General features: G+C 45.1%; 3 protein-coding genes across 5 annotated transcripts in view; 2 read left to right on the top strand and 1 right to left on the bottom strand.

The window, feature by feature from the left end:
- LOC117876603 overlaps positions 1-7,048 on the bottom strand; it is an 18,590-nt gene extending 11,542 nt beyond the window's left edge. The window contains exon 1 of the mRNA XM_034768855.1: positions 6,790-7,048. Coding sequence (XP_034624746.1) covers positions 6,790-7,048 — 259 coding nt within the window. The remainder of the gene's footprint in view (positions 1-6,789) is intronic.
- Positions 7,049-30,486: 23,438 nt separating this feature from the next.
- On the top strand, positions 30,487-39,698 carry LOC117876602 (interferon-induced very large GTPase 1-like). Its single transcript, XM_034768854.1, has 3 exons — positions 30,487-31,178; positions 32,954-33,014; positions 33,912-39,698. The coding sequence occupies exons 1-3, from the start codon at positions 30,843-30,845 to the stop codon at positions 38,636-38,638; spliced, it is 5,124 nt and encodes a 1,707-aa protein (XP_034624745.1). The 5' UTR covers positions 30,487-30,842; the 3' UTR covers positions 38,639-39,698.
- Positions 39,699-47,346: 7,648 nt separating this feature from the next.
- Positions 47,347-67,489, top strand: LOC117876227 (interferon-induced very large GTPase 1-like). 3 transcript variants are annotated; one of them, XM_034768171.1, is made up of 8 exons: positions 47,347-47,425; positions 51,661-51,974; positions 52,703-53,581; positions 54,260-54,404; positions 56,942-57,243; positions 58,535-58,591; positions 60,190-60,261; positions 61,393-67,489. In XM_034768171.1, exons 1-8 carry the CDS (start codon positions 47,412-47,414, stop codon positions 66,108-66,110), a joined length of 6,501 nt encoding a protein of 2,166 aa, XP_034624062.1. In that variant the 5' UTR covers positions 47,347-47,411; the 3' UTR covers positions 66,111-67,489. The 3 variants fall into 3 exon arrangements, with proteins under 3 accessions (XP_034624062.1, XP_034624064.1, XP_034624063.1); XM_034768173.1 differs by lacking the exon at positions 58,535-58,591 and having other exon boundaries at positions 56,942-57,213; XM_034768172.1 differs by lacking the exon at positions 58,535-58,591.
- The last annotated feature ends 4,350 nt before the right edge of the window (positions 67,490-71,839 follow it).

Here is a 71,839-nt window from a genome sequence, read left to right as displayed (position 1 = left end):
CATAATAAAGAAATCATTAAGCACCTCTGCCATTTCCACATTTTCTGTTATTGTTTTTCCCTTTTCATTGAGTAACGGGCCTACCCTGTCCTTGGTCTTCCTCTTGCTTCTAATGTATTTGCAGAATGTTTTCTTGCTGCCCTTTATGTCTCTAGCTACTTTGCTCTCATTTTGTGCCTTGGCCTTTCTAATTTTGCCCCTACATACATGTGTTATTTGTTTATATTCCTCCTTTGTAATTTGACCTTGTTTCCACTTTTTGTAGGACTCTTTTTTGATTTTTAGATCATTCAATATCTCCTGGTTAAGCCAGGGTGGTCTCTTGCCACACTTCCTGTCTTTTTTACACTGTGGGATAGTTTGCTCTTGTGCCCTTAATAATGTCTCTCTGAAAAACTGCCAGCTGTCTTCTATTGTTTTTCCCCTTAGACTTTCTTCCCAGGAGATCTTACCTACCAACTCCCTGAGTTTGCTAAAGTCTGCCTTCTTGAAATCCATTTTCTTTATTTTACTGTTTTCCCTCCTACCATTCCTTAGAATCATGAACTCTGTCATAATCACTTTCCCCCAAGCTGCCTTCCACTTTCAAATTCTCAACCAGTTCCTCCTTGTTTGTCAAAATCCAGTCTAGAACAGCCTCTCCCCTAGTAGCTTTCTCCACTTTCTGGAACAAAAAAATTGTCTCCAATACATTCCAAAAACTTATTAGATATCTGTGCCCTGCAGTGTTATGTACTCTAAGGTAAAGGTGATACTTGGACAAGTTATATTCTCAGGTGGTTTTATTCCAAGATCCCCAAATTTGCACCATTTTCTCACTGTAGAAATGCATTTTAGAGCAATGGAAATATTAAAATCAGCTTCTTACTGAAAGGGCTGTATGTAAGGAATTCCTTCACCATGCTTCCCCCTCGAACTCTGTACCTGGCACAAATGAGACTCTTCAAGCCAATAGAGCGTGTCTGTGGATTTACAAGCACTTTGAAATATCAGCTTTTATACCAGAAGCTTTGTTTTGGGGCAAAAATTCCAAAAGCAGAACTTCCAGCTGAAACGGGGAGAGAATTTCATGAGTGTAACACCTGTTCTCAAAAAGTGTCTGTGGCAAGTACTCAAAGTCTTAGTTCATAGGTGTGGCTCAGGCTCCAGAGAAATGGCACAGCATAGCACCTTGATCCATAGGGGATTTCAGGTGACAAACACCGTGGCTTGAAACAAAACCCCAAGGGCATAGGTGCCAACTCTGTGACTACTCTGGGGCTGGAGCACCACAGAAAAAAAAATAGTGGGAACTCGGCACTCACCAGCCATAGTGGTTCCACAGATCAGCTGTTGGAGTAGCCCTGCCCCCACCAATCAGCTGTTAGGTAGCCACGTCGCTGATCAGCTGTTTTGTGGCCCCTGGGCTGGCAGCAGCTGCTGCAGTAGGGACTGACCCAGCCCTGCTTCAGCCCTTAGTGGGGCTGCTCCAACCAGGGGGGCCTTAGGGTTGGGCAAGGATAGGGGGCATCAGGTTTGCTCTTCTCCACAGAGGCCCTGTGTGATCAGCAGCATGAGACCCTGCTCACCTGAGGCCAACCCGCCTCCTGCCTGCATCTCCTGGGCAGGCTCCCTGTGTGGCTGCAGCTCCCAGGCTAGCTTCAACCACAAGCAACAGGTGAGCCCTGTCTGAGACAGAGGGAGACCAGCTGGGGCTGGAGGTGAGTGGGGCTGCCTGCTGCTGGGTCAGGAGAGGGGGAGGAAAGTGCATGGGTGCATTTTGGGGAGGAGGGCATTGGTACCACAACTTGCCTTTGTTTGGGGGGAGTGGGCACGTGCACATGGAGTCACTGCCACTGCTCCCCCTTTTCTGCAAGTGCGGAGCTGCTCTGCTCTACCTGGGTGGGGCAGGGGGTGTCTGTTCTCAAACGTGCCAGTTTTCTACTGCTGGAGGTCTGCTCACAGTGCATGCCCCAGCCGGAACTCTTAAATGCAGCACAGTTTGAATGTGTGATGAGTTCTGTGCTTCTCCTAGCTTTAAATTAAATTAAGGATTGTTAAATGATGCTGAAAGCATTGCCAGGCACTCCAATTAAAAGATCAAAAACAAAGGGTAGGCATAAATGGTCAGTTTTCAAAATGGAGAAAGTTATTAGTGGTGTCCCTTAGGCTCTGTCCTGGGACCTGTACTGTTTAATATAAAATCATAGGACTGGAAGGGACCTCGAAAGGTTATCAAGTCCAGTCCCCTGAATCCGTGGCAGGACCAGCACTATTTAGACCACCCCTGAGAGGTGTTTGTCTAACCTGCTCTTAAAAATTTCCAATTATGGAGATTCCACAACTACCATGGGCAATATCCAGTCATTAACCACCCTGACAGTTAGGAATTTTTTCCTAATATCCAACCTAAACCTCCCTTGCTGAAATTTAAGCCGATTGCTTCTTGTCCTAATCTCAGAAGTTAAGGAGAATAATTTTTCTCCCTCCTCCTCCTTGTAACAATCCTTTAGGTACTTGAAAACTTATCACATCCTCTCTGTCTTCTCTTTGCCAGACTAAAAAAAAAAAACAATTATTTCAATTTTCCCTCAGAGGTCATGTTTTCTAGACCTTTAATCATTTTTGTTGTTCTCTGGACTTTCTCCAATTTGTCCACATCTTTCCTGAAACGTGGTGCCCAGAACTAGACACAATACTCCAGTTGAGGCCTAATCAGCATGGAGTAGAGTGGAATAATTACAACACTCCTGCTAATACATTCCAGAATTAGGTTTGTTTCCCCCCCCCCAGTGTTACACTGTTGGCTCATATTTAGCTTGTGGTCCACTATAACCCCTAGATCCCTTTTTGCAGTACTCCTTCCTTGGCAGTCATTTCCCATTTTGTATGTGAGCAACTGATTGTTCCTTCCTAAGTAGAGTACTTTGCATTTGTCCTCATTGAATTTCATCCTATTTACCTCAGACCATTTCTCCAGTTTGTCCAGATCATCTTGAATTATAATCTATTCTCCAAAGCACTTGCAACTCTTCCCAGCTTGGTATCATCCACAAACTTTGTAAATGTACTCTCTATGCCATTATCTAAATAAATTTATGAAGATATTGAACAGAACTAGACCCAGAACTGATCCCTGCAGAACCCCACTTGTTATGCCCTTGTAGCATGACTGTAAACCATCAATAACTACTCTGGGAATCTTTATCTAACCATTTATGCATTGTAGCGGGGTGAGTTCCCATTCCCACTCCCACCCTGGAGAGGTTGAAAAAGCCCTGCAGAGGGCTGGGGCTGGCTAAGGTAAAGCCCTGGCTGATTGGGGGAAGTGGCTGCAGCTGGGGCCACACCCCAAACTAAGCCACTGGGCCGTATAAGGCCAGGGAAGCCAGAAACAGCAGCCTCTCCCTGACTTGAGAAGGAGATAGGCCTGGCTGCTGGGGAAATTCACCCAGGGGACCTAGAGGGAGGCAGGGCTGGAAAGTGGCCATAGGAGCTGGGAAGCTCTAGGCCAGCAACTCCCCAGACTGCAGGGCCTAGTTCTAGGCCCATCTAGGTATTGGGCTTGTAAAGGGGCAGCCTGAGGGTGGGTAAAGGCAACCAGTCTAAACCCCTGTTGCCTGTGCTGATCGGCTGATAGACTGCAGTCTACCCCAGGGCATGGGGGCTAAACAGAGACTGGCAGTAGCCATGACTTAGGGGGTGGGGGTGGGGGTTCCCCTGGGGTGGGGAAACCCAGTAAGACTGTGGGAGGGTTTTGCAGGAGGCAGAACCCTGAAATAAGGGCACTGGGGCCATGGGAGGGACATGGGGGGCCAACGGCAAGCAGATCACTGGCCTGTAGAGAGCCCTCTTGGGTCAAAGAGCTAATTTCCACAGACAACCAGTAGGAGGCACCACAGGGATGAGTCTGCGCTGTGCTACATGCATCCACCTCATAATAGCTCCATCTAGGTTGTATTTCCCTAGTTTGTTAATCAGAAGGTCATTCGAGACTGTATCAAAAGCCTTACTAAAGTCAAGGTATATGACATCTACTGCTACCCCTTAACCACAAGGCTTGTTACCCTGTCAAAGAAAGCGATCAGGTTAGTTTGATATGTCTTGGTCTTGACAAATCCGTGCTACTATTACTTATCACATTATCTTCTAGATGTTTGCAAATTGATTCCTTAAGTATTTGCTCTATTATCTTTCCTGGTACAGAAGTTAAGCTGACTGTCTGTAATTCCCTAGGTATTTATTTGCCTTTCTATAGATGGGCACTATATTTACCCTTTTCCATTCTTCTGGAATCTCTCCCATATTCCATGATTTTTCAAAGATAATGGCTAATGGCTTAGATATCTACTCATTCAGCTCCTTGAGTATTCTAGGATGCATTTCATCAGGCCCTGGTGACTTGAAGACATCTAATTTGTCTAAGTAATCTTTAATTTGTTCTTTCCCTACTTTAGCTTCTGATGCTACCCCATTTTCACTGACATTCACTATGTTAAGCATCCAATCACCACCAACCATCTTGGTGAAAACCGAAACAAAGAACTCATTAAGCACCTCTTCCATTTCCACATTTGCCATTTACAAGAACTGGAAAATGTTGATGTCATATGAGGGCTGTGTCTCAGTACTTCATTGTTTAAAAGACCCTAACTTTGGACTAACCGTACCCCAAGACCTGATAAGACACAGCAAATTTCAAGGCAATTTAAGTATGCACATGGATTATAGAGCACATAAGAAATTTCAGCTGTTAAGTAGTAAACTAGATATGACATTATATGATTATAATATAACATCTCATTGAAGTGTGACACATGGCCAGAAAAGGGTTAAGCAAAATTCCAGGCCAAATGACCCAGAGTCAATGTATAGAGGCATGTGAGAACAGTATGCAAGTAATAATTAGGACCATTCAGTGCCACTTCAGAACTTTGATGTGCAAACCTGTCTTGTTAGAAATTAGAAGTAATACTAGTTGTGTTTACTTATATCTTATAGATGCTAACCACATAAACAGATAGTTCCTGTCTATCACTATAACTGTTGATTTAGAGATCAAAAAGGAATATTAACTTTAGATGAATCTTGGGTAAAATAATGTCATGGTCTAGATGTCTCTTTAAAGTTTGTGATAAACTACTTAATGGATAAATTACCTTATGTTAGTTACCATGATGTTTGGGAAACAGACGGTTACATCAAAAGCCTATAGTTTACCCAGGACTGTATAAAAGGCCCTTGGGTCCTGATCCTGTTTATCTCTGATCTGCTTAAGGTTTCACACCGGGGAGACCTAAGCCATAAGGCTTGAGATCCCAGTCACTGGCTGGATTTCACCCTGAAATGGACAGTGGACTATAACCTATGGACTATTTCAAAAAGAATTCTTTGCAACTACAAGTTCACCATCTCTGCTATGTATCTGAACCTCAAGAATTGAACTCATGTCTTTATGTATATTGACCTTTTAACCAATATTCTTTTCTTTTTTAATAAATTTTAGTTTAGTTAATAAGAATTGGCCACAAGTGTGTATTTTGGGTAAGATCTAAGTTGCATATTGATCTGGGTGTGTGGCTGGTCCTTTGGGATCGGAAGAATCTTTTTTATATGATTAAATAAGATTTTCAGTAATCATCATCATATTTGACTTGGGTACCTGGATGGAGGCCTGAGGCTGGGTAGTTAAAGGGAACTGCATTGTTTGGACTTCTGAGTAACCAGTGAGGTAATAAAGAAGCTGCTTTGTGCTGGCTTGGAAATCTAAACATTGGAATATCCACCAGCTTTTGGGTGTTTGTCTGCCCCATTCTCTTTGCAGTTCACCCTAATTGAGTGACCTCAGCTGTCTCCCACCAGGACCGTGGTCACACTGAACAAATGCACAGTTTTGCCAAAAGAGTGAGGGGTGACCCTTTGTGGGGTGTGGAGGAATGTGCGGGGGGAGGGGGGCGAAGGGGGCAAGCATCAATGCCAGCCTGCATGGGAGGGAGGGCTCAGGAGTGTGTCTCATGCCAGGCCAGCCCCGCATGGATGGATGGCAGGGGACCTTTGGTTGGCCCCGCATGCAGGGTAGAGGGGGGCCCTTGAGCCAGCCATGTGCAAGGTAGAAGGGGGCCTCGGGCTGGCCCCATGTGGGTGGGCAGCAGGGGGACTCGAGCCAGCCCCACGCATGGGCAGGATGCAGGGAGGGCTGGGACTGACGGCTTGCACTGAAGGGGGGTCTTGGGCCAGCCCCGTGCAATGTCCCATTTTCCCTTTGGGAAAATATTGCCACCCTATTTATTTATGTATGTATGTCAAGTTAAAAATAGGTCAATTGAGAACTCAACATAAAATTCATAAAACAAAATGAATCAATATTATCTCCTTCCAGAGCTGCCAACAAATCTCAACCACCAATAAAACTCCCAGAGATCTTCCAAGGTCCATACCCAGGCCAGCCTTTGTCACAACCATCTATCTGTAAAAGCTCAAGGAAATAGCTGTGTCTTGGCCACTCTGCCCTGGATCCCATATACCCCTATACAATGCCAGGGAGGGGTCCTTACTCTGATGAACAGTGTGTAGCACTAGGGATGTATACACCTCTGCAGGGCCTGGAATCCTCACCCATTCTTCTTCCATAGTGGAAGACCACCACCTCCCTCGCCAGAAAACCCCTGTGTCCAAGAGGCAGAGTCAACATTTGTATCTACTATGTAGGAATCCAGTCGAGAACAGATCCCTCCTATTCCGTGTTGCAGTAATTACATTCTTAGCGTGGAAACATGATTTTTAAAAATCAGAATCCATAATACAACTTACCCTGTACTGAGTATTGTATGTGCTGTTGGAAGTCAGGAAACAGGCTTTGTAAACACTCCAGAAATTGCTTACAGGTCAGTCCCCCCTTCCGCTGTATCATAATCAACAATATTCTTATTTTGTTCTTTGCATCCTTTCCTTTGCTGAGTTGATCGTAGTCCTGCTGTGTGATCACTGACTGGCAGAGCAACGCATCCAAGACCTTGTCAGCATCATTCTGAAGTAACTTGATGAGTTTATCTTGGTTTTTGTGTATCATCTCAAAGGCCTTTTCATCTGTGGTTACTGTTACCGAGTCCCATGGCCTGGAACAATAATTCACTTTTAATTTATATACAGTCACTATTGCTAAGGATTAAAAAAGGATATCTCAGTCAGCTGCAATGTTTTGGAATGTGGACTCCTTCCATGATGAGTAATAAGGAAGACAAACAGTTGCAGAGAGAAAATGGTCCTTTTCTAAGTATTTCTTCTTTTTGCTGGAATGATGTGGTGAGCTCACTGGAAGTGAGTGAAAAGGTGGCCATTTCGAGTCCCAGCAGCTCATGTATATTTTCCATTGGTGATCAGTACATGCGGAGGCAGCTCTAAGGATATGCATGCCAGTCAGCTGTGAAGGACGGCAGATTTGCAGCAAGCTGGGATGTGACCCATGTCGCACTAACATGCCGCACCACAGACTAACTGTCCATGTGCACCCTGATGTGCATTGATAGTTCCTTAATGTCCTTTGAGCTGTTCCTTTTTGGAACAGGACTAGATCAAAGTTAATTAACGAACTGTTCATGCACGTCATCAGGGTGCACACGATGTGCACCTGACCCTGTGCACATTAATATATGCACAGAGACCTTGGCGTGGACCATGCAGCTGAAGGGCCTGGCCTGGACCCTGGTCACCTCTCCCTGAATGAGCATGAGAGGCCCCCCCCAAGGTGGACAGCAACCAGGTGAGTGGCACTCCTTTCTCCCTATCTACCCTCAACCCTACACCTCCTGCTCCTCTCTGCCCCCTTTTTCTAACCCTAGACCAGCTGCCCTTGTGCCCCAGGGTGCTGCCCCCACTTCCTTAACTCTCCTGCCCCTCTGATGTTGTATGATTAAAATATGACCGTGGATATCGTTGTTGCTGTTATACAGTTGCAACACATCTTACACAAAGTATGCCATGTAAGGTATAAATGGAAAAGTTACAATCTATCAAATATGATTATCCTGTTTGTATGCATATATCCTCTTTGTATCTAAAGTAATGAATATTGACTGTATACCTGTATTTCAATTGCGTTACTCCTGGGGTAACACCCACAAGGTCGTTTGCATCCAGTCTGGCCAGCAGACTGTGTTCATTAATGGGCCATCAACTTGAATAGTCCATTCACAGTGGGCCATAGAAGAAGCACTGCATTGACCTTCCTGAAGACATTTTAGACAGAATATAACCAAAGACTCAAAAAGTAAATGCAAAAAAATTGCTAAGTACATCAGAAGCAGGAAGCCGGCTCAACAACCAGTGAGGCCACTAGTCAATCGAGGTGCTAAAGGACGATAAGGCCATTGTGGAGAAACTAAACGAATTATTTGCGTCAGTCTTTACTGCTGAGGATGTGAGGGAGATTCCCAAACCTGAGCCATTCTTTATAGGTGACCGATCTGAGGAACTGTCCCAGATTGAGGTATCATTAGAGGAGGTTTTGGAACAAATTGATAAATTAAACAGCAATAAGTCACCAGGACCAGATGGTATTCACCCAAGAGTTCTGAAGGAATTCAAATGTGAAATTGAAGAACTACTAACTGTAGTCTGTAACCTATCATTTAAATCAGCTTCTGTACCAGATGACTGGAGGATAGCTAATGTGACGCCATTTTTTTTGTTTTGTTTTTAAATGGCTCCAGAGATGATCCTGGCAATTACAGACCTGTAAGCCTGACTTCAGTACCAGGCAAACTATTGAAACTATAATAAAGAACAATATTTTCAGACATATAGATTAACATAATTTGTTGGAAGAGTCAACATGGTTTTAGTAAAGGGAAATCATGCCTCACCAATCTACTAGAATTCTTTGAGGAGGTCAACAAGTATGTGGACAAAGGGATATAGTATACTTAGATTTTCAGAAAGCCTTTAACAAGGTCCTTCACAAAAGGCTCTTAAGTAAAGTAAGCTGCCATGGGGTAAGAGGGAAGGTGCTCTCATGGATTGGGAACTGCTTAAAAGATAGGAAACAAAGGGTAGATATAAATGGTCCATTTTCAGAATGGAGAGAGAGAAATAGTGGTGGCCCTCAGTGGTCTGTTCTGGGACCAGTCTTATTCAACATAATCATAAATGATCTGGAAAAAGGGGTAAACAATGAGGTGGCAAAATTTGAAGATGATATAAAATTACTAAAGATAGTTTAAGACCCAGGCAGACTGTGAAGAGCTACAACAGGATCTCTCAAACCTGGGTGACTGGGCAACAAAATGGCAGATGAAATTTAATGTTGATAAATGCAAAGTAATGCACATTGGAAAACATAATCCCAACTATACATATAAATTAGCTGTTACCACTCAAGAAAGGGATCTTGGAGTCATTGTGGATAGTTCTCTGAAAACATCCACTCAATGTACATCGGCAGTCAAAAAAGTGAACAATGTTGGGAATCATTAACAAAGAGATAGATAATAGGACAGAAAATATCATATTGCCTCTCTCTCTCTCTCCATGGTACGCCCACATCTTGAATACTGTGTGCAGATGTGGTCACCCCATCTCAAAAAATATATATTGGAATTGGAAAAGGTTCAGAAAAGGACAACAAAAATTATTAGGGGGATGGAACGGCTTCCATATGAGGAGAGATTAATAAGACTGGGACTTTTCAGCTTGGAAAAGAGATGGCTAAGGGGAGATATGATTGAGGACTATACAATCATGACTGGTGCAGAGAAAGTGGATAAGAAGGTGTTGTTTACTCCTTCTCATAATATAAGAACCAGGAATCACCAAATGAAATTAATAGGCAGCAGGTTTAAAACAATAAAAGGAAGCATTTCTTCACACAACACACAGACAACCTGTGGAACTCCTTGCTAGAGGATGTTGTGAAGGCCAAGACTATAAAAGGGTTCAAAAAAGAACTAGATAAATTCATGGAGGATAGGTCCATCAAGGGCTATTAGCCAGGATGGGCAGGGATGGTGTCCCTAGCCTCTCTTTCCCAGAGGCTGGGAATGAGTGACAGGGGATGGATCACTTGATGATTACCTGTTCTGTTCATTCCCTCTGGGGCACCTGGCACTGGCCACTGTCGGAAGACAGGATACTGCGCTAGATGGACCTTTGGTCTGACCCCAGTATGGCAGTTCTTATGTTCTTAATGGCACCTGCTATGACTCAAAGCATGCATGGTCATGTGACTTGCTCATGTAACCCTGGACTCCATATTGTACCTGTACTTTTCCACAAACTAAGACTGAGAGCTTTCCCTCCACATGGGAGAAAGCATAAAAGGCCCTGGAAGCATTTCCATTTTTGGCTTTTTCCTGCTCTAATCTCTGGCCATGGACTTATAGTAAAAGAAGCATTCCAATCAATGGACTGAGGACCTTCCAATCTTTCGGAAGTCACCAGAGACCTTACAATCCAGCAGTTCATTCCATCACTGCTTCAAAACTGATACAAGAACTTTGCAATGAGTGCATGTATTTGTTTTCCTAGACCATTTTAACTCTTTCCTCTTTCTTTTTTCTTATAAATAAACCTTTAGATATTAGATAATAAAGGATTGGCACCAGCATGATTATTGAGTAAGATCTGAGTTGTATGTTGACCTGGCTATATGGCTAATCTCTTCGGATTAGAAGAACCCTTTGTTTGATTAAACTGGTTTTAAATAACCAATCATATAGTCTAGTGTCTGGGTGGTGAAACAAGGGCTGGGATACCTAAGGAGACTGCATTTCTGACTTCTTGTTAAACAGTGTGGTGAGACAGAAGTTACTTTTGTTACTTCCACCTCATCTGTTTCTGATCCCCCAGGGTTCTGCCCCCCTCACACTATCTGCCCCTAGGCACTGTACCATTGCCTCCCTTCTCTCATGTCATGCCCCATCTTCCCTCTGTATCCTGTCCCCCCACCCCACTTGTCTTGTGATTGTACCCTGCACCCTGTTTTCCTAGTCCTGCCACTTATCTGTCCCCATGTCCTAGTCCCCCGAACCACATTTCTATCCCATTGCAACCTGAACCCAACCTCATCTGTCCTGGTCTCCCCCTGGCTCCCATCCTCACCTTGTGTCCAGACTCTAGTCCCCCTTTATTATTTTCCCATTGTTCCCCTTGCGTTGCATGGCTCTTCCTTCCCCAAGCTTCACATCAGGGACCACCCCTGGCCTGGTGCAACTTCCTGTTGTGCAAGTCCTCCCCTCCATTACACCAGCATGAACCAGAAATGACTCTGTTGGACCCAATGGAGTTACCCCACTTTAAAGCTGGTGTGAGCAAGTGCAGAATCAGAGCCATTTTTCTCAGCCCTTTGTGAGCCAGGATTTGTGTCTGATGTGTAGAACAAGAGTCAGAACATCACAGCAATGACCCTGAGGAGACACTTTCCTCCTAAGACCTTCTTTTCACAAAAGTTACCTTCTGGTTGGTGCCGCCATAGCCGTTCCACTGATGTCATCTCCCCCAGGGCCCTCAGTCCTATAACCCAGCAATGCCCTGTTAGCAGCGGGTGCTGGCACTGCATGATAAAACAGAACAAAATGCTCAGTGAGACATGGAGGGGTTCATAGGAACCATTGTCTGGATTGCTCAGTGCAAAGCATAAATGAGATTATGGAATGGGCAAGTCTACATTTTCCAGTTCATTGGGGTATTGTATACCAGCTACTATCCTACCCAGAGGGAAGATTGCAAGACAGATCTGGCTGGTTGAAAAGCAAGAGTGAAGCTTGATGGCCCTCATGTTCCAATGTTGGAGCTATCTCCCCCATATTACACCACTGTATTGACTTGGAGGGCTCTCAGTGAGAGCAGAATGTAGCCCATTATGTGTAAGTAACCTTTGTCTGGTCCATCCCACTATAAGGGAGGGAAATGATGATTGACAGTATGTCAAGAAGCACAGGGTCCCACTGGTACAGCTAGAACAGCTGTAGTATCACTAGATTTCCTCAGCATAAACAACTTTAGATACATCAGCAGAAGAAAAGGGTCCTAGAGGACATGATACCCTAATACTAGAGGTTTCTACTCAAAGACAGAAAAACTCGTTTTGCCAGTTTCAAGCCCACTTTAACCTTGTGGGGCTGGAAGTCTGACTGACGTTAGTGAGTTTGAGTTCTGCTTAAGCAAGATGGTGCAAAAGGTAGAAGAAAGAAGGGTATCCAGTTAAAAAGGCATATGAAAAATGCAGCAGAGGGTGGGAACAGGAAAACACAAAGATTATGAACATGGAGCCCAGGGATTGGGCTGTGATGGGGTAAGAAGAGGAGTTGAATAAACTCAGTTGAAATACTAGAGCACAATATTATACACAGGACTCCCACTTTTGACAGCTTTGCTCTTCTCTCTCTAACTCACAGCACAGAATTCTTATTACTTGGAAACACTGTTCTGAGAGGTGCGTCTCTTGTGGGTGCATGAAAGGGGATCCATACATTAAACTGCGGGGGAAAAATATTTGCCATTTCAGTCTGGTCTTGTGAAGCCAAAACAATTTCATGAGGGCTACCGAAAACTTTAGACTACACAAGATTCACTTATTCCCAGTGTAGATTCTGTAGTCACTGCCAGTTATTGGCAGTGTAGGGAGAGAATGGCTCATGCCTATTAATTAACATTGGCCAGATTTGATGGCCTCCTCTGCATGACACTGGTTAAACTCCCATTAATATTTTTCTTATAGTTCTGGACACCTTAATACCAGCAATATGTAGGGCATATGGCTGGGATGATTTAGTTAGGGATTAGTCCTGCTTTGAGCAGGGGGTTGGACTAGATGACCTCCTGAGGTCCCTTCCAACCCTGATATTCTATGATTCTAGAAACTGAGGGAATACGCAGAAGAGCAGCAAAAATAAATCCTGGGGTTAGAGAAACTAACTGTATTAGGAGTCAGGCATTCTTGGCTCTCAGTGCCATGTTGTAGGCAACAGGGCACATGGCTTCCTGAGAGAAGGGATGTGACTAGGACTAATAGATCTCATAATGGGACACTTCTGAGGAATATAAGGACTAATACCATACAGTAGCAGACTGTGGAGCAGTCTACCAAGGGAAGGGGTGAATGTCCCAGGCCTTGGAACATTTACACGCCACTGGAGGAGCACTGGAGGATAGACTAGAGGGAACACTGAAGCTCTGGACAGAGGGGCTGGGTGGAGAAGAAGATTGGACTCTTGTTAACTCTTTAAAACGGGGAAGGGACTGAGAAGCTCATAGCGGGGTCGCCCCCAGATAAACCACCTTTCTGTTTAGAAAGGTCTTTGTCCACTAGGTCTGCAAAGTGCACTATCCTGTAGAGTTAAAGACAATACCTTGAGGATTCACTGTCTCTGAAGACTCAGGGCCACCTAGATTCCTGGATCTATTCTCCACGGTTACAGACACTGAAAAGAAACAAGATCTTTAAGACTCTCTTTATATCGATTTCTTCTTGGCCTTTTGTCAGAATTAGGAGGGTGTCCCTCATCCCCCAGGATGTTTGCGTCACCCACCACAATCACATTGACAGAATTCACATGAAATGCAGAGATAAAGGAAATGTGAATGGGCTTCAGTAAACTGTGTGACAGACAGCAGGGAAAGTGGGAGATGGTGTTGCACACTGCAGGATAAAAGCAGGACTTGCACAGAGACATGATCGGGCAGTGTTTTATTCCAAGATAAAGGGGAAACGTGGCTTTTGTGCCCAGGAATGAAGCTCCTGCAATGAAACCAACTTGATTCATACATTCTACTCTATGGTCATCCTAGCTACTTGGAAGGAATCTGTATGACATGGAGACCACCTAAACACTGGCCCCTTTTTCCATTCAATGTCTCTTACACTGTAATCCTGTCTCAGTCTACATTACAGACATCACCCCTTAGGGTTCATTCAGCTGCTATGTTACCTTTCCCTTAACTAGTAAGAAGCAGACTAGACTGATCAGCCCTGACTCTCAGAAACAGTTACAACCCCTGTTTCTCCATTTCAATAGGCCCAGGTGCTGTGGGATGTTAATATGGCATTTGCTGCACTGAAGACTCCTTTTGTGTCCCCTTTCACACACCAGACCAAGTGCAAACCATGGAAACTGGAAACATTTGCTTCTGCTGGTGGTGACTTTAGGCTGGGTGCACTCCAGGCATCTGGGGATGCACTTCACACCAAATTCAGCGAAGGTGCTAAGGACTTAACTAGGATTTCAGAGTGGTAGTGGAATCTCACATTCCCCCCTTTGTCACCTTAGGTGGGGTCTGGGCCACAACCTGCAAACCTTTACTATGTATGCAGTCCCACTGAAACGTGCAGTCCCCTCACCTGACAACTTGAATGTTCTAAGAGCCACGGCCTCTAAGAACATCCATCTAGCTTTTGTTTCATTCACAGAATCTTTTTTGGTCAAACTGTACCAATAGCTGCCTGAAAGCACTGATTAATTTATGTCAAGGAATAAAAGTTACAAACATGCCAATCTGAAACTCTTGACATAAAATTAATCCATCAGAATGAATATCTAGCAGCTCACCTCACAGCATCCAACAGAACTGACAATCAGCTAAACTCCCAGAGAGCTCGCAAGCCCCGTCTGCACCCCAGCCTTCACCAGACTCCTCCCCCTGCAAAATAGCTATAAGTTACCCATCCTGCCCTGGACCCCACATAACCCCTGCACAATGACCAGCAAGGGACCCTACAGAGCTGCACTGTATGTTGCACTGGAGATGCATATGCCTGTGCCAAGCTCCCTCCTGCAGTGGGACCACACCACTTCCAGAACCAGGGAACCCCTGTGTCCTAGACACAATGGCATCATTTGCTACTAAATAAGAATCTAGTTGGAAACGGGTCCCCATTCATTTTGTGACAATTGCAGAAGATAATCCACAAAAGAAATGTTTAAAAAAATAACAGAATGAATGATACCACTTACTATCTCCTGAGTATTGCAAATGTTGCTGTAAATCAGGATATATCCTTTGCAAACTCTGCAGAAATTGCATACAGGTCAATCCCCCCTTCCTTGGAATCAGAATCAGCAGTTTTCTCATTTTGTTTCTTGTATCATCTTCTTTGTTGACTCCATCGTACTCCTGCATTGTGATGACTGACTGGCAGAGTAACTCATCCAAAACATCGTCAGCATCATTTTGAAGTAAGTTGACCAGTTTATTCCGTTCCCTTTGTATCATCTCCAAGTACTTTTCAGCAGCAATTGCTGTTACGGAGTCACATGGTCTGGAATAGTAATTTTTTTTATACATTAACTATACCTCAGGATCAAGAAATAGACATTTGAAACAACTATCGTTAGATTGGATTTAACATAATATTTTGCAGAAAAAATGGTTACCTACCTTTTTGTAACTGTTGTTCTTCAAGACATGTTGCTCATGTTCATTCCATCCTAGGTGTGCATGTTCCCACGTGTGTGATTGTCAGAGATTTTGCCTTACATTATCAATAGGGTCGGCAGTGGCACCCCTTGAGTGCCGTGCTCATGCATCGGTATATCAGGCACCACTGACCTCTCAGTTCCTTCTTGCCGGTAACTCTGACAGAAGGGCAGGTAATGGAATGGATGTGAGCAACACATCTTGAAGAACAACCATTATGGAAGGTAGGGAACCGTTTTTTCTTCTTCGAGTGCTTGCTCATGTTGATTCCATTCTGGGTGACTTACCAGCAGTGTCTTTGGAGGTGGGCTCAGCGTTCACAGTCATGCAGCTTGCAGCACTGCTCTGCCAAAACCAGTGCCATCTCAAGCCTGCTGGGTAATGCATAATGAGATGTGAACGTGAGGACAGACAACCAGGTGGCGGCCCTACAGATATCTTGGATTGGTACGGCCTAGTCGAGTGTGCCATCACGATTGCCAGCGGAGGCACTTTTGCCAGCTCAGGGCAGTAGTGGATGCAGGCAGTGATCCAGGATGAAATCCTTTGAGCAGACACTGGGCGACCTTTCATTCTGTCTGCCACCGCAACGAGCAACTGTGTCAACTTACAGAATGGCTTTGTCCTATCTATGTAAAAGGCCAGCACGCTCCTAATGTCCAGGACATGCAACCTGCATTCCTCATCTGATGCATGAGACTTTGCAAAGAAGACAGGTAAGTATATGTCCTGGCCAGTATGAAAGTGGAAAATTACCTTGGGCAGAAATGCTGGGTGTGGCCACAGCTGGTCCTTATCCTAGTAGAATACCATATAGGGCAGTTCTGAAGTAAGTGCCCTGATCTTGGACACCCTGTGGGCTGATGCTATCACAACAAGGAACAAAAACTTCCAGGAGAGAAGTAGGAGAGAGCAAGAAGCCAGAGGCTCAAAGGGGAGGCCCCACAGCCTCAACAGCATAAGATTCAGGTCCTAGGGAAGGGCAGGGTCCCAGATTTGTGGGTAGAGATACTACATGCCATGCCATCATGTTGTGAACAAAGACTAACCTGCCTTGAAGTGGATGGTGGAAAGCCAAACTAGTGGCCAGGTGGACCTTGATCAATTACAGGGACAAAGCTTGGAGCTTTGCAGAAGATAATCCACAATCTCCTGCAGCAAGCCCTGCCCTGTCCAGATATGCCGTCCGAGGCCCTGCCTGTGAGCCTTTTCCACTTGGCCAGGTAAGTCACTCTGGTAAAGTCTTTTCTACTACCCATCAAGACCTGCTGAACTCAGGTTAAGTGTAGGACTGCCAGGTTTGGGTGCAGAAGACTGCCATGGGGCAAAGTCCTCAATGGGACTCTAACTTCTAACACCTACTAAACATTAACTACTTATAAACAAACAATTTACGATGCCCTAAGGCTTGAAGTCAGAAGAGACGAAACCACTAGACCTTGCTAGGCAAAGGAAAGGTGCTCCAACTAATCACCATGGGCAGTAAGAAAGAACTGAGAGGGCGTAGGGCCAGCAGCGCCTGATATACGACGCTTTAGTGTGGCACTCAAGGAAGCACCACTGCCGATGCTACAGATACCACTAAGGCAAAAATCTCTGATAACCGCACACATGGGCACACCTAGAAGGAAATCGACATGAGCAAGCACTGGAAGAAGAACAAGTCTTCTTCAGTAGAGACTAATCAGCAAAGTTAAACAGTTGCAGAGAGACAAAACCTGTTTACAAGTATTTCCTATGCTACCTGGAATGATAAGCTCAGTTTACTAGAAGGGGGTGAAACATGGCCATTATAGATCCCAGCAGCTCATGCAAAGTTTCTATTCAGTATCAATGTATGAATGTACGTAACTTTTTCTCCTTTTATCATCTTCTCTAAAATCAGCAATAACCATCAGGAGCCACTCGTTTGCCATTCATGGTTAACATTACCTCAGCTCTTGGTATTGTCCACCTCTAGAAAGGCTAACAAACCTTCTGCCAGGTCTCCTTTCACTTACACCTTCATGAAACAGAAATGACTCAACTGGAGCCAGTGGGAGTCAACCCATGTAAAGCTAGTGTAAAGGAAATTGGAACCATCGTTTTCAGCCCATGCTGAGCCAGTATTTTCCTCTTGTATGTATAACAACAGTTAGGACATCATGGCAATGACCCTGGAGTGCCAGCTGAGGAGACACTTTCATTGTAAGATCACTATTTTCAGAAAATTTACCCTCTGGTTGATGATGCCAGCGAATCAGCACCAGTGCCATCTCCGACAGGTTCCTCAGCTGTGCGGCTCAGCGATGCTGCGTTACCAGCTGGGGCTGACACTGCATGATAGATCAGAACAAAACGCTCAGTGAGATCTTGCTGGGATCATAAGGACCATTGTCTAGGCTGTTCAAAGCAAGAATGAATCCTGCTAGGTGGTTGACAAATCTACTGTGAGAGACTGACAAAATCTTGAATGAATTTTATTAAATAAGGTTAAACTTTACTGAGCTAAATTTATCATGGTTAGGAGCCATTGAATTAAAATGCAATGTATGTGTTGTTATATGTATGTACCTTCTCTAGGAGATTGACTAAAGCAAACTCTGGGAAGGGTTAGGAATTCCAAAGGACTTTTTTGTGACAATACACCTGAAATGGAGTTCCTAGGAAGTACCTGGGGAATGCAAATGAACCATTTCAAACCAGCATTTTGAAGATAGGCCCTGGGGAGAGAGACCCATTGTGTACTAATTACCTGCCTCTGGAAACTCGAGATCAACTGTATAAAGGGTGAACTGAGCATGCCACAGAGTGTGCTTGTTTTGAGCTGAAGCTGTAATGAAGTTTTAGCCACATGGAATCCCCTAGGATGGGGGCTTGAAGGACTGCTCCTGCCAGAACCCATGTTAGGATTGGGGGGTTCATGGTAAGCTTATTAGCATGTGTGTAGGTTCTTTTATTGTTTTTAATATCTGTAATGCTTCTTGCCTTAAGAATAAAGTAGGTTTGCTTAGATAGACCTACGCGGTCCTTATAACTGTTGCATTTTTCCCCACAGTGGTCCAGGTAAACTATGCTAGCTCAGGCTCTGAACCACTGAACACTAAAGCAAATGCTTCATTTTAAATGTTGCCATAATCCTACTGAATTTAAGATTTCCTCACAATCACCCAGAACTGTGCTTTGGAATCCAGAAAAACCAGAGCCACAGCCCCTTGATTGGTGGGAGGATCCCAAAATAGTTTACAGCTGGAGGGGGTGATGCTACCTGCACATAGTGGTGCTGATGCAGATGAGTTGATTGCTGAATCATCACTCACAACATTGAGGGCTTGTGTACACTACCCGCCGGATTGACGGGCAGCGATTGATCCAGCAGGGGTCGATTTATCGCGTCTAGCATAGACATGATAAATCGACCGCTGAGCGCTCTCCTCTCAACTCCAGTACTCCACCAGAACGAGGAGCACAAGTGGAGTCAACAGGAGAGCGTCAGTCGTCAACTTATCACAGTGAAGACACCGCAGTAAGTAGATCTAAGTACGTTGACTTCAGCTACGCTATTCACGTAGCTGAAGTTGCGTATCTTAGATCGACCCCGCGCGGTAGTGTAGACAAGCCCTCTGACTCCACATGGATCTTACTCTTCATGTGGGGCCAGACAGGCTCAAGGAGGTGCTCACTCGAACTTCATGGAGGGCAGGGAGGCAATTATATGAGCTCACCAGTTCTGCAGGCTGATGGCTCCTTCAGAGGGCCAACTTGGACGGGTTATGGAAACCAGAGCTAAACACTGTGTGCTGTAAAACCATTTGGGATGGGCTCTGGTTCCAGGGAGACGTGGTGTGACTGCTCCCAAGTCCCTACATTCCTAGATCAGACTCTCCAAAGACAGTGAACAACAGATTTGATTTGTGTGTATTCAAACCAGAAACCTGACGCTGAGAGGTACACCCATCCAATAAGGGAACACATGTACCACATGACCTATGTATGTCAGCAAAGCAGATATTAAACAGTCACAGCAAACTACCTTAGAATACGTGTAGGTAATCATTTGAATAAGTAAATAATTTTAGCAAAAACACTGTGTTTATGGAGAATGGGCAAACAGAAAAAGAAACAAAATTCACTGAATCTGTAATTCATTACAGGTTATTAGCCAGCACTAAGTGCTTGAGGTCATAGCGAAAAGTCTGACAGTGGGAAAAGGGATGAGGGATGAACAAGATGGAATTTAACAGGACTGTCCCAACTTCTGTGAGTTTATTGGATAAACTTTTAAAACTTTTATCACTTCAGTGTGTCTGTGGTGCCAGACTATGATGGGTTTAGGAAGGTTCTGTCTTCAGAGAAGACTTTCTTCACTAGCTCAGCAAGGGCATGATGACTGTGTAACATGGAGAGCAGGAAAAACAGTGACAGATAAGAGGCTAAACAGGACACTACCTGCAGCAATTCCTTTCATGGAGGACGATGGGTCTTCGTGACTCTCAGGCCCCTTCTCTGGGAACACAGGGCTATCTCGATTCTCTGGCCTATTTTCCATATTTCAAGATCTTGGAAAGAAAACCAGATAAAAACCTATTTGGGTCCATGAAGATTCTCATGATCATAGAATCATAGAATATTAGGGTTGGAAGAGACCTCAGGAGGTCATCTAGTCCCACCCCCTGTTCAAAGCAGGACGAACACCAACTAAATCATCCCAGCCAGGGGCCTTAAAACCCTCTAAGGATGGAGATTCCACCACCTCCCTAGGTAACCCATTCCAGTGCTTCACCACCCTCCCAGTGAAAAGATGTTCTTGTGTCCTTAGATATGATCCCATCATCCCTTCCTTCCCCCATTCAAAGCATGCACCAGGAATCCAAACACCAGCACACTGGACTTGCCCAACTTCATGGAAAATTGGATCCCCAAACTTAATACAGAATTTCTAGTTTAGGAGCTGTAGAAACCCACAAATCCTGCTAATGCCCCAGAAGCCCCATGGCTGCATCTGTCCAGTGGGGGTAAGGACACTCACTGTGCCAAAGGGAGAAAGATCTGCCAGATCCAGACAAGTCTCAGAGCATCCCCCTATGGATCTTAGCCCTGGCGGGGAAGCTGACGGAGCGGGAGTGTGTCCTGCCAGGCCCTGCCCTGACCCTGAATGGAGACAGAGCACAGAGTTCTGAGGCACTGAGGTACCTTGGGGAAAGAGAACAAACTCCCCAACCCCAAGCACTGGGCAGAGGAAAATAAGGGTAAGTGGCATTGCAGGGTTGGAAGTTGAGACTGGATGTATTTCTAGGAAATACACTCTGGCTCAGAAGGAAGTTCTGGGTGTGATGCTGGAATCACTGGGTGGGTTCTTTGGCCTGGGTTATGTGGGAGGTCAGACTAGATGATCAGAACAACCCCTTCTGGTCTTACTATTTATGAATCTATTGGGGGTGGGATTCGACACCCGGTGAGACGCACGCTGGCTCCTCATTGTTCCAATTTAAATCAAATTTCCAAATACACCGCTACCTCGATATAACACGACCCAATATAACACAAATTCGGATATAATGCGGTAAAGCAGTGCTTCGGGGCGGGGGAGGGCTGCGCACTCCGGTGGATCAAAGCAAGTTCAATATAATAGTTTCACCTATAACACGGTAAGATTTTTTGGCTTCCGAGGACAGTGTTATATCGAGGTAGAGGTGTAGTATTCATTTGGTTACCAGGTTCTGGAATTGGCTGTATCCCTTGGTGAGGTTCGATGCTCACTGCTTTGGGGATTAGAAGAGATTCAGACACCCATTCTTCAAAATGGAATAACTGGGAAGTTGAGATTCATGGCAGGATAAGAAATACAATCAGTGCATTGGACAAAATCTGCATCTTACTTATTGGCCATTGGAACTGGTGATACTAAGGGTGTGTGTACACACCTGTTGTGCATAGACAGACACATGCTAATCCTGTTCAAACTAGCACACTAAAAATAGCGGTGTTGCCACAGCATCACAGGCAGCAGCTTGGTTAGCTGCCTGAGGATATGCACAGGGGCTCAGACAGGTTTGTACTCAGATAGCTAGTCTGAACTGTCAAATGTGCCCCCTCCCCCCCTCCGCCACCCCACTGTTATTTTTAGGTGCTAGTTTGACCAAACTAACACATGGATGATTAGGGGTCTGTAAAACATAACCTATGAGGAAAGATTGAAAAAAATGGGTTTGTTTAGTCTGGAAAAGAGGGGACATAACTGTTTACAAATACCTAAACGGCAGTTACAAGGAGGAGGGAGAAAAATTGTTCTCCTTAACTTCTGATGATAGGACAAAAAGCAATGGACTTAAATTGCAGCAAGGAAGGTTTAGGTTGGATATTAGGAAAAGCTGCTTAACTGTCAGGGTGGTTAGGAACTGGAATAAATTGCCTAGGGAGGTTGTGGAATCTCCATCATTGGAGATTTTTAAGAGCAGGTTAGACAAACACCTGTCAGGGATGGTCTAGATGGTGCTGGTCCTGCTGTGGGTCCAGGGTACTGGACTTCATGACCTTTTGAGGTCCCTTCCAGTCCTGTGATTCTATGTACATCTGCCCCAGCTGGGAATTATACCTCCCAGCTGCTGTGTAGATGTACCCCAAGACTAACAGAGAGTAACATGGTCCGGGAGGGCCCAGGTTGCTTTTAACTTTCCATCTCTGTACATTTCAGCCATTGATCATAAGAATTTTCTGTATTATTAACAATTTAAAACATGCTTGTAAATTGTTTGTGGATGCACCAATAGGTAGCAATCAGCATTAATCGATATCCACTTATTAGTGCCCCAATCCTTCAAAGACTTACAGCCATGCTTAACTTTACTCCATTCAATGTGACTACTTGCTTGTTAAGATTTTGTACATGTTTCTAGGATCAGGTCCTTGAAATCAAATCTTTGCAGTCTAGGTAATGAAATGAGCATTGAAAGCAATTCACAAACCTGCTGAGTCAAGGAAGACATAGGAATAGGAAATACTGTGTCACTGGAGTCTTTGTAATCTGTCTACAGAAATAAACTATAAAGACATCCCTGAGCCCACGGTCCTTTCTGTACACAGTAACCCCTATGTCTTTGTGGCGTCAGAAAACTTTAAGAAAGTATTTCACTCACATAATAATGTATTGTATAAAACTACAGAAGGTCACCAAAGTGCTCGGGATGCCAAACATTTAAAACACTTATGTTAATATGTGAATGAAACAGATAGAAATCAGACACCGTATGAAAATGAATCAATATTGTTCAGATTCTGAGCACCTTACTTTGCTCTTACTCAGTTTTCAATTGTCTTGATTCAGTTTTATTCCACTGAACCCCAAGGGAGTTTCACTGAGAAAGGCTCCCCAGGACTGGCCCAGAGGTTTTTGTTCCAAGAAATTGTTCAGTTTTTTTGTAAGAAACAATGTCACCTACCTCCTGTTCTCCAGCAGAATCAACAGCAAACACAGCTCCCCATGAAGTCCCACTGCCCTGTGTTGGCCTCATGCTGTATAAATAGCCAACTGGAATCTGAAAGTAAAATGTTTTTGGGGGGCTGGCTCTCTGCCTTCTGGTTACTGAAACTCATACACCATTAGAAGAAATGTCACCTGAACTCATAGAAGTTCAGTATCCTCCCTCTCTCAGCTGACACTTGGCCCAATCCCCTACCCCGCATGTATGTCCAGTGTGATGTGGGGTTGTGGGAAGGAGGGCAGATGAAAGTGGAAGTCTTGGAATTCAAGTTCAGGTGACAGCTAAATTTACCTCGCAGCTGCCCTCCAGTAAATGAGGGCAGAATTGAGCTTGCAAAGCTCATTGCAGTGTCAGGCACCACTTGCTGTTGTGTTGGGTGTTAACAGGACTGGCTGTAAGTCACCAGCAGAACAGTGAGAGAGAGGCCAACCCAGCTGAATTGTTAGGGGGTTCCAATGGCTCCCAGACTGCACCGTGGGATGACAATCTGTCACAAAATGGTTAAAAAAATATGGGAGGTTGTTATGGAAAATTAATGCACCAGTTACATAGCCAGCAAAAGCATCATGGCTACAATAATCCAGAATCCCAAAGGACCTTCAAACGAAGGTATAAGATCTTCCCTTCAGGATTGCAGATGGTTGTAACTATGATGCTCTGCGCATGACTATGGCCGTAGCTGTCATTTGTGTGGCCATGTCTGCCACATCGGAGGATGCCTGTAACATTGTCCTGGTCACAAGTTGTCCTTTATTAAGAATGGCCTTACACTGGTCCTTCCTTTCCTCGGAGTTGCCACTAAAGAAATCATTTAATTTAGGATAGTTATCATAATCATATTTTACTAGGAGCGCAGCATAGTTAACTGTGCAGAATTGTAAAGTTGCAGAAGAGTGGGCTGTATGACTGAATAAACATAGTCTCTTCTAGTCCTTTTCTTGGGAGCAGGGATGGATCTGTGCTGGGGTTGCTTCCCTCATTGGTTGGCCACATCTACCACTAGGGAGTTAGGTTGGGGAGGGGGGGTGAAAAGGGAAAGTCAAGTTCCTTGTTGGGCACATAATATTTCTGGTCAGCTCTCTTACACATCGTGGGGGGATGGTGACTGGTGTTTTCCATACTGTTTCTGCCGGTTCCATCAACACATTGTTGACAGGTAGTGCTATCTTCGATGTGGAAGATGTGTGTAAAATCTTTAGGAGTTGATGTTGGGTCTCGGTCACTTCCTCAAGTGGGAGGTTTTTGGCTTTGTGCCACTCATCAGAACAAGTCCTGGAATTGTTTAAAGTCATCTGCAGCCATAGGAGGTGGAGGCATTACAGTCTTGTCCAGCAATGATTCTGAGTTATGAGCAGGTGAAATGTCCTGCTCTGTGTCCTCGTCTCTGTAGTATTCCGTTTTCCCAGGGGCATCTGATGGCTCCCGTAAGAAGGCTGTTGTGGAACATATGGATCTTTGAGGAGTGGGAGGTCTGTTATAATGAGTCCTGTAGGCCACCCACGGGTCCCATTGTGGCAATGGCATACAGAATGCCATGAGCAGCACATCCATGGGTGTCTGAACCAGGAATCTATGTCTCGGGCAAGCTTTTCCTTGGATCTCATATGTCCCAACATTGGCCCGGTTCTGGTCAGTGAGGAGTGGTGTGATAAAAAGATGCACTCCTCTAGGTTGTCCTCCTCACCGCTGGATAATGGTGGATCAATGGGGGAGTCTGTTTGCTCCAGTGCTGTCTGCACCGAGGAGCCATCAGTACTAAATAATGCTGAGCCTGGAATGGAAGATACCACCATGTCTGCCTGGTGTGTGAAATGGCATGGTGCCAAAGTTTTTGATGCCATGCCCTTGGGTGCCAGTGTTTTGGATTGTACCGTAATCAATGCCAATTGTTTACGTGGGGCCTTGGTCAGTGCCGGTGGTGACGTTTTTGACCTCTCCATCAGTGCTGATACTGTTATTGGTGCGGGCAGAGTCGGCATCACAAATGGTGACGGTTGCGGCACCAACTCTTTCAGCATTTTTGTCGGTGCTGTAGAGGAGGAGGCTGACTTATGTTTGCTACTCGATTCCTTTCCTTTGTCGGGAGAGGTCCCGGTGCGGATGGTGCCGGAGGTTCCCAGTGCCTCCAAACTGCTCAACCTCGATGTGGTTGGCACAGAGTTTAGCAACCTTGCAGGAGACTGTTTCTTTTTCCACAGCTCTCTCTGCAGGGAGGATCTCTCTCTTCATTTTCTTGGAGGAGTGAGTACTTGCCATGTCCAATGATGACATGCCCAGAGAGTCTCCGGTTGAGCGATTCTGTTGTACAGGGTCAGAAGCTGGCCGGAGGGATTTCTCCATGAGAATAAATTTTAGGTAGAAAGCTCTATCTCGCCTGGCTCTAGCTTTGAGATTGCTGCAGTGAGTGCACCAATCCAATGAAGTCACTATCTGTGAGGGTACTATAAACACAGTGCTCAGAAGATGGGGACTGTGTGAATAAATGGAGGCCAGCCACATCTGCAGGGGCCTGAGGTGCAGCCTCGTGTGTTGTATTAGATATGTTCATGAAGCCCAGGAGCCTCATGCAGCTTCGGGATCTTGTGATTGGGTGAATCTTGAGGTCTGTCATGAGAGATTGACCAGATTGGAATCTCGACTCTGTAAGGAATGTTCTGACCTGGGTTGAATCCAAAACTACCCCCAGAGATGACCTGTACCTGCCAATAGTGGAAGGGCAGAGTGAGGGCAGTGGCTTCAGCAGATGTTTTTGAGCATGCTCGGTCTGTGTGAGCATGCTCGGTACAAGCCAAGCAGCAAATCTGGGAGGGCACATGACCCTGCATGCCCCCCACCCACATACACACATTGCTTCTGAGAGAGGGGGTGGGGAGGGAGGCGGAGGGGGGAAGGAGCCAGGACAGGGAAGGACCCTTTCCCCATTTACAACAATTTAATTGCCTTCATTTCACTACAGTCTTGGGCCAGCTCTACACTACACTTGCTTCTGTATAAACTACATCCCACAGGGGTGTGAAAAGCAACGTAGTTATACCAACTTTAATGCCCCACTCCCATGTAGACAATGCTATGTCGGCAGGAGAGCTTCTCCCGACAACATAGCTACCACCTCTCGCAGAGGTGGGGTTACTAAGCAGACAGAAGAGCTCTCTCCCATCAGCTTAAAGCATCTTCATCAGAAGCACTACAGCGGCACAGGTGCATCGGTACATCTGAGCCCAGATAGTGTTTGTAGTGTAACCATGACCTTAATCAGTGCCAGGGACTTTCCCTGATCTCCACCAGCAACTGTGATTCCCAGAAATCATCTTGGAGAGACTAAAATAAAAAGTGAGAGTACAGTGTCAGTGGTGCCCACAGTCAAACAAGTCAGTGGCAGAACCAGGAATAGGACCAAGGAATCTGAACTCCTAGATATCCATTGGCTAACAACTAGACCCCACTTCTCTCCCAGAGCCAAAAATAGAACCCAGGAATCATTACTCCCATTCTCCACCACTGTTCTAAATTCCCTCTCAAAGCTGGGAATAGGACCCACCAGGCCGAACTCCCAGCCAACCTGCTCTAACTACGAGACCCCACTCCTTTCCCGGAGTCAGGAATAGAACCAGAAGTTCTAACTCCTACTTCCTCCTGCTGTAGTCACTAGGTATTACTTCCCTCCCAGAACTGGAAATAAAACCCATGAGTCCTGACTCTCAGTCAACACTGCTCTAACCACTAGACTCCATTCCCCAAGAGTCCCATCCCTGCCCCTGTTCTAATCCATTAGACAAAGTGAGAAATGTAAGCAATCTAAGTAGAAGAAGGCTGAGTGAATTCTGCGCAGTACATCACATCATCATATTGCTATAAGTTTGCAGAATAAAAGCTGCCACCTCCTCTAATGAGAATCATCACCATCTAAATATGTAGTGAGCAACTTAAGGCACAATTACAAGTGAATCTCTGAGCAAGCTGGTACTTTAAATAGCATAAGTGACCTGGGGACAGGCTATGTGGAATAGGAATGACTTGACTGGATCTAGTCTGGGTGACTACATAAGAAACACACTCTTGTATTCCAGGTGAACATGGAAAAAACAAGAATAATGATTTTCCAGGTAAAGTCCCAAAACAATCAAAACAGAGTAACATGGTATTAGAAAGACATGGAGCTTGAATATACCCTGCATTATACATACAGGATCTCATAATAAACACATCAGGAAGTTTCAGATTGTCTATCAAAACACTTCAAGAGAAAGCTCTACCGGATTTCTACTCCATAAATAAAATATAAATAGATACAGCTCCCCGATAAAACTACTGCTAAAATATCCAACCCATTCTACTACATGGGAGTGAAATCTGGGCCCCAAATTTAAGAACTGATTGCATTGACTACAATAAAACCCTAACAGAAATCCTCCACCAGCAATTTTATGCATGGGAATGTCAACGCCACCAGCTGCGGAGCAGAACTGAGCCAATTCTCTGTTAAATCAACAGTCAGAAAAGAATGACCAACACTAAGATGTGCTCAAAATGCTACACCAGCATCTAAAACACCGACACATCAGTCACTGGAAAAACAAATACCAAAGAGCGACAAGCTGGACTGCTACAGAACCCTGCAGAGAGTGGTTACCCGAGCAGCTACCTCACTACAGTGACATGTGCAGAACTAAGGCAGATTGTCTCCAATTACAGAATCAGTGACCACAAACTAGAAGTGAGAGTTAGGAGGCAAAAAGCAGTCTAAATCCAGACTGTGCATCCAGTGTGACAGAGGAGAGAGACTGAGATAGGAGACACTTAAATAAAACACTATAACAAATTTATTAACTATAGAGAGAGATTTTATGTGTGTACAAGTAATGAGGCAGAAAAGTCAGAAATGGTTATAAGAAAAATAAACATAAGACACATCTACTAATACCTAACTTGACAAACTATATCAGATTCAAACAAAGTTTCTCACCCTGTGCTTCCAGCCATCTTCCTGACCAAACCCTGTAGGTCAAGACCCCCCTTTGACTCCCACCCCCAGAGTCCACCAAATGCTTTCTTTGTCACTTAGGGAGCAGTGAATGCAATGGGCGGGAAGAGAGAGAAGGGTGCTTGGGGTGTTTGTCCCTCCTTTTTATAGTTTGTCCCCCTCTTGAAAACCATTTCCAGCTGGGCACTAGGAGACAAAGAGTCTATAGGGAAGGATGTTCCCTGCTGGGTTTTTCTCATCTGTTTGAGCTTTCGTTGCCTCCCTTCCTGCTTAATTACTCTGTTTACTGCTTAAATGCAAATTAAGCAGAGCACTCGTGCCTTTGTTTAAGATCTCAGTTTGGGCAGGGCTGTGGGTGTATGGAACATGTGTTAAGAACATCATAGAGGGAAATCTTGTAACTTCACATCCAATGTTGGCAGACATATTTTATCAGGACACTATTGACCAGCAAATGATACCTTACAAGACAGGCCTTGTCTGAAAATTATGATAATGGTGAATAGTATCTACACTGCTAAGTTAGATCACCATAAGAACCTAAAGAGCTCGATCTTTTTAGCTTATCAAAAAGAAGATTGAGAGGTGACTCGATTACCCAGGGGAGTATTCTGTCACACATTGAGATCTGTGTTTGTATTAACAAAAGCAAGGTTGAAGAAGAGCACCTTGCACATGGAGTGGTAGGTGTTGAGGTTATTGTTCGTTCTTAATTCCTCTGGGAGTTTGTTCCGCAGTCTGGGACAGGCCTCCAAGAAAGCTCTGTCTCTAGCTCAGATGCTTACAGAGTTTCAGGCCAGAAGGGACCGTTAGATCATCAAGTCTGACCTCTTGATAAGCTAAAAAGATTGAGCTCTTTAGGCTCTTGTGGTAACCTAACTTAGTAGTGCAGATCAGGCCTAAGGCATTTTCTCCAGCTCTCAAATCTGGCTTTCCACATCCTCTCCCGTTTTTCAATGTCCTTTTTAAACCATAGACATGAGAACTGGATGTAGCCTTCCAGTATTAATCTCACCAATGCTTTATACAGAAGTAAAATTGGCTCCCCCTCCCACTCCTACTCCTCTGTTTATATGTCCAGGGACTGCACTAGCCCTTGTTGTCACAGCATCACACTGGGAACTCATGTTGAGTTGTTTGTCCACTATGACACCTGAATCCTTTTCAGATTCTCTGCTTTCCAGGAAAATCAATGGGACTTAGGCTCCTATGGCCCAGATCCACAAAGGGACTTAGGAGCCTAAATCTCAAGTCTAGGCACCACTGCAACCCACAACACTCCAGCTCAGATGCTGCCTAACCCTGTAATTGCCTAAACTCACTCAGCACCGAACTCTTCCCTGTAAAAATTCCTTTAGCAGCTATATTTCCACCTGTGGGCATGAGCACTGCAGCCTCCTTCCAGGCACTGGAGGCCTCTCTCTGGCATAAATCCCAGTGCAATCCACAAACCAGGGGGAAATTGCCATTTGCCCACCTAACTTCCTTGCAGGCCCAATCTGGTAAATGTGCTCTGAACAGGCCTTTACTAGAGCAGGCCTCATTCAAAATCCAGCTGGCGGGGGATGTGGTAGAGTCCATCTTATAATTTTGAGTGCAGCAATTAGAGAATTCACCTGGGATGTGGGAGATCAGCTTCAATTCCCCACTCTGCCTGATGGGGAGAAAGGATTTGAACAGGGGCCTCCCACACCTCTCAGGAGAGTGCACTAACCGCTGGATGAAGCCACTCCAGTAAACTCAGATCATCTGAATGTCACTGGTTTGGGTTCAGTGGGCACCGACGTGGCCCACCAGTGACAAGTTCCCCTGCTATCCCAGCATCCTCTCTGTTAACACATCCCCTGTTTCCTCCAGGGGAAGAACAAAGCCATTTGAACCTGCAAACATGTCTTCCTTTCCATTCCAGCCTTGTTCTATCAGGCTGACATGGCAATGAATGCTGTGGTACATACCTACCCTGAGTTCAAACCCTATCCATTTCACCTTGGCTCATCACTAGGTCGGACACAAATAGAGCCTGTCACTGCGCCAAGTGTCACTTGAGAGGGGAATGATGTTACATTTTTCTGGCCTGTGAGTTCTTTTCTTACAGTGATTTCATGTAAACCCAAAAAAAGCTGGCCAATTCAGCTCTCCAAAATCACCTCTTTAAGTCTTATCTTATCCCTTATATAAAACTGAGCAGACACCTTAGCAATAGACAGGATCTCCCTAGACTGGGACAGAGAGTGGAAGGTAAGTGCCATTTTGTAGTAAAGTAAAATCTGGAAACTTCTTAGAATACATATGTCTGGGCCAATCCTGAGCACCTTACTTTTACTCAGCCCTTTCTTAGACTTTAGCTGGAAGTTTGCCTGGGGTAAGGCGTGAGTTAATAAAGATGGGATGTTGGCACCAAGTCAGATAAGGACTTGCATGACTTTAATGGACATGTCAATGATAAATATGCAAGGAGGAGATATTTCACTCTACTCAGAAATGGGATTGCTGCTAATCTAACCCCTGCTTTTCATATTTACCTCCCCAGGGGCCAAAATATTAGAGCAAAGAATCCTGGTAATGACCACAATAGACATGCTGGTATCTAACTGGCAAAACAGCTAACCCCTCATTTCCTGCCCTGGGAAGGAAAAGACGGGTACAAGGAGCAGCTTTGAAACAGTGAGCTGGGAAGGTGTGAATGAGCCAGAGCTGAAGTTCAGTTTTGGCAGCATTATTGGAGTTGGCCCTGTCTCAACCCCATGGGGACTAACACCCAGTTTTCATGAACCGCAGTGCACTGCTAGAGCTAATTTCCAGTCGTTATTACAGAACTATTCCATTTTCAACAGGAAAGAGGGGAGTCTGGTGGGTCCGTCTCTCAAATTGTTGAAATGGCCAATCTCATGATAACGGACAAGGCACTTTCCTTCAGTTACTCGCTGAACTGAAGCTGCCTCTAGCAGCGTCACGAATCCTGTGTCTTCTGTCTTTTAAAAGCAAATCACTGCGGATCCTGCGATTCAGTGATAATGGCCACTGGGGACAAATACAGGATTCTATGCACCAAACGCAAAGAGCTGGTAGAAACTATTCAAAGAGACCCTGATAACATCTTGGATGAGTTACTTGCCCAGTGCATCATTATAGAGGAGTACAACAGCATCAATCAAAAAGAGGACATCGTGATCAAAATCAGGAAGTTGTTAATTCACATACAGAAAAAAGGGGAGTCAACCTGCCAGCAATTTCTGGAGTGTTTAGAAATCCTCTTTCCTGGCACCAATCAGGATTTACAACCTTCTGGTCATGGTAAGTCAAATCTCTTTCTGTTTTATTTTTCACACCAAAAAACAAAAAACAAAAAGGTAATAGCCATAACACAGAGGGAGAGAAAGCATATTTCCCAACTATGGCAAAACTTTGCATTATATATGTACATGAATGAAATGTTCTGGCTGAGCATTTAAATTCACTGCTGCAGTAGTTCTCCAGATAATACTTCCTGGTGATCAATTTGTATGGTTTTACTCAGTATTTCATTGCTTTTGTGGTTTTGATGTGGGTGTTGTTTGTCCTTATCAACCTTAACTGTTTTGAATGATTTTTTTATATTTGAAAATAAGGGGAAAAAAATTAAAAATATAAAACTGGAGACATTACAAATAGTACACGGAGACTAGTTTTAAAGCATCCCCTTCCCCAAGTCTCACCCAAATACCTTCACCATTCCTGCTGCAAGTTCAGGTCTGACAAACCATGTGTGATTTGTGAAATTTGGTCTTTCAACTGGCAAACCTTTTGTGATTTGCCAGCCAGGACTGCTGTCAGAGGAGCACATGATGTTGAAGCCATGTTCCTCAGAGCTACTCAGGTGCCACCTTCCCTTCCAGGCCACCTGTGATATTTGGAGAGTTCTGTTTTTCGCATATCTCCCAGTTGTCCACCCAATAGCCTTTCAGTTAGGGCAGTCGCCTGTGATGTGGGAGGCCCGTTTTCAAAAACCCAGTCTGGCTGATTTGGAGCAGGGACTTGAACTTAGATCTCCCGCAGTCCAGTAGGCTATTGGCTATAATGGGGTGGGGTCTCTCAGCTCTCAAGGGATGACCTAGCTCAGGGGCCTAACTCCAGGAGACGGTTTACAGCTGAGAATCTGAGCAGATATAGGCATCTCTCTCTGGCCCAGAGTTAAGTATCTAATTACCTTTGAGGGGCAGGGCTTAGGCCCCACCCTTTTCAACAGCATTTCATTTTGGCTCCCTGCTCAGCATGCTGGCTTCTGTGAATCCCATTCCTAGGTGTCTACGCTCCCCATGCATTATAAAGGGAGCCTGGGATCCTAGCTCAGGGCTGAGGAGTCCAGTGGGCGGCAGGGCACCTAACAATTATGTGTTGCAACGCCTAAGTCCCTCTGTGGATTTAGCCCCCCACTGTCTGTAGTTGGAATGGCCATCAGAGATATACAATTAAGGACTCTCTGCCATGGCAGACCACAAATCTCCTGCATACTTACAGATCTGAGGCTCCCCACTGACACTCCTCTGACTAATTGCATCTTAACCTGACTCTGAAGTTTCAGACCTACCAAGGAGTAACAATGAGTGCAAAGACCTTGCAAAGACCCATGCGGGCAGGGGACTGGACTCGATGACCTCTCGAGGTCCCTTCCAGTCCTAGAATCTATGAATCTATGAATAAACCAGCAAACCAAAAAAAGAAAATCCAACAATAAAATATGCCATGTGACACCTTCGCTAAAAAAAAGAGACAAAAATCAAGTTAATTTCTGGCCTCTCAGGTCACCCATCTGCCTTGAGAGAAAACCCAGTTAACAATGTGAGAACCTCTCTACAATTTTACCCCTTCTCCTTGCAGCCCTGCCCCCACATTCACTTCCTGATTGGATTGATGTCCCAATAAAATCAACTAACCAACTAATCAATTTGGGGCTTTTCCTCTCCTTCAATAAATATATTCCTCTCCTCTCAGTAGCTCCTAATGCTGCAACTCCTATCATTGTTCCTCTGCTCCTAGTGAAAAGGAGCAGACAGTCACCACTCTGCTTTCTCACACCCTACTCCCACCTGGGAAAAATAAAGAGCTGAGAAATCCCGGTGCCCTGCTCCTCACCTCCCTGTCACAGGCCTCCCGGCCACTCTTTTCACTGCTCACTCACTTCACTGTCATGGGCCTACTGCTTCCTGGTGACAGGTCCCTACCAGGAGAGTGACACCTTAGACAATTCCTCATTCACTCTACCTCGTCTTCCTCCAATCTGGGCCCCTCATGCTGCTCCTGAGGTGGGGATGGAGCTTTGCAACTCCCATTCTAGGATTACTCTGATTCTGTGCCAAGAGGATTGAAAAGGCAGCCCGTATGCATGTTCTGACCTCAGTACCACTCTATACTTTCAATGGAGAGAGGAGCTCTTTTAGGGCCTGACTACACTGGAGCTCAAAGTGTAATGTCCAGCTTGGGTAGATACACCCAGGCTAGCTTTGATCAAGCGAGCACACTAAAGGTAGACGCTAGCTGCAGTGGTGTGGGCTAGCTGCCTGAGTACCTACCTAGGATCTCAGATGGGATTGTACTCAGGCATCCCACGAGCCACGCCACTGTGTCTACACTTGTATTTTTAGCACACTAGCTCAAACAAAGCTAGCGTGCCTATGTCTACTCAAGCTTGAAATTACACCTCGAACTCCAGTCTACATGTACCTGGAAGGGCTGAGGGCAACCAGCCCCACCAGCACCTCCCTCCAGAGACTGCGCTCTAAGGTACTGCTATAAAGAAGGTGGGAGCACTGCCAGATTCTCCTTCCTCCCTCCCACCCACACTCCCTGCTGCTCCCTCCTAAGACTGCTGGAGAGAAGGGAGATAAGAAAGGTGTATGTTCCAAAGGCAGCTTAAAGAAATAAAAGAGGGGTATTAATGGATAAGTTTTAGATCCATTAGCCCCTAATTACTAGCCACTAATGGACTTTTTCCTTTAAATTATTATTAAGATTTTACAACATTAACTCCATCTCTAAAAATGTTCTGTCTGGGAATATCTAACTTCTGAAAGTCATGAGAATCCTATTTTCATTTTGTTTTACAGAGAAAAATAAAGCTTTGCAAGGACTCCTTTCTAAGCTAAAGCTGCAGGAATACCAAAGCACAAAACTCAGGCTGCGGGATGTCCTGGAAATTGGCTCAGAAAGTATAGAAAAGTGGACTCCTCAGATGTTAGAGGATTTACCGTGGCATTTCCTGAGGAAAATCATGGCTCTGAATGGGACAGCCAGAAACACAAGCCTTGGACATAGAGCATGTGATGATGAAGGCGGCAGTGAGAAGGCACAGATTGCAGGTGGAGATGTTTTTAGTTTTAGTGACACTGACATCAGAGAGTCTCTACACCCCCTCGATCTTCTCTGTGCTGTTCTGCTTTGCTCAGACAGTTTCCTACAGCAGGAGATCCTGTCCAAAATGTCCATGTGCCAGTTTGCCCTCCCTCTGCTGCTACCTGCCCTCTACACCCCCAGGTGCACCCTAATGCTGTGGGCCATGAGGGACATTGTGAGGAAGTGGAGGCCCCACTCCCTGGCAGAAAGCAGAGGGTTCAGAGAGGAGAGCCTGGTGCTCACGTCAATGCCAACCATTTCCTTTGTGCGGCTGGGGAGCTGCAGCTTCTCCAAGTCCAAACTCCTCAATGAGGTTCTCAGCCCCTCTCAGCAGCACCACGATTTCTTCATCCATCGGGACATGGAGTCTGGGAACCTCCCTCGGGAAATCGCAGATGGGCTGGTTGAGATTTCCTGGTATTTCCCTGGAGGGAGGAAGAATTCAGATCTTTTCCCAGAGCCCGTTGCAGTTACAAATTTGCGTGGAGACATTGAGTCCCACTGGCTACAATTTACCTTTTTAACAGTGGTCTCCTCAGCAGTGTTCATAGTTACTGAGAGCATCAGTGAGAGACAATACGCACTGTTATCATCTCTGCAGGGATCAGCCACTAAATACTACTTCATCCTCAATTGCAAGAATGGAAATCCCATGGAAACATTGGGATTCCTTAATAAGTTGGCTCCAGTGCTGAATCTGAGCAAATCACAACTACTGAAGAAAGACAGCACCACAAATAATGCAGGATTTGTGCAAAAACTGAAATCTGCCATAAAAAGCATAACGAGTTCACATCCCAAGAGAATGAATTTGGAAGCCATGGCTGTGACCGCACGTGAACTAGGAATCCAAGTAGATGAGGACCGAAAGGAATGTCAGATTGCAAGGAAGTGGGCTAGAGAAATCACTGTGGAAATAAAAGATGTGGCAAAGTACAGGAGGGAAATGCTGAGACTGCAGGGGGATCTCTGGGAAAAATTGGCTAAAGTGGAAAAAGAACTGTGCAGAATGAGAAGGCAAGGGGAGACTGCCACTGAAGACTATAAATGTCAACTGAGAGAGGAACGGTTGGAATTACGTAGACAGCAGAATCAATGTGACCGTACTGATGGATTGATTACATTTATTAATGGAATAGGACAATTGCCTTCAATGGAGAAACATTACTTTCTGAAATGGATGAAGTTTTGCCTGGATCACATTGCTCGAGATAATCTTTTTAAACTACGGGATCAATATAAAGGGAAAAGTAAAATGGCAGATGACCCACAAGCACTAGCCATGTTGGATAAATTAATATCTACCACTTCCTTAGGGGTTGAGCATTTCATGCGTGAGCTGGGGCAGTTTTATGAAGCTGAATGCTCAATGGTTAAAGAAGGAGACAAGACAGAAAGCCAAAGACAATTCACCCATCTCCCAGGCATAGCAGCTGACCTGATGCTGGAAGGGTGTCCTATGGAACTGCTAGATGGAAATTCATCCAACATCCCACTGCAGTGGGTAACAGATGTTCTGACTCAGCTCCATGCCAAACTTGGGGGAAGGTCCAGAATGGTGGTTCTAACGGTGCTGGGAGTGCAGAGCACTGGGAAATCCACCCTCCTCAACACCATGTTTGGCCTGCAGTTTGCAGTGAGCAGTGGCCGATGTACGCGAGGAGCCTTCATGACACTCATTAAAGTGGCAGAGAACTTTCAGCAGGAGCTGGGCTGTGATTTCATCCTGGTGATAGACACAGAAGGCTTGAAAGCCCCTGAACTGGCCCTGCTGGAGGATAGTTATCAACACGACAATGAGCTGGCCACATTGGTGATTGGGTTAAGTGACATAACTATCATTAACATGGCCATGGAGAATGCCACTGAAATGAAGGATATTCTGCAAATTGTGGTCCATGCCTTTCTCCGAATGGAGGAAATAGGGCAAAAACCCAACTGCCAATTTGTACATCAGAATGTCAGTTTTGTGTCTGCGCATGACCAAAACATGAGGGACAGGAATCACCTCCTAGAGCAGCTGAATGAAATGACCATAGCTGCAGCTAGGATGGAAAACCAATGTAAAAAAGTGAATTTTTCATGTATTATGGACTATGATGCAGAGAAACACAATTGGTACATCCCTGGGCTGTGGCACGGAGTCCCTCCCATGGCTCCAGTGAACATGGGATACAGTGAGAGTGTGTGTGAGCTAAAGAAATACTTGTTTGATTTGATAAAGCAACGGTCACATAATAGAGCCCCTAAGGACATTCCCCAGTTTGTCAAATGGGTGGAGAGCCTGTGGAATGCTGTAAAACACGAGAACTTCATCTTCAGTTTCAGAAACAGCCTTGTAGCTGAAGCCTATAACCAGCTGTCTATGAAGTATTCCGAGTGGGACTGGCATTTCCGCAAAGAGATACATCTCTGGGTATCTGAAAAGGAAACTGTCATTCAGAATCAGACATTAGAGAAACTACAGGCTGGTGCCTTATCCATGTTGAAAAATGAGGCACGGGAAAAACTGCAGCACGAGAAACAAAAAGTTTTGGATAATTTACAAGATTATTTTGAAAGTGGAGTTTTGAATCTGCACCTGATAGAAAAGTACAGAGAAGATTTTATCAGGAGTGCAAACTGCCTCAAAAATGAACTTAAGAGCTACTCCGAGAACAAGTGCGAGGAAGCAATTCGAATTCGAAAAGGCCAGCTCAAGACAGAAAACATCCAGACCTCATACATGCAGATAATTGAAAGGAAAGTTGACAGGGTCTTGGATGAATGTAGGAACAAAAAACCTAAACTAGAGAATGAAGAACTGAAATTAGAATTTGAAAACATGTGGAGAGAAACACTGTCAGAGTTGAAGTTCAGCAGTTTACAGAAACATGAAATTTATCGAGAGATGGAGTCCCAGTTGAGAAAGGACCTGGCAAATCGAGGGAGTGCCATCAGGCAGAAGCTACAGGAATCAGGTAGTTTGTTGTATTATGGAATTGACAATTTCAAACTGAAAAAGGAGTATCTAGATTCAGCATGGATCAAAACTATGAAAAAACTGTTGTTCATAGGGGAATGTGAAACAGCTGTTCACACAGAAGAACTTGCTAAATCCTTAATAGATGAGGGTAAAAGATACACTGAAGAAAAGGTAAATTCCAAAGTGGACTACGATGAAATCTATTGCAGAGAATTGCTGAACATAATCAACAAGAGGCTCCAACAGGAGGATGTTAAAAAACTTGGCACTACTGCTTGCTTTGAAGTTGACCTGAAAATTCATATTTTGGGGGAGGCAGCTTTGAGATTTCAAAAGATGCATGAAGATTTTATCAAACAAAATGATCCTCAGTGTCGTCTAGAGAAGCTGAAACCTCTGTATTTCTCCACATTTACTGACCTGTATTTGGAAAAAGATGAGAACCAAACAAGGGCCAGGGATTTCTGTGATCAATGTCTCAAACCCGCCTTGGTGGATTATATCAACAAAAGACTAGGAACAGAGATAGTAGATGACATTCTCAACAAGGCAGAGTCCATTGAATATGGCACCCGGACCTTTTTCCAGTTCACTGTACAGAAAAAGCTTCTGGAGGAGATGAACTTGGATAACTATGTGAAATATATTAAAAACTATGAAAAATTTGTCAAAACCTGGATTCGGAGATATACGATGGATCATTACAGGGAAACTAAGCGTTTGGGAGAGTTGGAGAAAAAGATTCTATCTACAATAGTAAAGAAAGTGAGGGAAGTTTTGGAAAGCTCCAAAAATGAAAAAAACACCACAGTCTTAGCATTTTTAAACAACTTTTGTGAAGCGCTGCAGCAGGACCTAGTCATTTCCAAGAACAACTTAGTTGGGATACAGTTTAAAAACACAGCAAAAACAGGCCAGTTTTGTGCTAATATTCAAACCTTTCTTCTGGATCTGGAACAAGAAATCTTACCCCAATTTGGTGGTTTGAATATTCAGATCAAACTCTCCAATCTGTCATTAAAACCCCAGGATGAAATCTTCAAGCGAGTATTTGGCTGTGGGAAGCAGTGTCCATTTTGTAAAGTCCCCTGTGAAGCAGGAGGCAGTGACCACAAGGAGCATTTTGCATCTGTGCATCGGCCACAAGGATTATGCAATTTCAGGGATCTTGATACACAAAAACTTGTCTATGATATATGCTCATCTGAAGTGGTTTCTGAGAACTCATTCCGAAAATCAGGCACAAAAGGGAAATTTCATCCCTACAAAGATTATCGCGTCTATTACCCAGACTGGCGCATTCAGCCAGATCCCAGCATTGAGGCTTCTGATTACTGGAAGTTTGTTTTTCAGAAGTTCAATCACCAGTTAGCTAAAAGTTATAATGCTAAGCCAGCAGATCTCCCAAGAAACTGGGGGAAAATAACTGAAACACAGGCACTGGAGGGCCTAAAGAAAGCCTTTAACATGAAATAAAAACATGGTGAGAGCCTGCTGAAATGGAATGCACATATATTTAAATGTTTTAAAACTTTCCTTAATTTTAAAAAATGGCAAGTTAAAAATATTCTGTATTGTATTTTTTTTAAGTCTCAGAACCTCATGTTCACTTCACAACTTCTAAGTGGAACTGACAGGTTTCTGACTTTTCATGTCACATGACAACTTATGATACAATTACAGACTGGCTGCTGTACAATTACTGCTAGGAACATAAGAACTGCCACACTTGACCAGAGCAGAGAGGACCATTTAGTCTACTATCCTGTCTCCGAGAGTGGCCAATACCAGATACTCCATAAGAAGGTTCAAGGACAATTGTGGAATAACAGAAGTTTCTTCCTAACAAATTATTAAATTTCAAGGCCAGCAGCAACCACAATAATCATCTTCTAGTCTGGCTTTCAGCATAACACCTGGCCAGAGAATTCCGTCCAATAATTCCTGCTGCGGACGAAATTATTCATCCATAATTGGTCAGAAGCAGCTCATTATCAACCAAGTAATTTGTGGTTGAACTAAGAAGAGCAGATATTTTAGAAGGAAATCCAATTGCAATTTAAAGACCCCAAATAATGATGAATTTACCAATTCACTTCAGAAGCTGTTCCAGGTCAGTTACCCTGACTGTAAAAGCTGAATTTTATTTTCAATTAAAAATAAATTTAACTTCAATTTCCAGACATTGGATCTTGTTCTCCATTTGTTTGCTAGACTCAAGAGGCCTCGCCTATCTGTTATTTTCCTCCTTAGTAGTTACAGGCCTGATCAACCTTCTCTTTGTTAAGTAAATGCATTGAGCTCCAAGTCTCTCAGTATAAAGCAGGTTTTTTCAAACCTTGAATCATTCTTGCAGCTCTTCCCTGAAACCTCTCTAATTTTCTAACACACTTTTTTTAAACTATGGACACCAGAACTGGACACAATATCCCAGTAATGATCTCATCATTGGCATATACAGAAGTAATATCTCCCTAATCCTCCTTGATACTTCTTTGTTTATACATCTCAGCATAGGCGCCGACTTCCCCTCTTCTCGGTGCATTCTTGACCGCCCCCCTGGCCGCCGGCCCCACCCACACTCCACCCCTTCCATGAGGCCCCACCTCTGCCCCACCTGTTCCAACCCCTGCCCCACCCCCATTCCACCCCCTTCTCCAAAATTCCCGCCCAAACTCCCATAGAGTCAGAGCCTATGCATCCAAGATCGTGTTAGACCTTCCCCAGACCCCACGTTCAGCCACTTACTATCTTAGAGTGTGTCAGAGACTGATAGCAAATTAAGGGAATGGGATGTGAAAATGGGATGAAAATTGGGGAAAAGATACTTTTTATCTGTTATGGAATGTTGGGTTGGCCATATTTACCCTAGTTAATAGAAAGTCTCTCTTGAGTTGCTGGAACAGTCCCCAAGGGATGCAGCTAAACCGTAGTCCCAGAAGGAAGATTTTCTACGGTTAAAGAGGAAATAAAAGGATTAAATAAAAGAAAAATAGAGACATTGATTGAAATGTGTAGAGATAAAAATCATCAATAACAGCATTTCTGGCCCAAACTCTCTGCAGTCACCTCAGCCCAGGACCCCCTCTGCTCTCCCTGCCCATGTCCTTTCTCAACTGCTGGCCTGATATGGTGGCTGGATGGGGAAGTGGCTCCCTCTAGTGTCTCCAGGGCAATACGCCTCTCTCTTCCCATCCCCTCTGACTATTGCTATCTCTGTCCCTGATATTTTAGTGTCACTCTCTTTTCCGTGTCTCTCCCCAGAGGCCACCCCTCATGGTCATCTGCACCAAATAGCCCCTGCCATCACACCACCCAGTAATCCTCTTTCCCTGGAGCCTCACCACAATACCCCCTCCCGAAAAACAGAATCATTGGCAAATCCCCATATGTCCCTTGGCCCCATTCTCCTGGGTAGTTAATAAATACCCTGGACAGCACTTAGTGCCTTGTGGACACCCTGACTCCCTGCAGTGAATGAGCCCCTGCCTGAACCCAGAGAGGACACCCCAGCTCTCACCCTGGGCTCCTGCAGCACCAGCGCAGAGCTGTCCCTACAGAGTAAATGAGAGACCCTGGGGGGGTTGGGACTCAGTCCTCCCCACCCTGAGCTTGCTCCCCTTTATCCCAGTCTCTTCTACTCTGGGGGTCTCCCCTGGTCAGTAGCATGAGTGTTACTGGGGCTGTGTGACCCAGGGACTTCTTGGTGCCAACTGGCAGAGGACACAGGAGTGCATTAGGATTTCCGGGATCCCCTGGGCCTGGTATCTACATACTAGTTCACCAAAGCGTGTCATGCCAGGCCTCTACTGAAAGCCTGTGTCACGCTGGTCATCTTAATCATTGTACAGATAACATGTAAGGAGTTATGTATATAGACTGAAACTTATATTCTTAAGGTCTATGACTTGGAACTGGTGAGAAAAGGTGAAAAACAGGTTTCTTTCAGACAAGAGATATTTATCGGTCTATCTACATGTTCGCTGAGTATTGTATGGTTCACAATGGGCACCATTTAGAGGCTGAGCAAAACATTAATCAAGTGCTCACAGAGTGTCCTGGACAGGAAAAGACAAGCAGCGGGAGTTGTCCTACAAGTGCACACAATGGAGTTTTGGACGATAACTGTAGATAAAGAGACAAACTCTGCATCTTCCCAATGAGGAGACAAGAGGACTGTGTGCTTGTCTCATGAATAGAAGATCACAGCCACACCTGATTGGAAGGATTTGGGGCTTTTGCTCTTATGACAGGACAATGGCCTATTCATCAAGTTTAGGCTCGAGTGTGCATGTCATGATTTTATCTTATATGTAACCCTTTGTTTCTAGTATTTCTACTTGTTATCATTTGAATCCCTGTGTTAAATAAACATACTTGCTTTCCATGTGAACAAGTGTGAGTGCGGTGTATTAAATGGAGCTGTGTAGTGTGGTGTAACTGGTAAGATGCAGTTTGGGAACACCGGGTCTAGTAATTCTGCATGTCTGGTGGGTCAGGGGCTGGACACTCCAGGGCGATGCTCGAGGGTTGGTGGGTGCGTATCACTAACCTATACCGAGAGAGCAAGACCTGCAGAGGCCTAGAGGGGAGTGACCCCCTGGCACACACTGACTAGGCTTCCTCACGCGAAGGGCAGGTGGTAGCAAAGTGTCTCACAGCCCTGGGTATCCCTGGGAGGCATCACAGGAGAAGGGAATGGGACTGACCCAAACCCCCTGGTCCATTGCCACCTCCAGTGGCTGCAATGTCCCCCCACCCTGGAGCAGGAGGTAGCAACCCAGTCCTTTCATGGATGCTTGTTCGCCGGTTGTCGTATCCAACAAGCAAAGTATTAACAACTTCAACAGAACTTTATTTACAGTGGAAGTCTCTTTTCCAAGCTGTAGCTGCCCACTCTGTAACTCTCCCCGTCTCCTCAACTCCTCCCCCGCTTCCTGTTTCCTGTCCTTTCAGACTCCCAACAGCCAGTGCTCCCAGTTCTAATCATCACATGCAGCATCTAAACACCACACTGGCTGCCCCCTTTGTCCTGTCAGCCGAGAACTGCTCCGCCTGAGGGGGTGGGGCAGCAGCTCCCCCGGGGCAGGGAATCAAGAGGGGGCTGAGGCTGCAGAGCGAACAGTCCTATCCTGAGAGCTCGCTGCCCAGGGCAGAGGGGCCAGCTGGGGCTGATGGGGGAGTGGCAGCTGCCAGGGCCAGGGGCCTGGGAAAGGCCTGAGAAGTGCCCCCCCCCATGAAAACCCCTTCACTAAATTCCCTCACGGACCCTGAGCTGCTGCTTCCACCTGTACATTTCCCCCTCTCCTTCCCAACCTCCTCATGGCTCCCCCACATCTGCTGCCTTCTGAACTCTCTTCTCCCCTCTGATCCCTCCCAATCTCCCCCATCCCACAGGGCCCTTCCCCTCGACTCCCTGACTCCTGCCCCCTGCCCCTTCCCTTCCCCACAACCTTCTCTCAAATCTGCTTCTCTCCACCCTCTGGAATTCCCCCTTCCCTACCCATGTAAACTGTGTCCTCCCCCTCCATGGCCCTCGCCTAAATCCCCCCTCCTGTTCTTTACCCCTCCCCGTGAACTCCCTGCCCCTTTGTCCCCCCCTTCCCCCTTGTGTCCTTGTGTCGGTTTAACTGTCACCTCATGCCGAGCTCCGCCCCCCTCAGGGCACCTAGGCCCTCATTAGCCTCAAGGGATGGGGGCTCATTTGCATAGAGGAGGCTGGAGAGCAGCCAATTAGGGACCAGCCTGAGTGCTTGGGGGGCTATAAAGGGCTCAGTAGATGGGGACCCTGCTCAGCGCTGTGCCTCTTTTGGGAGGCCTGGCTGCAGGGTGGGGAAGGGTCTGTGCCCAGCTCCACAGCAGGCAGGGCCCCAGGTGGTGGCTGCCCCACACAGATGCTGGGGTCTCAGTTTCTTCCTACAAGGGAGAATAAAGTAGCTGTTAAAGTTTGCATTAGAGTGTGAGTTTGTGAGAAGTTGGGTTGCATGCTGCTTTCAGTAACTGTTGGAGATGGAGTGTTGCAGTGTGTTATCAACAGTGCTGCAGATGATGTGAAGGTGGAAATGAATACTGGAGCCTTTCCATGCTTTAAAGGTTTTGTCTCTTGCAGAATTAACTATTGTTAAACAAAGTTTTCATTTGTGTTAATATATATTAGAAAGCAAATGGCTATGTAGCTAAATGGTCAGGCAGGTGAATGAAGACAATTATTCATTAAATACCAATAATTTCTCTTCTGGCATTCTTATTGGGTCATTTAAACCCAGAGCAAGAGTGAGCCCCAGAGCCAGGGGAGAAAGATGATTTAAAACCAGAGAAGGAATCAGACACTCAGCCAACCTGGGAGCCAAAAGGGAAGATGGTGTGATGCTGGAGGGTTAGGCCAACTTTAAGCCTACGTATCAACTGAGAGTCTGTCAGACTTAATGCTGGTGAAATGTTGTTAAAATTGCAATAAAATATGTAGTATTTGGACTTTCCTAAATGCTGGTGAATGGATGATTCTAATACTCATATGCTAATTCTGCATTTCTCATGTTAAGAGTAATATCTTAGCTTGGATGTTACATAACTCTCACCTGGCTGGGACAAATCCCACGACAATAAGAGCCATCAATCCTTACTGAGACTATGGCTATGCTACAGAGTGTACAGCAGCACAGCTGCAGCATTGCTAGTGCCGGTGCTCTAACCCACTGGGAGAGAGCGCTCCTGTCGACTTAATTATTCCAACCACTTCGACGTGGTAGCTATGTCGGCAGGAGAAGCTCCCCTGCTGATACAGCATTGTTCACACTGGTGCTTAGGTCAGTGTAATTTACATCGCTTGGGGAGCGGGGGTGGCTTATTCACGCCCCTGAGCAACATAACTTATGCCGACCTAAGCTGTATGTGTACAGGGCCTGAGTTTCGCCCTTAGCAACAGCTACAGCCTTTAGGAGAGAGAGTGATCCATTGATACCCATTAAAAAGCGAAGTGCCTAGAGGAGCCACCTTGATTCTCAACACAGTAGGAAGAAACCAGTTTACAAGACAATGGAGAAGGGGAAATTTCAACCCAGAGATGAGTCAGGGATGACCTCACTAAAGAATTACCTTATGGATACCCCACCACCACCACCTTTTGCATCTGTGAGCCCGGGGGCCAGAACAGTCACATGGCTGGGAGTTTTGGAGATTGAAGTGAAAGCCTTATCAAGTATTGGAATGCATTATCGACAGCATTGTAGGAACTGTGATGGTGGCAAGGAATACCAACTTTTCCCTTTACTTCTCACGCCCATGCATTGAAAGACAATTGGGCTGCACAGATGTCACAGAGCAGAAGTTGAAAACAATGGAATTATACAGAATGGAATATACATACAAAAGAATAGAATTTTGCTAACCAAAATTGTTCAACTGGTAATGATGGAAAAGAAGGAACCCAGTTTAATTCAGGACCAGATCCCCGGGAGCAGCAAGCACTGTTATGGCCCACCTAGATGGGGGGCTTAGGTAGCTTTCTGCTACCTGATCCTGGGCAGGGCCGGCTTTAGCAGGTGCAAGGCCCCACGCCAGGACACGAATTGTCTTGCCTCCCCCCCACCCCCGCCCCAACTCTGCCCCGGCTCTGCCCCCTCCCTGCCCCATTGGATCCCTCCCCAAATCCCCGTCCCCAGCCCTGCCCCCTCACTGCCCCATTGGATCCCTCCCCAAATCCCCGCCCTGGCCCCGCGTCTTCCCCAAGCACTCCTCACCCCTCCCTCCCAGGCTTGCGCTGATCAGCTGTATGGCGGCGCAAGTGCTGATGGGAGGGGGGAGAAGCAGGACGCGCCTTTTTTTTTTTTTTTTCGCTCCGCCGGCAGCCCCGGACGTTGCGGGGCCCTCTTAGGCGCGGGGCCCCATTCCGGGGAATCGGACGAATCAGCTTAAAGCCAGCCCTGATCCTGGGAGCTATTATAGGCTGAATCATCCCCTCTGTCATACGTTAAAACAGCCTCTGCATGGCTCTAACTTGTCCTGGTGAATAACAGCTCCCAAGGAGCCAGCCACTCCACTGGTCAAGACAGCTGCAGCACATCACAGGCCCACCCTGCAATAGTCCCTACACCAAGACAAGGAGGGGTTATGCCAGCTGAGAGTCTGGCCCCCGTCTTGCCAATACCAACTGTTCAAAAATCATATCAGGACCCCAAAATCATGAGATTGGCTTAAAAAGCTTTGATTTAAAAAACTAAAAACATTTGGATTCTTTCTATGCTGCTTCTGATTTTTGAGCCTTTAAGCTTTTCTTTCTCACAAAAGATTTCAAGCATTTCTCTGCAAATCTAAGGGCTAGAAACTTACTTTTTAAAAAATGAAAGTGAAGATTCTCTTGTAATCCCATGAGTCCAGGAGCTGGAGCTTTAATTAAAAATACCAAACATCAGGAGATTAATGATAAAGTGGTGAGAGTGGGAAACACTACACAAGGCAGGATGAGTTTGCAGGCTGAAAGTTTATAAACAAACACACACACACATACATCTTACTTGTAAATTGAACATATATAAATCCATGGTGCCACTATATAAATCCATGGTTCTCCCATACCTGTGTGCAGTTCTGGTTTCCCCATCTCAAAAAAGATATTAGAAATGGAAAATGTACAGAGAAGGGCAACAAAAATGATTAAGGATTGGGAACAGCTTCTATCTGAGGTGACATTTAAAAGACTGGAATTGTTCGGTTTGGAAAAGAGATGACTAAGGGGAGAAATGATAGAGGCCTATAAAATCATGAATGGTGTGGGGAAAGTGAATAGGGAAGTGTTAGTTACCCTTTCACATAACACAAGAACCAGGGGTCACCCAATGAAATTAATAGGCAGTAGGTTTAAAACAAACAAAAGGAAATATTTCTTCACACAAGGCACAGTCAACCTGTGGAACTAGTTGCCAGGGGATGTTGTGAAGGCCAAAATATAATTGGATTTAAAAAAGAACTAGATAAATTCATGGGAGGATAGGTCCATCAATGGCTGTTAGCCAAGATGGTCAGGGATGCGACCCCAAGCTCTGGGGTCCCAGGCCCTAAGCCTCTGACTGCCAGATGCTGGAACTAGATGACAGGGGATCACTTTGGCTTTGTCTACACAGCCGACGTGAAAGCGCTGCTATAGCAGCGTTGCCGCAGCAGCACTTTAATGTGGCTATGTAATCGTGGCACCAGTGCTGGGAGAGAGCTCTCCCAGCGCCATAAAAAACCCCACCCCCACAAGGGGCATAGCTCCCAGCGCTGGTGCATTATCTGTACGGCCACTTTAGAGCGCTGAAACTTGCATCGCTCAGAGGGGTGTTTTTTCACACCCCTGAGTGAGACAGTTTCAGCACTGTAAAGGAGCCGTGTAGCCAAGGCCTTATTCTATCCATTCCCTTTGAAGCCTCTGACAGTGATCACTGTCGACAGACAGGACACTGAGCTAGATGGAGCATTGGTCTGACCCAGTCTGGCCATTCTGAAGTTCTTAAATTTGCACTGGAGTCCCTGAAAAAACCAGTTCTGAAGCCTACAGTGCCCTTTTACAGAGTCACATTTCAGAGTATAAATGATTTTAAAGTACACCTCTACCCCGATATAACGCGACCCGATAGAACACGAATTCAGATATAATGCGGTAAAGCAGTGCTCCGGGAGGGGGGGCTGCGCACTCCGGTGGATCAAAGCAAGTTCGATATAAAGCGGTTTCACCTATAACGCGGTAAGATTTTTTGGCTCCCGAGGACAGCGTTATATCGGGGTAGAGGTGTAAGTCTCAAAGATAAGAGATGGAAACAATCTATTAGATCCAGTTACTCTAAAAGATCTGTGTGTGTGTGTATTTACAATGAGCCCTTCAACGTGGCACCTGGACCTGGTCATATCCAGCTCTCCCTCCTACCCACCCCCTTAACCTGGATTATTGGTGCGGGGATGCTGGATTATCCCCTACACTATGTTCTGCAGAGCAGGCTGGTATCTCTGTGGTGTACCCTATGAGCTTCTTTGGGGTTGCTGCCCCTAGCTGGGGCACTTTTATTGTCAATAAAGGTCTCAGTCTCATTCGTGAGGAAGATCATTTGGATGGTTTGTCTGAAATTCATTCCTTAGAATGCCAACCAGGTTTCCACTTGGCTGCTTTCCCAGCACTTAGTTTCAGTTTCGTTTACTCCACTCTCCCTCTCTTCACGTAAGGAATGAGATAAGAAACCTCACTGGCAGCAGACATCTCATCACTCTCTTGATTCTAATGGGGAATGGAAGGTAGGAACGATTCTTCATTCCAGGGGACTAATTCTAATCAAGATCAGTGGGGTAAATCCTGAAACTTTCTCTCGTATTTTACCAGATTCATTTAATTAAGAGATTCTAAGGCCAGAAGGGACCACTGTGATCATCTAGTCTGACTTGTATAGAACAGGCCAGGGATGGGAAAATTTACTGTCCCTCTGCGCCACATACAACAATCTTCAGAAGTTCGAGAGCCGGGGCATGCCTGCCAGGGCTCGGGGCGTCAGCCCTGTGGCGGGGTGGTGGGATTAGGGCAGGGGTGGGCAAACTTTTTGGGCCGAGGGCCACATCTGGGTGGGGAAATTGTATTCAGGGCCGGGGCAAGGGGTTGGGGTGTGGGAGGGAGTGCAGGGTGTGTGGGGGGGTGCGGTGTGCAGGATCAGGCTCAGGGAAAGGGATTGTGGCAGAGGAGGGGTGCAGGGTGTATGAGGGGGCTCAGGGAAGGGGGTTGGGGTGCAGGAGGGGTGCGGGGTGTGGCAGGGGGCTCATTGAGCAGAAGCCCTTAGCCCTACCACCTTGTGGCAGAAGCCCCGAGCTCCCCCAAACAGTCTGGTAGGCATAGAATGGGGTGGGCAATGGGGGCTCCGAAAGCTGCACTTTAACTGTAAAAGAGCCGCAGGCGGATCACGAGCCACGATTTGGCCACCCCAGCACAGGCCATATAACTTCCCTGAAATAATTCCCATTTGGATTAGATCATAGCTTTTAGAAAAAAAATCCAATCATGATTTTTTTTTTTAAAATCAAGAGTTTCCCTGAATAAGGACAGAGTACAAACTGAGAAAGGAGCGCAGAATTTGTCCCCTTGTGATAAATCTATATAACCAAGTGCAGTAAGATTTTAATCTAGAAAAAGGACCTTTTGCAGTATTCAGAAAGGCAACGGCTGATAATACAGTTCCTGCTTATCAGATTGTTTTCACTAGTTTCCAGTGTGCTATTGAGAACTCGGATAGTGACTGAGATAGTTTGGAGAATATTTGGAGACAGTATTTGGTCCTGCCATGCGGGCAGGGGACTGGACTCGATGGCCTCTCGAGGTCCCTTCCAGTCCTAGAATCTATGAATCTATGAATATCTGTGTCCTGTTGGGGATTTCCATTTGACTTTATGAGATCCTGTTTGTAACTGTAACTGGCACTGTGAATTAGATCATCTATTCGGGAGCAGATATTTAACACCTAGTTGGAAGCTCTGTCTAGAAGAGTGTGACAAACCAATCAAGGGGTCCTCCGCATTGAATGGCCCTCCCTGGGTCAAACAATGGGGTTACTACCAGCCAGAGCCTTCTCCTTTGCCTCTGAATGGGCTGTCTTCACAGCAAGGGGGTTGGGGGAGACTGGACTTTCCTCCCCTCTCAAAACATGGCCCATGGGACAGCTGCAGTTTTACCCCCGGAAGGAGGGGTGAAGGCAGGATGGATCTTAGCTAAAGCCAAGGATAAAACCCAGCGGATCACAAAAGAGTGAGACTAGACTGGGGGGCGGGGGGCTTACATCCAGGAGGTTGTTGTTTTCCATAGATCTGTAACTGTTTTGTGCATTTTATGAGTCAAGTGTGTGTGTGTGTGTGTGTGTGTGTGTGTGTTTAAGAAATTCCTTTGCTGAGCCTGTTTCCCTTGCTTTTCTGCCACGTTGTCCCTGAAGCGTGCAACTAGGAAACCAGAGCTCACACAGCCAGTGGGACTGAGGAGGGAATGTGTTTAAGCAACTGGGGAGCTTGGAAGGGCTGTGGCATCGGTTTGGGGGGTCTAGATATTCAAACTGCAGGTCCCATTGCCAAGAAGGCTGTCAGACACAGGATCTGCACCTAGGGAGTAACCCAGAGCTAGGACAGCAAACAATTACTGCTCAAACCAAGACAGCTTAGCAGCACATGGGATTCCATCACAACGGACTGGTGTCCAGTCAGAGAGCAGAACTGGATTAGGTTGTGAGAGTGATGAGGGTCAATTTAAAAAAAATTATATGTTATGACAGATTTGGGTGTTATTGCCATGGAAATCCCCAGCACTGGCACATTCTTGTCTCTGTGTTTGTGCAGACCTCCTCCCTCTGAACCAAATCCCTAAGAGTCCCAACTCAAGTGTTACTAGATTTGAGACAGTGGGCTTGATCCTGCTTTCACTCTGGTGTAAAATCAGTGTGACTACACTGACTTGAATTGAGTTATTCTTGATTTAGGGCCCGAACCACAGCCGACAGCAGTGAATAGAAAAACTCCCATTCACTTCAATGACCTTTGGATCAGGCAATTGTACAAATGTGAGAGGAGATTCAAGTCCATTATTGGGAAATGTTTTCTTTCAATAGTCATGTGGATTTTGATTTGACTATATTTGCAAAGCTCTCAGTTTTCTGTGACTATTCTAGTAGTGACACTTTGCTGGCACCAATTCTTGTGAAAAGCAAGTGTTTTAACTCAGCTATTCACTAAAAGCAAGATTTGAATTGTACGTTTCCCCATTCTCACTCTGTTGGTTAGTTATATAACTAACATAGTATTATTTCTGTTTGAATGGCTAGCCCAAACAGCATGAGTTTTGAATTACGAATATTGAAATCAAATATACAATCCACAGTTAGCATTGTAGGGGTTCATTATATAAGTTACTTCCATAAGTAGTATAGTTACTAACTTGTGTACATATAGTGCAACTACTTATAGTGAGGAGTATTTTGAGAGAAGAGGGAAAGCAGGACAAGGGCACAATCTAACTGTAGGATTGTAAATTCTTGGTTGCAGTGACCCTTGGCCAAATTCAGAGGTGATAGGTAAGGTGATGTAAGTTGGCTCTTGTTATACACAAGACTCTCTTAGACCTACTTACACCTGTTTCAGAGGACAAAATTTGATCAACAGCCTCTGGTTCATTCATCTCTGGGTAAGGGGCTATGGCTTCATACATACAGGGTATGTTTACACAGGGATGAAAGACCCGCGGCGCAGCCACAGCTGGCCTGGGTTAGCTGACTTGGGTTCACAGGGCTTGGGCTGTGGGGTGAAAAAATGCTGTGTAGATGTTTGGGCTCAAACTGGAGCCTGAGCTCTAGGATCCTCCCACCTTGCAGGGTCCTAGAGCTCAGACTCCTACCTGAGCCTGATTGTCTACACATCAGTTTTTCAACCCCAGAGCCTGAACCTTGTAAGCTCGAGTCAGCTGACCCAGGCCAGCCGCATTTTTTCTATCCCAGTATAGACATACCCACGGAGACCACGTTCATCAGTGGGAATCAAACCTGGCACTTCCAGCACTCTATTCTTTAAGCCAGGAGTAGGCAACCTGCGGCACGTTTGCCAAAGGCGGCACGCGAGCTGATTTTCAGTGGCACTCACACTGCCCGGGTCCTGGCCACCGGTCCGGGGGGCTCTGCATTTTAATTTAATTTTAAATGAAGCTTCTTAAACATTTTAAAAAATGTATTTACTTTACATACAACAATAGTTTAGTTCTATATTATAGACTTATAGAAAGAGACCTAAAAACGTTAAAATGTATGACTGGCACGCGAACCCTTAAATTAGAGTGAATAAATGAAGACTCAGCACACCACTTCTGAAAGGTTGCTGACCCCTGCTTTAAGCTAAAGGAACTGTTAACTATAACAGACTCTTAGCTTTGTTGAGGACGCCACTAGAGGGCGCATGATCACACATGCTTACAAGGTATTTTACCTACAAATCCCCCAAGTTAGGCCACATCTACACTATGAGGACAGCGATGCCATAGCTATGCTACAATAACCCCACAGTGTAGATGCAGCCAACAGTGGCAAAAGGGGTTTGTCCATCGCTGTAGGAATTCCACCTCCCTGAGCAATGGTAACTAGATCAACGAAGCATTCTTACATCCACCTAGCTGCATCTACACCAGGGGTTAGGTCAGCATAGCTATGCCAATCTAAATGTTAAGTGTACTCCTAAAATAAAGCTCATGCCAAGTGTCTGACAACCAGAGGAGTTTACCTACTAGCGGAGCTGTCATTTGTAAATAAGCATACATGCAGGCACCACAGTCATCAGTGCAAATTAAACCTGGACCTTCAGAATCAAAGCCATAGCTTTGTGCCATTTACAAACTCTTCAGAATGAAAGCTTTCATTTAAAAAAAAATGAAGACCTTTTCACCCTTTACGGTTGTAAAGATCAATTTCTGAATGTGACCTGTCTTAGAATGCTCTTTTGTGGTTATTGTTGTTTGATTCCAGCTCTTGCGATTTGGAAGCAATGGCTGCCAATGAGAAGCCCTCAGACATTATACGAAAGGCCCGAAGAAAACTAACAGATGTTCTTCAAACAGATCCAGAGGCTGTCTTGAGTGCTGTAGATGCCCATCTCCTGATTACAGAGAGAGAGTACTTCACACTGAGTCAAATAAACGATCCACAGAAGCTAATAGTGACACTGATTGAAACAGTACTCGAAAAGGGAGAATCGGCCCATGAGCAATTTCTAGATTGTTTGGAAAACCTGCAACACACATTTCCAGGCTTAGAATCAATTTCTGAGTATTTAGAAGACGGTGAGTAAAATTTTCTTTCTAGTGGATTTTTTTAAGATCAAATAATATTTCAGATTATCTCTAAAGAATGATCCTCCTCTTAAGGAAAAATCTTCTACAATTTCATACAGAACGAACACCTTTCTATAGATTTTTTGAACCATCCTGTATAATTTAAAAGAGAGTCATCTTCCAAACAGCCGTTCATATCCATCACTCCATCTATTATATCTTTGTCTAATCTTTTACAGTGGAGCAGGATGGGATCAGGTTACTAGACTCATTTTCACTTGTAGCCTAGGCAGAATTTGATCTCAGGAGTCCAGATGCTTTACATTTCTTAAAAACCCTTTGATAAATCCTGTTAGATTTTTCCTAACGGACAATGTAAAAGCCTAGTTTATTTCTTTTAAGGGTTTCATTCCTGGATCTCTATCATAAATTACTTTTTTATTTAAAAGAAATCCCCAGTGGATAATTGAAGAATATATCAAAGCAATGTGCTCATTTGATATAAAAGTAGATCACATCTCATCTGCCCATGACTCTCAGAACTTTCTAGAAATTATATTATATTATCTCTTCTTTGCACTTATGTTGTGTTACTATTGATGTGTGCTATCTCCAAATACTCTGGTGTAATTTTGGAAGGAAGGAAAATTGAAGTCTAGTGTCAAGAACACCAGAATATCAAGAATCTTGAAGAATCTGAATAGGATTTTATCTGATATTGTTTTTTGAATCTTTAGATCCCAATAATGGAACTGAGAATCCAGAAGCTGCAGTGTTCTCAGAGAAAAAGAATGGACCAGAAGATCCAGAAATGGTTGTATCATCAGTGAAAAAGAATCTTCCTGAGAGCCCAGAAGCTACTGAGCCCTCAGAGAAAAGGAACGGAGCCGAGACCCCAGAACCCGACACATCCTCAGAGAAAGGGAACAGAGCTGAGATCCCAGAACCCGACACATCCTCAGAGAAAGGGAACGGAGCTGAGAGCCCAGAACCCGACATATCCTCAGAGAAAGGGAACAGAGCTGAGAGCCCAGAACCCGACACATCCTCAGAGAAAGGGAACGGAGCTGAGAGCCCAGAACCCGACGTAGCCTCAGAGAAAGGGAACAGAGCTGAGAGCCCAGAACCCGACATATCCTCAGAGAAAGGAAACGGAGCTGAGAGCCCAGAACCCAACACATCCTCAGAGAAAAAGAATAAAGCCAAGAGCTCAGAACCCAACACATTGTCAGAGAAAAAGAATAGATCCGAGAGCCCAGAACCCAACACATCTTCAGAGAAAGGGAACGGAGCTGAGAGCCCAGAACCCAACACATCCTCAGAGAAAGGAAACAGAGCTGAGAGCCCAGAACCCAACTCATTCTCAGAGAAAAAGAATAGATCTGAGAGTCCAGAACCCAACACATCTTCAGAGAAAGGGAACGAAGCTGAGAGCCCAGAATCCGATGCATCCTCAGAGAAAGGAAATAGAGCAGAGATCCCAGAAGCCACTGCATCCTCAGGAAAGGGGAAGGAATCTGAGATCCTAGAAGCTTCTGCAACCTCGGAGAAAGGGAAAGGGAAAGGAGCGAAGAGCCCAAAAGTCCCCCTGACTTCAGAGAAAGAGAATTCTGAAGGTTTATTTATCCTCAACATTTTGGGATTTAACCTTTAGGCCTTGTGCCCTGCCAAAGCTCCCAATGAAATCAATGAGGGTTAGCCAGAATAAGGCAGTTGGGGTTGGGACATACCATGTTTAAGAAACATTTAAGGTGTCATCCACCCTGTCTGCACGGTATTACACTATATCTGCAGATACAATGGTGAGAGACTTTCTAAAATAATCACCTTTAGAATCCTTTAGTCTGTGACAACACATTCCCTTTTTTACCCATCATACGAACACATACTGTATGAGATTCAGCACTATGGTTTTACCAGACAGAAGCTTCCAAATTAGACAAGGAAAGAAACTCAGCAGTATTAGGTACAGTAGGTCAACACTCACACACACTATGGGCTTGCAAACACCTACAATGAAAAGTGAAGTTGCTAACTGGGACATGCTTGTGAATCTCATATTTTCTGTTATAAATAAACCTGCTGTAACTAACTCATGTCATGCCCTATTCTCATCTGATTAATGTTAATTGGACTAGAAGCAACAAGACAGTTACAAATACATGACCTTAGAGAGGTCATAGATTATAGGCTTTTGTGTAGGTTTTAAAAAGGCTTTTGTGAGGATATGTTAGGAATCTTTAAGATTAATAAACTGTCTTTCTGAAATGTAACCCTTTACTTTCTGGAACCAGAACAATTGTTCCTACAAGCCCCAAATGAACTTATCGGACCTTGGAGAAACATGCCGGAGTCAGCACCAGCTGGTGACCTGTTGGCAGCGAGGACTATTGGGAAGGAACCAGAGGGAGCCACTCCATCAAGAACACCAGCCAAAGGGTAATGTCTCTGAACAGTTATAATGAGCTGTGATTAGAGACTATTCCGAGATTTCCTGCACTACTGTGAAAATCTCAGTAGTAGACTTGAATTCTGGTTTCAGTCACCCCTGTGTAAATCCAGAAAAATACCCCTGATGTCAGTGTGGTTAGGACCAGATTCTGATCTCAGTCACACCAGAGTAAATCCATGGTTATGCCAGTGAAGTTTCTCTGGATTCACAAGGATGTAAATGAGCAGAATTTGAATCTAAAAATCCACGTGCTTTGTCAGCCCCAATTATAGTGCCACCAATGTATAAGTTCTTATACAGCCAAGTCCTCCAACCTGAGAAAGAACCATAGAAGGCCCTTCATACAACAGAGCAGGTGTAGTTCTACTGTGCAGGGGAAGGATGTGGTAAGATCACTCAACAGGAGGTCTGCAATCCCCACATGCTGTGGATTAGTACTCCATGGGTAGAGATGGGGTGGTGCATCCACAGCAACAGAGATCTGCTGCATTGGACAGAGGGATGCAACTGCTCAGGGGTCTACTGGTGGCCAGAAGTATGCAGCTGCTCTGGGGTCTACAGGTGGCCAGAGAGATGCAGCTGCTCTGGGGTCTACAGGTGGCCAGAGAGATGCAGCTGCTCTGGGGTCTACTGGTGGCCTGAATCAGTCTGTAGAAGGCTCCCATTGCCCAGACCACCACAGCCCATTTGCTAGACCTGTGCACTAGGCAGAAGAATTGGCCCATAGTGATTCAAAAGTTATATCCTATTTTGACACCATTTTGCTTCCTGTACAAGTAACATTGGGTACCAATGAGTCAACACATTTGTGTGGCCCCAGCAGCCCTATGTAAAATATTTATTAGACAGTTAACAGGGTCAATATTACAGCTGAACAAACCTCTCCATACAAAACCTGGTTTTCACTTTGTTCCAAGTTGTATGATGCACCCAGGATTTAAACCAGGCATGTGAACAAAGCCTCTTATTTTTTGTTGCCTACACTTTTGCAGCTTCCTCAACAATGACTGGTTTGAGTCCCAGCTCCTCGCTCTATAAGGTCCCAGGCAGGCCACCATCTCTTCTCCCTTGGGATACTGACACTCCCTCTATGGCCTCCCTAAGATTCCTCCTCTGTTGAGATTCCCATTTAGATGTCCATCTCCTCTTGCCTGGGCAATGGCAGTTCCCTCCTCTAATCTCACCTCCCCGGACTCCTCCATACAGTGTGCCTGATGCCCCTGATGACTTCTCAAATGTCCACAGATCTATGTCTAACTTATACCTATTCCCAGACAGTTCCGCTGGCACCTTGTTTATTTCAGGTTCCATTTCAGAACCACCATCCATATGTTTCAAACCTCTGTCTTCCTCTACATCCTTTTGTGCATCTAGCAGCCGCCATAATCACGGTATAGTGATGCAAGAGCCTCTCTCTCTCTGCAAGTCCCTACCATCTGGAACACCCAGCAACTTTCTACCTCATCAAGGTTTCACTTGTTTTAAGATCTTATCTGAAAATCTCTCTTTTTTTCCCTGTTTCTAAACATTTCAATTCTATCTTCCCCTGTTTTCTTTATATTAACTTTATAGTTTTATTACAGTATTTAAAACTGTAATGCACTTGGAATACAGTTCATATAAAAGACAAGATACAAAATATAGTACCTACTTGTTTACAACTGACAGTATATGTGCTCGGTGCTGTACAATACCCAAAAATAAACTGAAAGCTCTTTGGAGCAGGGATTATCTACAAAATATAGTTATACTGAGGATCATTGGCTTTTAAATATATAGCAGTTTTGATGGTGTAATACAAGCCTTGAACACTAGATAGAGCAACTAGCACAGAAGTATTCTGTTCAAAAGCACAGCAGGTTGAAATGAACATGTTGCATGGTGGGGAGAACAAAAGATTTTTAGTATTTTAAGTATCAGGGGGTAGCCATGTTAGTCTGTATCCACAAAAACAACAAGGAGTCCGGTGGCACCTTAAAGACTAACAGATTTATTTGGGCATAAGCTTTCGGGCATAAGCTTTCGTGGGTAAAAAAACCTCATCTGAAGAGTGAGGTTTTTGCCCACGAAAGCTTATGCCCAAATAAATTTGTTAGTCTTTAAGGTGCCACCAGACTCCTTGTTGTTAGTATTTTAAATTTGTCATGAACCTTTTTGTTTTGTTTGGGTGGAAAAAATTCTATTTTATCTTAATTTTAAAAAAAATCCAATTGGACAAAAGTGGAAGAAAAGTAAAAAGTGAAAGCGTCCCCCCCCCCCCCCCCCGATGATTTCAGAGAAAAAAAGTCAACTTTTATTTTCAAACTTGAAGAAGAGGAAAATTTCAATTGAAGTGACAATTTTCAACTCAAACGTTTTAGGAGAAAATGTGTTTATTCTCCATCTCAAATTGTTTAACTTGCAGATTACCTGCTAATGTTCCAAGAATGCTACAAGACTAAGTATATTAAAGCTAACCACGGCTGCTTCACAAATCCTGTTCCTTTTTCTTTATATTTAAAAAAAAAAATCTTTTCTGTCCTAGGACTTGTGATTTAGAAACATCTGCTGGTGAAAAACCCTCAGAGATTATACGCAACAAAAGAAAAAGGTTAATTGAAATTCTTCAAAAAAACCTAGAACTCATCTTGGATGAATTACTCTCCCAATCCATTGTCACAGAGGAGGAGTACAATACCTTGGATAAAACAGAGGAGGATCCCAAGAAGAAAATAAGAAAATTGTTGATTCTGATACAGAAAAAGGGGGAATCATCCTGCCAGCAATTTCTGGAGTGTTTAGAAATTGTATTTCCAGGTATAGATCAGGATTTATATTTAAGCTATGGTGAGTTGTATTTTATTTTTATTTTTCATAAGGAAAGAATGTGATAGCCATAAAATTGAATATGTCCACATTTCCAATCAGAGATCTATATTAAGAAATATATATTTTAATGTAAATGTCTATGCAGCAAAGGAACAATGTTAAGTCCTGGCTACACTCTGTCAGTTGTTTTCAACCCAGCTCACAAGCAGGCCGGCTAGGTAACCCACACAGTGAGGAACCATACATTAACCCTGTTGTGTGTAGATATGAATTGCACATGGAATAAACCATTTTAGAAGATGGATCCATATTCAGTGAATATCTGTAGTGTAGACAGGCCCAAAGATAACATATTCAATATACAACAACATTATCTTCTGATGGAGAATTAATTGAGAAGACCATCATAATCTGTCATTCTGTCAGTCTTAACTCAATCCTAGATACACAGCTCAGACTTTGTTAAAAAAGTTTTATGAGAGCTTCTCATATGAGTGTATAGATCTCATACCTCTCACTGCCTCCATCCCCTGTACTCTAATGTTTTGCACCTTGCAGAGAGAAAGGTGCTATCTTCCCACTTCACTGTCGGATAATTTATGCATCATGACTCCGTTAATAGGACTTATACCAAATCCTATACATCAGTGGCAGAAAGCACTTTGATATCAACACCAAAATAACCCAACACCAGCAGCCCCTCCTATCAATTTGTCTCTGAATATTTCTGTTCTTGGTAGAACAAGGAGATCCCTGGAGGGTCTGCCCTTAGGACAATCTCAGTGTGGGGGTTTTTAGGGAATTTAGCCAAATCGCAGACCCTTATGTCCATCTCACATAACCTAGAAAAAATGTATAATCTTCAGAGAAAAAGAACTCCCCGTCTCATTTCTTTGTCAATGGAAGCAGAGAGTGACCTTATTTTTCTATTCAGTGACAGATGTAATTAAACTGGAACAGAGCTTTTTTAGGGGCTGACCCACGACTGTGGAATTAACTCCCCCAGGAACTAAGGACCATCACAAACCTCACCAACTTCTGGCCAAAGTGCAAGGTGTCTTTCATTGGCCTTGCGCTCTCTAATATATATTTCTTTTTAAAAATCCAAAACCAAACACACCCCTGCTCACACTTCTGGGGATAGGCCGAGAGAACAAACAATTGACAGAGGTGCATCGTGCTGCTTAATGCATTGCTGGAAGGTGCTCGGATACTTCTGTGATGAGTGTGGTGTAAGAACCTGTAGAAAAGAGAATTTCACTTAATGCAGTTTTCCTCTTGGCTCCCTTGCCAAATTGTTTTATTCCAGAGGAGAAAGTTGACACCCCGCAAGTACCAGAGCTGGTAGAGAAAGACCTTCCTAAAGGTATTGCCTCTTACAACCCTTCCTGCTGGCTACTGTATCACATTATTGTAAATGATAATGGTAACTACCTTCGAACTAGTTCTGACAATTTTACTAGATATTACTATTTATTGGTATAATTCTCTGAATGTTATAACACTGGAAGAAAAATATATTCCAGACAGTGCTTCATTAAGGGCCTTATTCATATCCCATTGAAATCTATAGGAGCCTTTCCACTGGCTTCAGCGGGAGCTGGATCAGTCACTGTGCTAATAGATAGGGGCCCCAATTATAGACGAGGATCCTAGATGCTACTGCAATACAAACCATAAATATAATAATTGAGAAACTATATTTAGCCAGTTGCTGAGTGGGGAGCTGTCTGTCAGCCACGGCAGCAGCAGAACAGTTTTTAGAGGCAGAGGTGGGTTTACAAATTGACATTTTTGCCCTAGTAGTGCACATTAAATTTGAGGGAAGGGAGAGTAATAAGTTCCACTCAAAAAGTGCTAAATAAAGGAAACACTTGAGGATTTTAAAGTTAGTGTGGTATTTCCCTCACTGTTACAGTAGTTCTCTGGTTATTTTCACTGAGAGAGAGTAGTGACTCAAAGCAAAATGATTAGCAATATGGTAATACTATGATTGTCAGTTCAGGACCATACTTTGTAGAGAATCTGAGGTTATTATCCTAACAATACCAACTAATTTCTGTAAGTTTAATTTGAGCATTGAATCTGTGAAATATTTTGGTTAAGATCGTATTTTTTCTGGTAGTAGCACAAAAAGTTTTAGAAATGAGTAGATTTCCATCTTTCTTCCCAGCATGCTTTTCCTCACTGTATGTTCAGATTTTCAGTCGACTCCTCTTTGCAAGTTCTACAAGACTATTTCCTAAAGTTCAGTTTCTGTACAATTGAGTATAACAGTATTAGGTCAGGTTTCAGAGTAGTAGCCATGTTAGTCTGTATCTGCAAAAAGAACAGGAGTACTTGTAGCACCTTAGAGACTAACAAATTTATTTGAGCATAAGCTTTCATGGGCTACAGCCCAGCCCACTTCATCAGATGCTTATGCTCAAATAAATTTGTTAGTCTCTAAGGTGCCACAAGTACTCCTGTTCTTTTTAGTATTAGGTCAGTGTTAGAAGAGGCAAGCCAGTTGAACTGCAACTGGATATACAACCAACATCCATGGACCTTTTAAGTCCAAATTTTGGAGTAATGTTCTCATAGTCCAACCAAAGCAAAAACTCCAACACAGTTAGATTAAAATTAAGAGTTTGAAAAGGCTTCTTTCACCCTAATTTCTAAATTACTGTAAGCAAAACAAAAAAACAAACAACAAAGGTTTTATGCAGTCAAATTTAAGTCTCACAAAAGAGGAAATTCCCAGATCACCTTCCCACCTTTCCCCTAAGGAAGGTCTGATAAATACAAAACATCTCCTTCTAGTAGAGTGTTGATGAAATTGTTTATTTCTTGCCTGATGGTCCTTGATACACTGACAAGCTCTGCACTCAGGACATTCAGCAGTGTTTTTTTCTGCTACTCAGTAAATATAGAGACTTAGTAATTAAATGGTGATAATATATTTCCCTTTGGATTTCTTCCTAGATTCTTTAATTCGGGAGCAAGAAGTTGCTATTCAGCAAGACCCAGAACAAAAGCAAAAAGACCTTCCCAAAGGTAGTCCTCATATAATTTTCCATGTGCATGTGTCATTAGTATTGCATCTCATTAGTTAACAATACTATTAGATTTATGATGGCTTTGAATATTTTAGCTAATATAATCCATACAAAAACACTAAGCCTTAATCCTTAGTGGTTTAGAACATCTCCATTTAAAACCCCAGGATTAATGATGTAGCAGATGCAGGAGTCCTCAGATACCACTGTGAGGGTATCAGGATAGATATGTTAGTAATGCACTGTACATATTATCAGACTAGAAGGCACAAAGGCAGCTGCATATAGCAGTGAGCTGTGAGAAGGCCTGATTTGTGAGTGGTATTATGACCCCCGACTCTCCAAAGAAGAGAGCACATTGTATCATGGAAGACGTGGATTTGTCCTCAGGTGAGGCTGCAGTTGTCTATATGTCCCTATAAATCATTTTTATGGGAGAGGAACGAAGAAAGGTTGGGAACATGGGCAAGATTAAAAAAATCACTAATGTCCATCGTTGACTGTTAACAGCAACACACTACCAGAGGGAAAACTAAGAATACAGAGCAATCTAAATAATTATTGAAGCGCATGAGAAGTGTAGTTCCTTGATGTATCTGTCACTTCTATGTATTGCCATCCTCTAATTACAGCTTTACATCACTACCCTAGTGTCACAATCAACAATTGCCAAACAATATCACAAAAATCACAATGACCCTGCTTCTCCACTGCATCCCACTGCAACTCAGAGGTAGTGAGGAGTGGTCAGGGCAGGGAGCCGGTTACATCTCCCTGATCCTCAACATCCCAGAACCTGTGGAAATTAGAGCAGCCTGGGGCCTACACTAGTTCATGCCACTAATGCAAGGTCTGTAACAAACCTCATGCCAGGGGAGGATCAGATATAGTACTCCTCCACTCCACAACACCACTTATGTCTCCCTGTGCTAGGGATTTGGGGGCTGGGAGCCACTTCTGCCAACTTGCCACAAGTTGAGAGTTCTCCTACTCGGGAGGAATTCTACACAGGTTCTCTCAGGCCATTTCCCACCACCTAGGTAGCACAAGTGGCCTTTGCAAATAAGATAATTCAGCCCTCTATTTTCGGCTCTGAAATTTATGTTCATATTTTAACACTTTTCCACAGAGAGAAGAAAAGCATTCAGAGAAGTTCTTTCCAAGTTAAAATTACAGAAGTATGAAAGCAGAAAGCTCAGGATGAATGATGTCCTGGAAATCAACTCAGGAAGTTTAAAGGACTGGACTCCTCGAAAATTAAGAGATTTACCATGGCATTTCCTGAGGAAGGTCATGGCTTTGAATGTGACAGCCAGAAGCACAAGCTTTAGGTGTGGGGCACCTCATGATCAAGGAACCAGGGTGGATGAGGAGGAACAAGGTATCGATGAACAAATTTTCTTTTTTAGTGACTCTGACACTAAAGTCTCTGTGAATCCACTTGATCTTCTCTGTGCTGTTCTGCTTTGTTCAGACAGCTTCCTACAGCAGGAGATCCTGTCCAAAATGTCCATGTGCCAGTTTGCCCTCCCTCTGCTGTTACCTTCTCTTGACACCCCCAAGTGCACCCTAATGCTGTGGGCCATGAGGGACATTGTGAGGAAGTGGAGGCCGCACTCCCTGGCAGAGAGCAGGGGATTCAGGGAGGAGAGCCTGGTGCTCACAGCAATGCCAACCATTTCCTTTGTGCGGATGGGGAGCTGCAGCTTCTCCAAGTCCAAACTCCTCAATGAAGTTCTCAGCCCCTCCCAGCAGCACCATGATTTCTTTATCCATCAGGATTTGTCATCTGGGAACGTCCCTCGTGAAATCGCAGATGGGTTGATAGAAATTTCCTGGTTTTTCCCTGGTGGGAGGAAGAATTTGGATCTTTTCTCAGAACCTGTTGCAGTTACAAATCTACGTGGAGACATTGAATCGCACTGGCTGCAGTTTAGCTTTTTAACAGAGGTCTCCTCAGCTGTGTTCATATTTGCTGAAAACATCACTGAAAGGGAGTACACTCTATTATCATCTTTGAAAGAATCCACAACTAAATACTACTTCATTCTCAACCGCCAGGCTGGGAAATCCAGTGAAACTCTGGCATTCCTTAACAAATTAGCCCCTGTGCTGAAACTGAAAAATTCACATATGCTGATGAAAGATAGCAGCACAAATAAAGCAAAATTTGTGGAAAAGCTGCAGTCCACCATACAAAGCATAATGAACTCTTCTCCCAAGAGGACAGGTATAGAAGATATGGCTGTGATAGCGCGTGAACTAGGAATCCAAATAGATGAAGACCGTGTGGAATGTCAGACTGCGAGCAACTGCGTTAAAGAAATCACCACAGAAATAAAGGATGTGGCATATTACAAACAAGAAATGCTGAGGCTCCAAGGGGACTTATGGAAAAGCCTGGCTAAAGTGGAAAAAGAAATGTGCCGAATGAGAAGGCAGGGGGATATCCCTGCTGAGAAATATAAATCTCAGCTGAAAGATAAAACGTTGGAATTACGTAACCAACAGAATAAATGTGACCTTACTGATGGTTTGACTCAATTCATTGATGCAATACAACATCTACTTCCATTAGAAAAACATTATTTCCTGAAATGGATGAAATTTCAGCTGGATCACATTGCTAGGGGGAATCTTTCTAAACTACGGGCTGAATACAAAGAGAAATGCAAGTCTTTAGGAGATGACCCCAAACGGCTGGCAGAACTAGATAAATTAATATCTTCCACGTCTTTAGGGGTTGAGCATTTCATGCGTGAGTTGGGGCAGTTTTATGAGGCTGAACACTCAATGGTTAAAGAAGGCAAAATTCTAAAAAGTAGAAGACAATTCAGCCATCTCCCAGGCATAGCAGCTGACCTGATGCTGGAAGGGTTTCCTATTGAGCTGATTGATGGAGATGCATCCAACATCCCACTGCAGTGGGTGACAGATGTTCTGACCCAGCTCCATGCCAAGCTCAGGGGAAGGTCCAAAATGCTGGTTCTAACAGTGCTGGGAGTGCAGAGCACTGGGAAATCCACCCTCCTCAACACCATGTTCGGCCTGCAGTTTTCAGTGAGCAGTGGCCGATGTACACGAGGAGCCTTCATGTTGCTCATTCAAGTTACAGAGATCTTAAAAAAGGAACTGGGCTGTGATTTCATCTTGGTGATAGACACAGAAGGCTTGAAAGCCCCTGAATTGGCCAAGCTGGAGGACAGTTATCAACATGACAATGAGCTGGCCACACTGGTGATTGGACTGAGTGACATAACCATTGTTAACATGGCCATGGAGAACGCCACCGAAATGAAGGATATTCTGCAAATTGTGGTCCATGCATTTCTCAGAATGGAAAAAATAGGGCATAAGCCAAACTGCCAGTTTGTGCATCAGAACGTCAGTGATGTGTCTGCACATGAACAAAACATGAGGGACAGGAAACACCTCCTGGAGCAGCTGAATGAAATGATCAAAGCTGCAGCAAAGATGGAAAAACTAAACAAGGAAATAAAATTTTCTGATATCATGGAGTATGATCTGGAAAAACACAATTGGTACATCCCTGGGCTGTGGCATGGAGTCCCTCCCATGGCTCCGGTGAATATGGGATACAGTGAAAAAGTGTATGAGTTAAAGAGGTATCTGTTTGAATTCATAAAGAACCGCTCACTTAAAAGAACCCCCAAGGACATTCCACAGTTTATTGAATGGGTCAAGAGTCTGTGGAATGCTGTCAAACATGAGAACTTCATCTTCAGCTTTAGAAACAGCCTCATAGCTGAAGCCTATAACCAGCTGGCTGTGAAATATTCTGAGTGGGAATGGGATTTCCGCAAGGAAATGCACCTCTGGATAACTGAAAAAGAAACTGTCATTCAGAATCTTTCTCCTGATGAACTAGAAGCTGATAAGTCACAATATGAAATGCAACAGAAACTACTGTGTGGAGAACAGAGAATTCTGGAGCTTTTAAAACAATATTTTGAAAGCGGGGCAGCAAATCTGCATCTGATAGAAAAGTACAGGGAAGATTTTATCAGAAGTGCAAAGAGCCTGAAAACTGAGCTGGAAAGTTATTCATTTAAGAAATGTAAGGAAGCCATTCACATTAAAAAAGGCCAGCACAAGATAGCCAATATCCAGGCTGAGTACATGAAAGTAATTGAAGGGAAAGTGGACATGCTTTTAGACCAATGCAGGAGAAAAGAAAGTAAGTTGGAAAATAAAGAATTGGAAATGGAATTTGAAAAAATGTGGAAAGAAACATTTTCAGAATTATCGCCCATTTGTTTACAGAAACATGAAATTCATGAAGATATAGAGTTCCATCTGAGAAAAGACCTGGATAACAGAGGGAGTTCTGTCAATCAGAAGATACAAAAAGCAGGAAGCTTGATGAATTATAGAATTAACTCTTTCACAATGAGAACTGAATATTTAGACTTTTCATTTACCTCAGCTGTGAAACATTGGTTTACAAAAAAACGGTCACAGAAAATAGAAAAACTTGCTGAATCCTTGATGGCCCAATGTAATAGTTACATTGAAGAGAGAGTCTATTCCAAGGCAGACTATGATGAAACCTATTGCAGAGAATTGTTGCATTTGATCAATGAGAAACTTCAACAGGAGGAAGTGAAAAAACTGCAGACTTCTGTTTGCTTTGAAGTTGATCTGAAACTTCACATTTTGGGGGAAGCCGCTCATGCATTTCAGAAGATGCATGAAGATTTTCTCAAGGAAAATGATCCTCAGCAACGACTGGAGAAGCTGAAACCTCAGTATTTCTCTACATTTCGAGACCATTACTTGGAAAAAGATGCCCGACAAAATAGAGCCAAGGAGTTCTGTGATCAGTGTCTCAAACCTGCCTTAATGGATTATGTTAGCAAAAGACTCGGACTGGAAATAGTGGATGACATTCTCAGCAGCGGACAGTCTATTGAATATGCCAGCCGGAGCTTTTTCCAGTTCACTGTGCAGAAGACGCTGTTAGAAGATGGGAACTTCAACAACTATGTGAAATACATTCTCAACTATGAAAAGTTTGTCAAAGCTTGGATATGGAGGCACATATTAGATTACTACAGAGAGGCTGAGGACTTGGAAGATCTGGAGGAAGAAATTCTATCCACGATAATAAAGAAAGTCAGGGATGCTCTGGAGAAAGCCGAAGATGAAAGTGTTACGACAGTCTCAGCCTTTCTAAACAACTTTTGTAAAGTGCTGCAGAAGGACCTAGTCATTTCCAAGGATAGCTTGGTGGGGATACAGTTTAAAAACACAGCAGATCCAGATCAATTTTCTACTTTTATTCAAACCTTCCTTCCTGATCTTCAGAAACAAATACTAGCTGAATTGAAAGATTTGGAAATTAAATCAAAGCTCTCCCATCTGCCACTGAAGCCCCAGGATGAAATCTTCAAGCGAGTGTTTGGCTGTGGGAAGCAGTGTCCGTTCTGTAAAGTCCCCTGCGAAGCAGGAGGAGGGGATCATAAGGAGCATTTTGCATCAGTACATCGTCCTCAAGGGCTAGGAAGATACCAAAATCTGGTAACAGAAAAGCTTACCTATTCTCTATGTTCTTCTGATGTGGTTTCCAACACTGAATTTAGAAATTCAGACACAGATTGGAAGGATCATCCTTATAAAGATTATCGTCAATATTACCCGCATTGGCGCATTCAGCCAGATCCTAGCATTACTGCTTCTGATTACTGGAAATTTGTTTTTAAGGAGTTCAATCAACAGTTTGCTAAGGAGTATGGTGCTAAACCAGCCAATCTCCCAGCAGACTGGCAAAAAATAACCAAAGAACAGGCTCTGGAGAGCCTAAAGGAAGCATTTACTATGAAATAAACATGCAGACAATCCGCTTAAATGGGATATACATGTGATCAGACAGGAAAATGAACATTCTTCTGATTTAAAAACAGACATGAAAAAAATCCAACTTCAAACAAATATGTAATTTCATCTATGAAGCTATCAGGCACCGTTCATAACTTCAGAATGAAAATCTTTTTTTTTTAATTGTAAGAGAATCAAGTCTTAGGCTTTTGAATGCTCAAACCACAGATACATTTCACCAGAGCCAAGGTGACATCCAATAACCAATTAATTCACTCCCAAAACAGATCAACTCTCCTACTAATTCAAGTATCCATACCCTAACCCAGGCAGCTAAACTCAAAGGGTAGGATACACCATACCATGTAATCGTATTTTGCCCAACAAAATCTGTTTTATTAGAAAAGCTGGACAGTGTCATTCCAGATAAAGGGTTATATTCATTTCTGGCCCCCGTTATAATTGGGACAGTGTACCATGATCAGAAATTACCAAATCCCATTCCATTGATGGCTCACTTGTAGTGCTATCTCTGTCCTCCATTCCATGTACTCTGTTCACCCCCACCTGTGGTCTGTCTCCTCATCTTTGCTCATGCCATCTACTCACTTCCCCCATTACCATGTTTCCTGATGACTAGGCTCCTAAAAGTAACGGGTGGAATAAACCATCTAGACGGTAACTTGTAGAGCAGCTCAGGGTTCCAGTGCTGAAAATAATCCAATGAAAAGAACTAGGATTCTAAAAGAAGTCTAACAAGAAGGGGCTCCTGGCACAGAGCAGCACCTCACTCTCTCTTCTCTATCTGTCGGGGGCTGGATGGTCTTGATGGCTAAAGACTAGGACACGTGGGTTCTCTTCCTAGTTCTGAGATGGGAATGTGGGCTAGTGGGCCAGAGGTACTGAGAATAGTGATTCCTGGGTTCTGGCCTAGCTCTGCCACTGACCTGCTCTGTTACTTTAGGTAATTTCACTTCCCCGATCCCTCCCTATGCCTCAGTTTGTCCTTTGTAAAATAAGGGACAATGAATCTGACCCACCTCTCTGTGGGTTATGATGCTTAATTCAATAATGTTCATTTCTCTAATGGAAAACATTAAAGAATGGCAAGTTATTGCTGTGATTATTATTAATTTGATAAAACGCGTGTTGGGGCAGGGAAGAAAAGCTTAAAGCTGGTTACTTCAAACATGAAGGGTTTTATTTTCTTCTTGTAATATATTTCTGTTGATTAATCCAGGGGTCAGAGTGTTACCCATACTTTTAGACGCAGGTACTAATGTCTACTAGCGAACTAGCCTTGCATACTGCTTTAATACTGTTGAAAATTCATCATCGCATAAGGACAAAACAACTTATACAAAAGAACAAAATAAAATTAATACAATTCTTTGCTTTATAGTCACTGGATGTTGATTCATTATAATGTTCATAGGTGACTTTTTACAGCAAAATTATCCTAAGAGGAACAGTTCATGGGGATAAGGGATAATTTCAAATGAGAGAGATGGATAGACCCCTTAGTATAATGCATTACCCTTTCCCACACCAACAGGATGTTGACTCTTCACCATTATTTATCATGGATTTCAGCATTCTTGCCTAATTCCATGTTCCTTATAATACAGGGGCAACCCTTTTCTTCATCACTCTCCCAACAGCATCATAGGTGTTTGGTCCAACTGATTAATTTTGCATGAACCACACACTTGATCACTGCAATTTACTGTGAGGAAAATTTTGTTTACCCCACCCCCAGCTTCACAAGTGCAGAAGGCACTCAGAGACCACAGACAAGAACAGGCTATAAATGAGAAGATTCCAACAGGCAGGGGAACTGTGCACATGCACTATGCAGTGTGGGGCTGGTAAGCCAGCCTGTTTCCCACCAGAGGGCCAAAAGTATTTCTGATTCTTATAAGCTGTAACTATTAACCTGATTTTCCAACTGACCCTCCAGTTTAGCAGGTGAAAATTTGCTTCCTCAGTTAATTGTACCAACAATTTTGTGGGAAAAAATTGTGGGCCACAATTTATTGTGGATGCAAAATTTCAGCAGTGAAACTGGAGGCTCAGTTTGAAGCCTACAAAAGAATATTTAAAAAAAACATGCAAATTCATTAATAATTGTCAAACTCCATATAACAACATCCTATATTAAATCAGCCTTATCACTGCAAAATCCCATACAAGATTCACCATGAGCCAGTCTTTCCTTAACTTCTGAAAACTGAGGCCCCCTTCAGTAAACTGAAATCAAACACTACCTCTCCCCCCCACTCACTATTACCGCCATCTAGTGTTAAAGGCCTAGCCATATTTTAGATCTTCATAATGTACTTCCTCCTCTTTCTTATATGCTTTGAGCAGCAAAATAGTTCACAGTGCTGACTTTTAAAACAGCATCACTGGCATTTGAGTCAGTCCCCACTGAAATGAAAGGGGCACTTCACCCCTCTCCAACCTCTTACTTCAGGGTCTCTGCAGACTCAGACAGACAACACTGCATCATCAATTACCTTCAAGTCACATTTTGATGGGTTTCTCTGCAGCCATAACAGCTAGACTTACTTTTTAAAAAAATGAAAGCGAACACTAGGGAACAGTTGAGATGTGTATGTGCCCCCAGGACTCGTCTTTTAACCCCATGCCTTCATCGGGGAGTTGTGCCATACACTTTGGGAAACACTACCATAGTCACACACTCCATTTAATGGCATGCCATAATAAACCATCCTCACAACTGCCAAACTCCATCTGAATCTAGTGATGAGGGAACCTCAGACAATTCAATGTATGGACAGTGTATCTGAGCTATCCAGAGCTATGGGGTAACCCTCCAGGTCCATGCAGTTATCTGCCCTCACCCACTCCTCCTTCAGCCTTACCCTGTGGTGTTTTCCTGCAGCAAAGGAAGCTGGATCTGTGGTGGACGGAGCTGCTGTCCCATGGAGGGCTGCTCCCCTCAAACCCTGGCAGCTCCGCAGCAGCATTATGGAGCAGAGAGCTGGGCCGAGGATGCTGCTCCCTCGCTAATGAGTCAGACCAGGACTCTGCGCCCCCGTGCCATGTTTTCAGGATTTACATAGACAGAGATCCACAAGGCATGTCCCTCCGCCAGGGCCAGTGCAAGGAAGTTTCGCATCCTAGGTGAAACTTCCACCTTGCGCCCCCACCCCACAGCCCTGCGGACGCCCCCCCCCCCGCCCTGAGGCGCCCCCCCCCCACGGCAGCTCCCCGCCCCCGGAGAGCCATGCAGCAGCTCCCCACCCCAGGTCATCTCTGCTCCACCTCCTCCCCGAGCATGCCGCCCCCGCTCTAATTCTCCTCCCCTCCCATGCTTGCGGCGCCAAACAGCTGATTGGCGCTGCAAGCCTAGGAGGCAGGAGAAATGGAGCGGCCCAGGAACGCTGTAAAAAAAATTGGGGGCACCACTTTTTGGCGCCCCCAAATCTTGGCACCCTAGGCAACCGCCTAGTTTGCCTTAATGGTAGCACCAGCCCTGCCCTCCCCCGGGCTGCCCCAGCCCAACCCGCAGACCCCCCAGTGTGAGCAGGGAGCCCCAGCGCCGGCTCCATGGCCCAGTGCAGCACAAACACAGCAGCGCACTGCAGTCAGGGCCCATGACATGAGGGGCGTGGGGGTCACAAACTGATTCTTCACTGACCCCCTCCCAAAATCCCTCCACCAGCCCCCTCCAAACTCCCCATTTCCTCCCCTGACTAACCCCCTCCCCAACTCCTGCCCAGCTGTCCCCCTTCCCCTCCCCAATTGATACCCCTCCCCTGACTTAACCCCTCTTTCCCCCACTCTCAAATTAGCCCCTCCTATAACTGACTGCCCCTCCCCTCTACTGACTGACCCCCCAAATTGCCCCTCCCTCATCCAACTAACCCCCACTAGGGTTGCCAACCCTCCTGGTTTGGCCGGGAGTCTCCCAGAATCGGGCTCGATCTCCTGGAGGCTCCTAAAGCCAAACCGGGAGATCAGCCACTAAGAGACCGGTGGCGCAGTGGGGCTGAGGCAGGTCCCTGGCTGCCCTGGCCCCACACCGCTCCCGGAAGCAGCCAGCCTGTCCCTTCCTGCGGCCCCTAGGCGGGGAGGTTTGCAGGGGGTCTCCACGTGCTGCCCCCGCCGTGAGCGTCGACTCCGCAGCTCCCATTGGCCGCGGGGGCCAGGGACGGCTTTAGGCCGATTCAGCCAATTCGGCTGAATTGGGCCCCGCGCCAAGAGGGCCCCGCGCTGCAGCTGTCCGCCCCGCCCCCAGCTCACTTCCCCGGCCCCTCCTCCCCTCCCCTGCACGCCCCGCCCCCTCCCCCTCTCTGATTCGCGGGAAGTCTGAGACGAAGCAGGGGCGGGCCAGCAGCACGAGGTAAGCTGGGGTGGGGGCGGGAGAAGGGCTCCGGGGAGGCGCGGCCCGTTCCCGCAGGCCCCAGCGGCTCTGGCCCGGCTTGGCTCCGGCCCGGTCCCCGCGGCTTGGGTCCCCTCCCCCCGCGCAACTCGGGTGTCCCCGCCCCCCCCCCGCGGCGGGGCTCGGGTCCTGGGGGCGGGGCTTGCAGCAAGCCCCGCCCCCAGGAATCGGGCCCCGCTCTTGCTAAAGCCGGCCCTGGCGGGGGCGGTACCTGTAGGCAAGGGCAGCGCGCGGAGACCCCCTGCCCCCGCAAGGGGTTGCAGGGAGGGACATGCTGGATGCTTCCAGGAGCAGCACAGAGCCAGGGCAGGCAGGGAGCCTGTCTCAGCCCCGATTCGCCGCCGACTGGGACTCGGAGCCGCCCGAGGTAAGTGCCACCCGGCCAGATCCCGCACCCCACACCTGAGCCCGCACCCCGAGCCTCTTCCTGCACCCCAACCCCAGCACTGAACCCCCCCAAACTCCTTCCCAGATCCAGTACCCCACATCCCGTCCTGCACCCCAAACCCCTCCTGCACCCCAGCCCTGAGCCCCCCCCACACACCCAAACTCCCTCCCAGATCCCGCACCCCACATCCCGTCCTGCACCCTGAGCCCCTCCTGCACCCCAACCCCAGCCCTGAGCGCCCTCCTGCACCCTAGTCCCTTTCCCCAGGCTCAGCCCAGAGCCCCCTCCCACACTGCGAACCCCTCAGCCCTAACCCAGAGCCTGCACCCCGTGCCCCACCCCAGTGAAAGTGAGTGAGGGTGGGGGGGATGGAGTGAGCGGGGGCGAGGCCTCAGAGAAGGGGCAGGGCAGTGATGGGGTCTCAGTGAAGGGGTGGGGCAGGGGCAGGGCTAGGGTGTTTGGGTTTTTTTGATTAGACAGCTGGGAACCCTACAAAACCCCCTTCACAATTAACACCCCTCCCAAGCTCCCGTCAACCAACTGACCCCCCAAATCCTCCCCTCTCCAACTGATCCCTCCTCCCAAGCTCCTCCCTCCCCCATCCCTGGCCTCATCATGAATTCCCCCCTCTCTAGCCCCCGAGGGGCCCCCTGAGCTCAACCCCTCCCCCCTGCACCCCTGGAGTCAGAGATGTCGGTTTAACTGTCACCCCAGGAACATTTCAAGTTCCCCTCCCCCCAAGGGGCCACCTGCACCCTCGTTCGCGTCAGGGGATGGGGGTGCATTTGCATAGAGGAGGCTGGAGCAGCCAATCAGGGGCTGGGCTGGGTGCTGGGGGGCTATGAAGGGCTCCCCAGGGCTCAGGGCACGCAGCCCCCTGGCTGGACTATGCCTGTGCTGGGAGCCTGGGCAACAATTATCTTCAAGTCACATTTTGAT

Source organism: Trachemys scripta, chromosome 4 (genome assembly GCF_013100865.1).
Source record: "Trachemys scripta elegans isolate TJP31775 chromosome 4, CAS_Tse_1.0, whole genome shotgun sequence".
Taxonomy (NCBI): Eukaryota; Metazoa; Chordata; order Testudines; family Emydidae; genus Trachemys; species Trachemys scripta.
The sequence above is the reverse complement of the archived record's forward strand: the minus strand, read 5'-3'. Positions and strand labels throughout refer to the sequence as shown.

Coding starts and splice junctions, on each gene's coding strand:
- LOC117876227 (XM_034768171.1), top strand. Junction 54,405..56,941: donor TCAAGAACACCAGCCAAAGG/GTAATGTCTCTG, acceptor TTTCTGTCCTAG/GACTTGTGATTTAGAAACAT. Junction 58,592..60,189: donor AGAGAAAGACCTTCCTAAAG/GTATTGCCTCTT, acceptor ATTTCTTCCTAG/ATTCTTTAATTCGGGAGCAA.
- LOC117876602 (XM_034768854.1), top strand. CDS start 30,843: ATGGCCACTGGGGACAAATACAGGATTCTATGCACCAAACGCAAAGAG. Junction 31,179..32,953: donor AAAAAACAAAAAACAAAAAG/GTAATAGCCATA, acceptor TCCCTGTCACAG/GCCTCCCGGCCACTCTTTTC. Junction 33,015..33,911: donor CATGGGCCTACTGCTTCCTG/GTGACAGGTCCC, acceptor TTTGTTTTACAG/AGAAAAATAAAGCTTTGCAA.